The sequence below is a fragment of the Hypanus sabinus genome, chromosome 6, assembly GCF_030144855.1.
Source record: "Hypanus sabinus isolate sHypSab1 chromosome 6, sHypSab1.hap1, whole genome shotgun sequence".
Lineage (NCBI taxonomy): Eukaryota > Metazoa > Chordata > Chondrichthyes > Myliobatiformes > Dasyatidae > Hypanus > Hypanus sabinus.
In genome coordinates, this window is record NC_082711.1 from 35035420 (window position 1) to 35107508 (window position 72089).

At 40.7% G+C, this 72089-nt stretch overlaps 1 long non-coding RNA gene across 1 annotated transcript; it reads left to right on the plus strand.

The window, feature by feature from the left end:
- The first annotated feature begins 25500 nt into the window (after positions 1 to 25500).
- LOC132394981 (uncharacterized) lies at positions 25501 to 44774 on the plus strand. Its single transcript, XR_009512472.1, has 3 exons — positions 25501 to 25588; positions 31945 to 32083; positions 44254 to 44774. It is a non-coding gene; the product is annotated as an uncharacterized LOC132394981 (long non-coding RNA).
- The last annotated feature ends 27315 nt before the right edge of the window (positions 44775 to 72089 follow it).

A 72089-nucleotide genomic window follows, 5' to 3' on the forward strand; every position in this document is an offset into this window, starting at 1 on the left:
ACTATATATGACAATGAAGATATATATTTAAATATTAAATTAGCAATGTAAAAAGAGCAAAGATAGTGAGATAATGTTCATACGTTCAATGTCTGTTCAGAAACCTGATTGCAGAGGGGAAGAAGCTGTTTCTAAAACATTGAGTATGTGACTTCAGGCTCATGTACCTCTTCTCTGATGTTAGCAATGAGAAGAAGGCATGTCCTAGGTGGTGGGGGCCCGTAATAATGGATGCCAACATTCAGAAGCATCGCCTTTTGAAGATCTCCTTGATGATGGAAAGGCTTGTGCCCATAATGGAGATGCCTAAGTCTACAATCCCCTGCAGCTTTTCCTGATCCTGTTCATTAGCCCTTCCATACCAGACAGTGATGCTACCAGTTAGAATGCTCTCCATGTTAGATTTGTAGAAATTTGTTGGTGACATAGTAATAGGAATGGCGTGTGCTCTCCAAACTTTCCCTTTCTGAAGTCAATGATTTCCTCTTTGGTGTTGTTGACATTCAGGTTTCCATAGTGGTTCTACGTTACCTGATGTTCCATCTGTATGTAGACTCATCACCACCCATGAATTGACCAACAGCAGATTGGAAGATTTGTAGTTGGCTTTGGAGCTGCGCTTAATCCACAGTGTAAAGAAAGGAGAGGAGGGGGCTAAGCACACAGCCTTGTGGTGACCACCTTGCTGGTGGTCAGCAAATGTCGGATTGCAGTCATAGTTGTGATGTTGCAAATATAACAACCAGTGTGGTCACAGCAAGTTCTTAGAAAAAAATAACATGGTACCCAGGAAATCTTCAGGGAGAGGCATCTCAGAAATGCAGCGTCCATTATTAAGGAACTCCAGCACCCAGGGCATGTCCTTTTCTCACTGTTACCATCAGGTAGGAGGTACAGATTCAGGAACAGCTTCTTCTTCTCTGCCATCCAATTCCTAAATCGACATCAAACCCTTGGACACAACCTGACTTCTTTTAATATACAGTATTTCTGTTTTTTTGGAAGATTTTAAAATCTATTCAATATACATATACTGTAATTAATATACTTATTTATTTTTATTTTATTTATTAGTTTTCTTCTCTTCTATATTACGTATGACATTGAACTGCAGCTGCTAAGTTAATAAATTTCACATCACATGCCAGTGATAATAAATCCGATTCTAATTCGGATTCTCTTTGGAACTGTTGACTGAGGAATGAAGATTTGCCAGGGAACCAGAAGTAATTCTGCCCTTCAGAACCAGAATCAGATCAGAATAAGAATCAGGCTTATTATCACTGACATATATTATGAAATTTATTACTTTTGTGGCACAGTGGCCCCTTGATACCAGACGATAGGGTAACCAGTTAGAAAGCTCTCTGTAGTACATCTGTAGAGATTTACTGGAGTCTTTAGTGACATATTAAATCTCAAACTCTGAATGAAATATCGCTGCTGGAGTGCCCCTTTTGTAATTGCATCAATACGCTCTTTTTCAAAACAATATCAAGGTCTCTTTGCTATCTACCCTTTGAAAGTAACAAGTTCAAGTTCAAGTAAAATTTCAGTCTATTGTCATTCAACCATACACATGTATGCCGCCAAACAAAACAACATCGCTTTAGACTAAAGAGCACAACACAGTTCATATGACTCACACACAAAACAATTGAAGTAATATTACCGCAAATTAATTAACAGATAATTAGGGGCATTTATGACACATCACAATAACAGTGAACTCCCTTGGTAAATAGAAGTAAATGCTGTTCATTGTTAAGGAGTCTACCAGAGGTGGACAGGGAGTCGTCACTACTGAAGTGTTCACACACCAGTTTTTATTAACAAGACACTGCAGGTCTTGCAAGAGGTCACGGGAATTCTGTCGGCCCAAAGAGAGATGAAACCCTCTAGCTGGAAAGCCAGTTCAGAGGTGGTATCCTGGAGCCATGTTTCCGTCCGGATGAGCACATAGCAATCCTTCATCTCATGCTGATTCAGACTCGGACGTGGGTGATCTAGTTTATTTTCTGTTGATTGAACGTTTGAAATTAGAATCGATGGGAGAGCTGTCCTTCAGGTCTTCGCCTTTTGTCTTGCATGAACACCAGCACACACCAGCACACTGTTCACGCTTGGGTTGTACACTGCTTCCAACACCATCTGTCCAGGGTGGCTGTAGCAGGTGACTACACAATATACTCTAAGCCCACGCTGGTCAGCTCATTAGCTATCCAACAACTCACCAATGAGGTCGACTTGCAGGACTCGGTGTCCTTATTATCCAGCAAAGTCTTGCGATCATAAGAAAGACATAAAGGACAAACAATTACATCATTAGTTGAAACCAGAGAAGCCACTGCTATATGGTTCACCACCATTTTGAGAAAGTGCCATTCCAGATGTGTGTGCTCACACCCTTGAAACAATCCCTGAGCTGTGACCTATTGAATCAGAGACAGAGAGTTATGCACCATAATTAACCCATGATTTCAAGTGAAATAATGTTATGTTGCAATGCAAAATTTGATTCTTTCTTCTATTATGTCTTGAATGACACTGATAAATAAATCAGCTTTCATAATTCATGCACGGTATATTGAGTTCAGAAGTTGCATTGTTCTTCATCCCAAAGTACATAATTGGCCCTCATATTGTTGAAGTTCCCATGCAAGGAAATACTCTTTCAGTGAAATGAGGATGTGAGAGGAAAGAAATCGAGAGGGGTGAAGAATACACAGGTGGCTTTTAGTGAAGATGCAGGAGTTCATGCACTTTTTGCAAAGGTGTGTGTTAGCCTCAGTATTTGAAAGCCTGCACACTTCAAATAGTTATTTTTTTCTGCACAGAACACCCCTCCAACAGCTAGAACAGGTTTGATTTCTTTTATCAATCTCCCTACACAGTAAAACAAGTTTAAGCTACTTCAGAAAGCTTACCAGCAGTTGCTGCTACCTAAAGTACATGGGAAAATAAATATGCAAACTAACAAGAAACTACTTAAACCAAAGGGTTCATAAAAATAGATTGTTATTTATGATTAAAGGGCCATCCATTGTATTGATTGAAAGCATGCTTGCCAACTCAACTTGCATCTTTGCCAATGTTTGCCTTAATGAAACAGTTCTTATCAAGCCATCGCTCTGTCAGTAAAGAGTTGACTGATGTTCTTGAACATGAGCTTTTGCAGTCAGAATTGGCAAAAGAGAATGCTGGTGGATCAGTTGCTGTCTGTGAAGATACAGAATCCAGATTTCAAAATGATAATCTTTCTTTAAAATTTTTAGATTTAAACAAAAAGCAAATAGTCTGATCTTTTTTTAAAAGCAAAGCTTGAAGCTTATTGCCAAGCTCTAGTGGGACATATGGTAATGGTTATTTCGGAATTAAGCTTGGAATGTGTAGTAGATTTTTGATGGATTCTGATGCCGTGAAAATATACTCAGTGGCCAATTTATTAGGTACACCTGTATGTCTGTCCATTAATGCAAGTATCCAATCAGCCAATCATGTGGCAACAACTGAATGCATAAAGGCATGCAGACATGGTCAAGAGGTTCACTTGTTGTTCAGACTTTGATGGAGGAACAATTGCTGGTGCCAGACAGGGTGGTTCAAGTGTCTGATCCCTGGGGATTTTCACACACAGAAGTTTCTGGAGTTTATGGAGAATGGTGCATTAAAAAAGAAACATCCAGTGAGCAGCAGTTCTCTGATTGAAATTGCCTTGTTAATAAGAGAGATCAGAGGCGAATGGTCAGACTGGTTCAAACTGACAGCAAGGTGACAGTACTCAAGTAACCCCATGTTACAACAGTGATGTGCAAAAGAGCATCCCTGAAAACAGAACACGTCAAATCTTGATGTGGATGGGCTACAGCAGCAGAAGACACAGCGGGTTCCACTCTATCTAATAAAGTGGCCACTGAGTGCTTACCTTGTAAGACCCGGAAATCTGTTTGCAACTGGAGCCTCCTTTAAAGATAAAAATTAGCTTCATTTGTCACAAGAACATTGAAACAAGGAAACAGTGAAATGTATCGTTTGCATTAATGATCAACGCAGTCTGAAGATTTGCTGGAGGCAGTCAACAAGTGTCGCCATGCTTCTGGCATCTACATAACAGATGCACAGCTTACTAATCCTTACTAACCTGTATGACTTTGGAACATGGGAGGAAACTGGAACACCCAGAGGAAATGTATGTGGCCATGGTGAGATCATACAAAATCCTTACAGACTGTGGTGGGAATTGAACCCTGATCTTCTGATCACTTCCTTTGGAAAGCGTTACACTGATTGCTATGCTACTGTGCCAGTCTGGTAGTCCAGGCTTAGACTCAGTAGAAATGTGTAGGCCTGGCTGCACATAACCTGTCTTCTGGTTCCTCAATTATGTACTTGAGGTTTGCATACACAAGACCATAAGACATTCGAGCAGAATTAGGCCATTTGGCCCATCGAGTCTGCTCCACCATTCTATCATGGCTAATTTATTATCCCTCTCAAATCCATTCTCCTGCCTTCTCCTTTGACACCCTTACTAAACAAAAACCTTTCAAACTCCACTTGAAATATACCCAATCACTTGGTCTCCACTGCCGTTTGGCAATGAATTTCACAGATTCACCACTCTCTAGCTAAAGAAATTCCTCCTCGTCTTTGCTCTAAACAGATGCCTCTCATTTCTGAGGCTGTGCCTTCTGGTCCTGGACTCTCTCATTAGGAGGAGACTAGATCTTTCAATATACGATAGGTTTCAATGAGATGCCCCCCACCACTTCTTCTAAACTTCAGCAAATACAGCCTCAGAGCCATCAAATGCTCATCCTATGGACATCATGGGAATATTACTGCATTTGTACCTCATCTAAAAGGGGTCCACTGGACTGTCAAAGTGAAGGCTGTCAAGTATTGGGCATGGAACAATGACTTTCAGACTCACCAGCCTGCGCTGATTTGTCAGAAAGTGATAGCTTACATTTCTTGTAGCGTAGGAAAATGCCCTAAGCCAATTCACATGACCATAATCAGATAACGTGTTATGTATAGCTGCATGACATTATGACTGGTAATCAAATGGTTCAAAGAACAAATACGAGGAAAGTGACGGAGGAAAGTAGAAGGATCCAGGGTGAAAACTTAACACATGAAAGTCATGGGATGGTGCTTAGATGGAAAATGCCATATTGGAAAAGCACAGAAACCTTGAGTGGAGGAGGCTACAAACAGACACTTCATTTGGAACAGAACATTTCATGTTTAGTCTTCTTCCCTTCAACTCAAAGTTTCTTTTAGCCAGACGAGGGACTTGATTACTCTACTTTTGAATTATGTGGAAGATGGTGTCTGATCTCTCTCATCATCCTTTCTGGACAGAAGAGCCCAAGATCAGAAAATTACTTTTGAGCCTTGGTGTTCATTGCCATGTGCTTCCTCTATCATTATATTTTGGGTTCTAACACAGTACTGGCCCTTCGACCCACAGAGATGCACTGACCACTTTATCTACTTTAACATCAATCTAACCTTTTACTCCTCCATTTTTCTATCATCCATCTGCCTACCCAAGAGTTTCTGAAATTCCCTTAATGCAGGGGTTCCCAACCTCCCAACCTGGGGTCCACAGTCTCCTCAGTTATTCGCCAGTGTAAATGCATAAAAAAGGTCGGGAAGCGCTGCTCTAATGTTTTTTAATCTGCTACTACCCTTGGAAGGGAGTTCCACACACCCACACCATCTTTGTTAAGGAATTACCTCTGACATTCCCCTATAGATTCCTTCAATCATCTTAAAATCATGCCCCCTTGTATTGGCCTTTTCCTCCTGGCTATCCACTCCGTGTATGCATCTTATCATCTTAAACACCAGTATCAAGTCACCGCTCATCCTCCTTGGCTCAAAAGAGAAATCCCTCACTTGTTCAACCTAGACTCAGATTATGTAAATGAATGAAACAAGATGCCAGGCCTGCACATGTAGGCTCCTTGGAGTCTCCACCCAACTAACAGGAGTTATCTGCAACTCATTTCCGACTCATTGCCTACTTAAACCCAGCTCTCATCCACAATTCTTCTTCGCTTATATGAAGCAGCCAGCCTTAACCAGTTGCCCCTAGCCTTCAGTTAACTTGGTGCCTTGCCACGTTAAGCATCCCTTCTCTCTTGTTGTTTTGCAGTTTATTATTAAAATGATTGCTCTCCATTAAATCATCTCCACTGCTCTCCTTTTGGGTCAAATCTACTCTACATTTCCTGAGAGGATGAGTGAAATGGCAATTGACCCAACAGAGTTTTCTCGCCTAGAGGAAGACATCCATCTTAAAGAGTACCCAATCCCGAAGACCAGGACGCCATTGACCATCTACTTGCCACTCTCAACCAACTCTGTCTCACTACAGCAATCCTATGCCAGTCAACCTCCTCCCTCAGAAACCTGGATTCCAGTGCCCAAACACTTTGATGCACCCCCAACCTGACGCCATAACTTCCTGCCCCGGTGTGTCGTGCGCTTTGAGCTGCAGCCATCCTTGTATTCTCCAGTCTGAGCCAAGATTGCCTGTGTCACCTCTCTTTTGACTGGGTGAGCTCCGACCTGGGCCGCCGCTACTTCAGACAATAAAACCACCATCTGCAATAAATGAGGAATTCGCCGCTGAGATGCACAGGGTTTTCAGCTATTTTGCAAGTGGAATGGAGGCAGCAGATCAGATATTTTGCTTGTGTCAAGGCTTACTCTCGGTGCTGGATTACACCATGGAATTCAGGACCTTTGCGGTGGAGTATGGTTGGAAAGCAGAAGTGTTGCTGGTCTATTACCATCATGGGCTCTTGGATCACTTGAAAGATGAGCTGTCTACCCTGGAGATGTCCACCGACCTTGAAAGCATCATCACTCTAGCCCTCCATATTGTAAATCCTGTAATGGATTGTAAACCCTCCAAGTTGTCAGCCAGAACCCCTGTTCCATTCGCTGAACTATTTCGGACTGTGGAAACCTCATCATCACACCTCCAGAACCCATGGAGTTACAGAGAGGTCCCTTACCCCTCCCGAGAGTGTGTGCATTAGTGGGGATACAACCTGTAGAGTTACCGTGGAGCAGATGAGCACCCATGCATCAATGCCCACTCCACCTGGGAAAATGACACCACCAGGGCCTTCTACCTGGTAAGCTGCCACAGGCCCTTCATTCCAGCACCATAGCCTGACTCACTCACTCTGTCCTCTTCCACGTCCGATGCTTTACGCACACAGGAGTCTCTGATGGATTCCAGCATGGCAGGCAATTTTCTAGAGCAGACTCAGCGTGCAGCTTGGACTTTCTACCTGAGCCCATCTCTCACTCCTTCAACATCACAGCCCATGACAGAGGTCCCTTAGGGTCTGGGATGGTCAGAGCATGCACACAGCCTGTGTACATGAGAATCAGAGAGCACTACAAGTCCATCCAATTCCTGTTTATTGACTCGCCCAACTTTCCTCTCACCCTGTGTTACCCCTGGCTTTCTAATCATGACCCTTATTTTTGTCTGGTCATCGAGTAGCTGAGATGGGGACTCACCTGCCTGCAACCTCAGTTGACTTCATCCCGTAACTGTGAAGACAGGAAACCCTTAACTTCAACAAACTCCCACAGGAATACCATGACATAGACATCACTTTCAGAAAAAGAAAGTCTGGCACCCTGCCACCTCACAGACCACACAACTAGGAAATCGACCTCCTCCTGGGCACTAGTGGGTCATCTGTTCTCCCCCTCGCTTCATAAGACCGAAGATATCGATGACAACATCACTAAACCATCCAACCATCCCAGTCCCAAGCTGGTGCAGAATTCTTCTCTGTCAAGAAAATAGGGGTCTACATCCCTGCATTAACAATCGTGTACCCAACAAAATCAACATTAAGAACTGCTACCCTCTCCTCTTGATGGACAGCACGTTTGAAACACTCCGCAGGGACCAGAACTTCACCAAACGGGGGATGAGTGGAAGATGCCATCCACAACACACGCTGGCCACTACAAATACCTGGTGATTCCTTTCAGACTTTCACACAGTGCAGCTGTTTTCCAAGCCTTTGTCAACGAGATCCTCCAAGACATGCTACACAGGTATGTGTTCATCTACCGTACCTCAACGTCTTCTCCAAGGACTCCAAGACCATGTCTGTCATGTCCGTTCATTCCTTAAGTATCTCCTCACAAACCAGTTGTACTGCAAGTTAGAGAAATGGCAATTATTTCCTTCCTGAGTGAATTCTTTTCACTCCAAGGCATAACCATGGACCCAGAGAAAATGCATGCTGTCATTAAATGGCCCCGACCACATTCCCCCAAACAGTTACAGTGCTTCTTGGGCTGCTTTAGCTTCTATCAATGGTTCAAAAGAAACTACAGCCTAATCACTGCTTCTCTCACTTTGCTCGCCAAGTCACCTACCTCATGGATAACTTGGTCTGCTGCCATGGACTGCACTTCCGAGGAGGTCACCATCGCTACCATTCTCTACCATCCAAACCACTCCAGACCTTTAGAGGTAAAGGTGATGTGGGGCACCAGAGTCATCCTCTCCCAGTGAGGACCAGACCACACCTTTGCTTTGTCTTGCACAAGTTTAACTCTACACAGTGCCATTATGAAGTAGGAGACAGGGAGCTACTGACCTTCAAATGGGCCTTGGATGAATGGAGACGTTGGCTGAGAGAAAGCACCAGCCCTTCCTGATCTGAACTGACCATTAGAACTTCATATCCATACCACAGAACTCCCCAACTCAACCCACATCAGGCTCACTGGGCCCTCTTCTTCGAGCAATTTGACTTTATCATATCCTAGAGATACAGCAGCAAGAACACGAAGGCAGACACTTTGTCATGGCAGTTCAACCCAGCTGAAATAGAAATCACCCATCATTCCTTCCTACCAGATTCTTCTCCTTATTGTCTGGGACTTTGAGGACCAGAACCCTCAGGCCCTACAGCACGAGCCTACTCTGGCTGACACTCCTGATAACCACATGTCCATACCAGTGGCCATGTGCTCTGAGGCACTTCAGTGGGCTCATTCCTCACCCATCTCCAGCCATCTAAGCACACGACAGATTGTAACACCAGTTCTGATCGCCCATCGGGATTCCAGATGTACATCAGTTTGTTCTGCTTTACCTCAATGTGCCCAGTCTAATTCCTCCAATTATCAGCCCTCTGAGCTCCTGTGACCCCTGCCAGTTCCTGGATGCGCATGATCCCAAATGGCTATGGATTTCACCATGGACTGGCCACCTTCCAATGGGGTCAATGTGATCAAGACAGTGGTGGACCAGTTCTCCAAAGTGGCACACTTAATTGCTCTCCCAAACTTCCGTCAGTCACTGTAAGGGGAGATCTGTTTCTCCGACACGTAGTCCATCTCTACAGCTTCTCTCAGGACATTTTGCCAGACTGAAGGCCCCAATTCATCTCCAACTTCTGGAGAGCCTTCTGTTCCCTCCTCTGCCTCACAGTGAATTTGTCTTCTAGCCATCATCCACAGTTAGAAAGGACCAATCAGCATCTGGAGAAGTTTCTGCAATGCTTTGCCACCCCTTGCCCTTCCACATGGAAGAAATATCTGCTCTGGGCTGAGCTACACACCTTCTTTGCCACAGGTATATCACCCTTTGAAGTGATTCATGACCACAACCCTCATTGTTCTCCACAGAGGAGCCAACATTGGAGGTCCCATCCATCAGGGCCCTGGTTCACTGTTGCCAGAATGCTTGAATGAGGGCATGGAAGGACATCCTCACTGCGAATTGCACCCACAGATGCCAAGCTAACTGCCAGTGCTGTCAAGCTGGACTACTCCAACCTGGGGACTGCGTCTAGCTTCCCACCTGAGATCTGACCCTGCCCATGTACATTGATCCCTTATGATTATTCATTACCCCAATCCAGTCGCTCACCACCTTCAGTTGCCACCATCTCTCACGATCACACCTACCTTCCACATGTTCTGTCTCAAGCCCATTGTCTACGGACCACTAAACCCACCTGAGCCAAGGATAGTGGAAGGTGTCCTATGTACACAGTTCATCATTTCAGAAGGTCCACCCTACTCTGTCATCATGGACAGAGTGTGCAGTACCTGGACAATTGAAAGGGGTATGGTCCAGGGGAGAGTACTTGGGTGCTGTCCAGTTTTATCCTGGATCTATCGCACATTGATGAATTGCACTGGACCAATCAGGATCATCCTGGGCTGGCTGTAAGGGGTGGGGGGAGGGTCTTTTCAGACATGCACATACAGGCTTCTCCCAGTCTCTACCCAGCTAACAGTAGTTACCTGCCTCTCATTTTTAACTCATCACCTGCAGTCTATTTAAACCCAGCTCAGATCCACAATCCTTCTTCACTCATCAAATCAGCCAGCCTCAACCATTTGCTCCTATCCTTCAGTTACCTTGTTGTCTTGACGTCTTAAGTGTCCATTCTCTGGTTTTGTGGCCCTGCGTGGCTTGTCATTATGCGGTTCATTTTTAATGTGGTGCCTTGCCCCTTAATCATTCCTGATGCTCACCTACATATTGTGACACAAAACAGAAAATGCTCAGGTGGTCAGGTAGCATCAATGGAGAGGGAAGCAAAATCAATAACTTTGCTGTGCTCGATATGCCAGAATTTTCTGACTTGATTTTAGATCTTTGCTTTTCATCATTGACGAAACTAGCTGCTACGATGGAATTTGAATTCAGGTCTCTGTATCACTAGTTGAGGCCTTTCAACATTAGACAAGATTCTCAGCTTTTTTGCTACTATAATTCTGAAAGGGAAAAACATTTTGTCAGAGATAAGCAACAGCTTTATGTACTAGCTTTGGCGACCTTTTTTAATGGAACTCAAATACCCTCAAGAGCATATGGAGCACATTCTAACTTTATACTGGATTTTACAGAGGTAAAAATAACTTGGATTGGAATGAATTTAGAACTATTCTTAGTGTTATTTTCCTGGTGTCTGGGTTGTTCAATTTGACCTATTGGATACTCTTATCTATGTAATTCACAGGAAATTCATCACAACCTGTCTTGAATTGCATAGCACCACACAGATGAAAAGTTTGTGATAGCAGCTTTGCAATAAAATTCTATGAGTTTAATTTGACCTTCTAAGAATGTCATTCCCTCTCAGTCGACAGCTGATTCCTTTATGTTTATCCAGTTCGGTACGGATTTCACAGGTCTGCTGGCAGCCATTGACATTTCTTCACAGCTACCTCAGACAGATGTCTCGAATCTGTCAGATTGCATTGTGACTTTATCGTACGAGAGGAAATCGAATAAGATAGCAGAGCAGCTACTGTGGGAGAAACAAAAAGAAGATGGTGAAAGGTGTCAAACAGGCAGAAAATAAAGTTATAAAGAACATACAACGTACCCGGGTGTACGCTTCCTTTTGACTTCATTATTAACTACAAATATAACAAACAAAGTAAAGCTCGGAGTTACAGCACTTTTCTGCTCAACACAGTTTCGGCAGCAGCCTGTGTTATTTACACATACTTATGGATATCATGAAATCTCTTGCACAGCCCTGGGAAACATTGTCATAATGACGAAGGCTTACAGATAACTTATGTTCACCCCTGACGCCTACCCCTCCACGCCGTGAGGGCTCTTAGCATATACCAACATAATTCTGCAGCTTGCCAACTTCTGAACAACAACCTGGAATATATTATCACTGCAGATAATAAAGCTTTCCCATAAGCTGTAAACGAAATGCATTTTTTTTTCCAATCCAAAGAGTTAACTTTGCAGAAAAAGTACAGAACAGGAGCCGAGGAATTTTAGAGAACTTGGATCAAATTATAAAGTTTTCCAAACACCTCTGCCACCACTTCAGGTTGCTCTCCATCTCTGCTAGTACTGCCTCACAGTATTGTTGGAAGGGAAAGGTTAAAATTTTGAAGCTTTGTGCCCGGTCTCCAAATTTCTCCCGTACAACCCATCCACAATGTTACTACCTAATGAGACAATTGCTGAAACTGGTGGAATAGGTGGATGCAGCCAAAAAATTAAAATCATTGTGATATTGGAGGGCAGTGTCATTCCTGACAGAACCTCCAAGTATAGAGGTGAAAGTTAAGTAACTTGTGTTCTCTGTAGTCTAAGAGATGTAGGACTACATCCAAGCTCTTCCAACGATTTCTTAGGGCTCAGCTTCAGATTTTATTTCCCCAGTTTTTGAAAGACCCTTCTTCCTGCCTACTGCATATTCAGAATTAGAGTAAGAATCCGTTTTGGGATTTGGGAGTCCTCGTGCAGGATTGCTTAAAGGTTAGCTTGCAGGTTGAGCCAGTGGTGAGGAAGGCAAATGCAATGTTAGTATTCATTCCAAGAGGACTAGAATATAAAAGCAAGGATGTAATGCTGAGGCTTCATAAGTCATTGGTCAGACCACACTTGGAGTACTGTGAACAGTTTTGGGCCTCTTATCTGAGAAAAAATGTGCTGGCATTGGAGAGGATCCTAAGGATGCTCATGAGAATGATTTTAGGAATGAAATGGTTAACATGGCTCTGTGTCTGTACTTGCTGCAGTTTAGAAGAACTGGGGGGTGGGGGAGGTGGAGGAATCACATTGAATATTAAAAGGTGGAGATAGAGTGGCTGTAAAGAGGATGTTTCCTTTAGTAGCATGACTATGACCAGATGGCACAGCCTTAGAATAAACAGACATTCATTTAGGACAGAAATAAGGAGGAATTTCTTAAACCAGAGGGTGGTGAATCTGTGGCATTCACTTCCACAGATGGCTGTTAAGGCCACAAGTCCTTAGGCATATTTAAAGCAGAGGTTGATAAGTTCTTGATTAATCAGAGTGTCAAAAGTTGCAGGGAGAAGGCAGAAGAATGGGGTTGAGAGGGATAATAAATTAGCCAAAATTGGTTCAGCCATGCTGGAACAGCCTTGATAGGCCAAATGGCCCTAATTCTCCTGTGTCTTATGTTCTTATTATCACTGTCTTTATATGATGTAAAATCTGTTGCTTTGTAGCAACAGTAGAGTGCAAAGTGATGAGGTGACTCTAAAGTTTAAACACACCTTCCAGGTGATGCTTTCTTCTCACTGCTGCCATCAGGAAGCCTCAGGACCCGCACCACGAGATTCAGGAACAGTTATTAGTCCTCAGCCATCAGGGTCTTGAACCAAAGGAAATAATTTCACTGATTGTAGTTCACCCATCACTGAACAGTTTCCACAACCCATGGACTCACGTTCAAAGACTTTTCATCTGATGATCTTGATTTGTATTGCTTATTGTTTGTTTATGTATTTATTATTATTATTAGTTAATTTGTTGCTTTCTTTTGTGTTTGCACAGCTTGTTGTCTTTTGCACATGTGTTTGCTTGTCCATCCTGCTGGGTGCAGTCTTTCATTGACTGTATCATTTCTCTTGTATTTACTGTGAATGCCTGCAAGTAATGAATCGGGGTGTATATGCTGACATGTATGTACTTTGCATATAAATTTACTTTGAGCCTTGAACTTTGAACTTTAAAATAAACAGTGCAAACAAAAAGGAATATTGTGGCCGTGTTTATGGGTTCATGGACTGGGACTTTTTATCAGTGTTAATGTATCCTGACTGGTTTGGTCTGGCTAGTTTCAAGGTGATAATCAGTAGTAAACTGCATAACCAGATCCTATGGTTAAAATCAAAGGATCTTCCACTTCCTTAGTCTTCCCACATATATCTTACACGGCCAGGCACCCATCATACTGATATTGAGGAAACAGGATCCTTATTTACAATTCTATAATGTTTTGACCTTTCATAGGGGCTCAATATGCACCAAACCCAATCTGAAAGCTAATGAGTTGAGGAATCAAACTAGAATCCACTTCAGCGAACATAAGGTATCACCAATCCACACAGTTACTTGCACGAGAAGCAGTATTTACTTTTCACACCCTAAGCATGGCATATGTGGCTTGTAAGTAGAGAATGATTTATTGCTCGCTGACAACAACAATTAATTGTTTTTTTATTTTAGGAATTCCATATTTGGTACTATATATAAAGCTGAATTAGTTATGCTGCTATTTTGGAAGCAACCGAAAACAGAAGGCAAATTATTTTAATCCTAAACTGATCTTTGCTGTGGTCTGTGGTGACATTCACGAAAGTGAAGCAAAGCCAGTTTTGTAACTGTGGAGAACTCAGGCTTTTCCTAACCACTCACAGCCCTCCACAACCCTCTACCTGTACCCCTAAACCAGTAAACTGGAGGTTTCTTACATTAAAATTACCAAATATAATGTTAAATCAAATTAGGTACATATGTCAATGCACTAATTGATATTAGTAGCGTCATGACTGTGTCATGCTAGGACGGTCAAGTCTAGACTCTGAGCTCTCTTCTATCAGAAGAAAGCAGAAGTTTTTTAATCACCTTCAGCCATTCATTTGGAGGTTGTCTGTCAAGTCTGACGATGAGGAAATCTGTACAGGAGAGTCTTTAAAGAGGAATAACCATTGCTCTGGAGCAGTTCCACTCCCTCAACCTCAGAAGTCTGGGCCCAGTGCGACAAAAAAGCATCGCAAACTGGGGTCTTCCTTGGCTGCAGTGGATGAACATGACATTTTCTGTGTCTTGAAACGTCCTTCGCTCTCTATGGAGAGTTGCAGTACTGTCTTCCTGGCATTGGCTCTCACTGTCGTTCTCATCTGCTCAGTCCACTGGACCTGACTTCACATGTTAGGTCCCTACCTCTCCGGTGGATGAGGCCACCAGTTACTCCCACCGGCTTTAGCCCACCTGTCAAAGTGGTGTACTGGAGTTTGGCTACCGGCACATGCAAACAACTATGTGGAGCCACAAGTGAGAGCTGATTTTCTGGTGGGGCCAAAGGTGGGTGAGCTGGTCTGGAAGGGACATGACAACCCACTCAGGGACTGAAAAAAGAAATAAGAACATTTTTCAGATATGTTATTCATATATCATGCATTGACCCAACATCTTATTGCTTAACAACTTGGTCTGAATCATTAGTGGTTAACTGATTTTATATGGACATCCCAATTCAATAACTTGGTGGTTGCAATGGCAAAAGATGGTAAAATATGATAAAAATAGGAAAACATTGTGCTAAGTCAGATTTAGTTTTAGTATGATCATCCCAAGTTGTTTTTCATTAGTTTTTTTTTCTTATTCCACTCTTTTACGCTTTACACATGCAGCCTTTTTTTGGCATTTATATACGTATCACTGTAATGAACCCCATCCCGACTAGCCAAAAGAAATGTTACATCACAGTCACAAGAAAATCTACAGATGCTCAAACTCCAAAGCAACACACACAAAGTGCTGAAGGAACTCTGCGGGCCAGGCAGCATCTATGGAAAAGAGTAAAGAGTCGGCGTTTCAGGCCAAAACCCTTCATTGGGACTCAGGGTTCATCAGAATCTGAATGTATGATTGTTTTGTTAAAAAAAAAAGGTGGGAAGAAAGAATTCCATTGAACAACAATTTACTCTGGAACAAAAAGTACAACTTTCATTTATGTATTGTCTTCAACATTCCAAACGGTTCCAAATGCTCTTTACAATAAAAATAGCTATCAAAATTTGACACTATGGAGATGACCAGACCAGTGGACAAAGGATTGAACAAGGAAGTAGACTTCAAATATCATCCTCAAATTGGAAAGAGTTAGTAGGATAGGTAATTCCAGAGATTAGGATATTAGCAGCTGAAAACATGTATTTGAATGACTGGGCAATTATTATTCAAAATCTGTAACAGTCCTACATGTTTTAGAGCAGATTATGGGTATAAAATTGGAAGAGCCAAAACTGTAGGGAGGTCTGAAAACAGAAAATAATAGCAAAATGGCAAGAGCTTAGGAGGATAATAGTAAACTTACTGGACCCATTGACTTAAGGCAAGAGGTTGAATCTTGTCATGATGGATAGAAATATAAATTCAGTAATTAAATAAAACTGGGTAATAAACCTTGCACAATGAAACTAGTGGCTTATCTCAAGTGACTAGTTGTATCACTAGTGTCTTTCAGGGAAGAAGATGTGCTATTCTAGCCTGATATAGTGTACATCACTCAGTAGATTGTTACTTCCTTACATTGCGGGACAGATGTAAGATTCAAATAAATAAATTCAATGGACCTCATTTTCCCCTGAAATAGTCACGTGAGTCACTCAGTTTAGGAGAATTGGGGACGATGAATAAAAAGCTTCAAACTACATGTCCTGAAAGAATAAGGACAAACAAACTTGGAACAGAATTTAAAACTGAGATTTTGCTGAGCTGAGCCAACATGTTCTATTAATTCTATCTCAGATTTTAATCTGCCCAGTCTCTAGAAAAGCTGCCTTTATCTATCCTTGGCCTAAACTCTGCTGTTTCCTCTCCAAGCCTTTCCACCTCAATACACAGCATATCATCGTTTGTTTGAGATGATTCCAATTACCTTCCCCTTTATTCTGTGTACTATACCTTTGTACGAACTGGACTCAGATCAGAGTCTCAACATTGGGTCTTGTCCCAAAATGCTGACTGTTTATTCCTCAGTGTGGATGCTGCCTGACTTTCTGAGTTCCTACAACATTAGCAAGATAGTGGTGGTGAACAACTGTGATCTCCTAAATATACCTCTTTTAAATTCCTCTCACTGCAATCTTCAGCATGTAATTTCTCTTTAAGCAATGTACTTTTAAGTTGATTTAATGATCTGCAGATTTCATGATCTTCTGAATGACTCAGTACCTTTAAGCAGACAAAGATGCATTGCCATGGTTGGAAGCGAGGCAGGAGGGGGGAGCGCCAATCCAGGCTGAAACACAGAGGAATAAGATTCTGTCTATCCAGCATCTGGTTACCAAATGTGAAATTACTAAAGAACAAAATAGAGGACCTGAGGGCAAGATTGCCACATCGGAGGAAAATGAGAGATAGTTGTAATTTATGCTTGACCGAGAGATGGCTTACTTCCAGCACACCAGATACGGTGATCAGACTCGAAAGCTTCTCAATTCACAAGATGGAATAAATTGCTGATTTGGCAAAGGCAAAGGCAAAAGGTGGTGGTGTACATTTAATGATAAGCTCTACATGGTGCATTGATGTGGTGGCTTTGTAGAACTCACGTTCCTCTGACCATGAATATGTAATGATCAAATGCTGTCCATTCTATTTAGCTAGGGAGCTCTCATCCGTGACCCTCATTGGAGTTTACATACCACCAGTGGCCAACAATAATCAAGCACTGGAGACCGTCTCCAAAAAAGAGACAGCATGATGTTGTCTCAAATAAAGAATCAATCCATTCTGAGGCATTTAAAATTAGATTCAGGGACTTCAACCAGGCTTGTTTGAGGAAACTCCTGACGATTATCATCAATAGATAACCTATAACACCAGAGGTTCCAACACACTAGATCATTGTTGTACTAAGATAAGGGATGCCTACTGTTTCATGTTCAGACTGCATTTCAGGAAATCTAATCACTTGGATGTCTTTCTCCTCCGCATTCAGGCAGGGGCTCAAGAGCAAAGATACAGAGATTATGGCAACAAAATGGTGGTCGCAGGAGGCAGAGGACCTGCAATGAGATTACTTCAGGTTAGTGAACTGGGCCATGTTCATGGACTCATCTGTGGATCTAAATGAATACACCATGGTCATCATGGACTTTATAAAAACATTCGTAGACAAGTGCATCCCCATAAGATCATTCAGACTCTTCCCCAACCAGAAGCTCTGGATGAAGCAGGGGAAATGCAATCTCCTAAATTCTTGATCAGAGGTATTCTAGTCTAATGACCAGGAAATTTACAAGTGGTGTAGGGATAATCTCTGGAAAGCCATAGCAAAGGTGAATGGGCAATAATATGATTGAATTCACACTGAAATTTGAGAAGGAGAAGCTAAAGTCAGCTGTATCAGTATTAGAGTGGAGTAAAGAAAATTACAGAGGTGTGAGAGAGGAGTTGGCCAGAACTGATTGGAAGAGTATACTGGCAGTTGAAGTTTTAGGTGTCAGGGAAATGAAGTGTGCGACGCTAACATAAGTTCCTGTGAAACTGAAAGGTCTGAAGATAGGTAAATCACTTGGACCAGATGGTGTACACCCCAGAGTGCTGAAAGAGGTGGCTGAAGCGATTATGGACGCATCAGTAATGAACATTCAAGAATCACTAGATTCTGGAATGGTTCCGGAAGACTGGAAAGTTGCTGGTGTCATTCCACTGTTCAAGAAAGGAGAGAGGCAGAAGAAAGGAAACTGTAGGCCAGTTAGTCTGACCTGAGTGGTTGGGAAGATGTTGGAGTCAATTACTAAGGATGAGGTCTCAGTGTACATGGAGGCTCATGATAAAATAGGCTGTAGTCGACATGGTTGCCTCAAGGGAAAATCTTGCCTGACAAGTTTGTTGAAATTCTTTGAAGAAGAAATCAGAGAAAGTAAGGAGGCATGGGATCCAATGGTACATTGCTTTGCGGATCCAGAACTGGCTTGGCCACAGAAGGCAAAGAGTGGTTGTAGACATGTCATATTCTGCATGGAGGTTGGCGACCAGTGGAGTGCCTGAGGGAACTGTTCTGGGACCCTACTCTTCATGATTTTTATAAATGACCTGGATGAGGAAGTGGAGAGATGGGTTAGTAAGTTTGCTGATGACACAGAGGTTGGGAGTGTTGTGGATACTGTAGAGGGCTGTCAGTGGTTACAGCGGGATATTGATAGGATGCAAAACTGGGCTGAGAAGTAGCACATGGAGTTCAACCCAGATAAGTGTGAAGTGGTTCATTTTGGGCATTGATTGTGTGGATAGTCAGTGGCTTTTTCCCAGGGCTGAAATGGCTGCTGCAAGAGGGCAATGGTTTAAGATGCTCAGGAGAAAGTACAGAGAAGATGTCAGGGGTAAGTTTTTTATGCAGAGAATGGTGAGTGTGTGGAATGGGCTGCCGGCAACGGTGGTGGAGGCGGATACGATAGGGTTTTTTAAGAGACTTTTGGATAAGTACATGGAGCTTGGAAAGATAGAGGGCTGTGGGTAACCCTAGTAATTTCTAAGGTAGGGACACGTTCGGCACAACTTTGCGGGCTGAAGGGCCTGCATTGTGCTGTGGGTTTTCTATGTTTCTAAGTAACAAGCAGGATAGACAAAAGAGAATTGTCTGATGTTATGTACATGGATTTTCAGAAGGCCTTTGACAAGGTGCCACACATGAGGCTGCTTAACAAGCTACAAGCTCATGGTATTACAGGACAGATTCTAGCATGGATAAAGCAGTGGCTGATTAGTAAGAGACAAAGAGTGGGAATAAACAGAGCCTTTTCCGATTGGCTGCCGGTGACTGGTGGTCTGTGTTGGAATCGATTCTTTTTACATTATATATAGATGATGGAATTAATAGATTTGTGGCCAATTTTGTGAACAATACAAAACTAGGTGAGGGGCAGGTAGCTTTGAGGAAATAAAGAGGCAACAGAAGGATTTATACAGATTAGGAGAAAGAGCAAAGAAACAGCATATGGAATACAATGTCGGGAATTGTATGGTCATGCACTCTGGAAGAAAAAATGAAAGGGTTGACTGGTTTCTAAATGGAGAGAAAAAGCAAAAAGCTGATACGTGAAGGGAATTGGGAGTCCTCGTGCAGGATTTCCTAGAAGTTAATTTGCAGGATGAGTTTGTGGTGAGGAAGGCAAATGCAATGTTAGTATTTATTTCAAGAGGACTAGAATATAAAAGCAAGGATGTAAGGTTGAAACTTTATAAAGTACTGTTGAGGCCTCAGTAGGAGTATTGTGAGTAGGTCTGGGCCTCTTATCTTTGAAAGGATGTGCTGAAACTGGAGAAATTACTTTCTCTGTCCACCAGCTCCAGAAGAAGTATGCAGAACTTAAGAAGCTCCTCTACATTGTGCTTATTGATCTCCTCAAGGTACTTGACTTGGTCAGCGGAGATGTCCTCTTTCAGATTCTCTCGAAGGTAGGCTGCCCACCAAGGCTACAGAGCATCAACAAATCCTTCCTCAACAGGAAGAAGATTATGTCCTACAATAGCAGCTCTTTGAAATCCTTTGACATAAGGTGCAGTGTTAAACAAGACTGTATTCTTAAATGGGAACCCAAATGGATATGGGAAAAAAATGTATCTCCTATATTAAGACACTTGATTGATTTATGGAATAAGGTAAATATGGACAATGAGATAAAGAAATCTTTATTAGCAAAAAGAACTTGAATTCAAAATAGGCTTATTCCTTTTACAATGGATAATAAACTATTACATAATTGGTTCCAAAAAGGGATTAAATATATAGGTGATTGTTTTGAAAGAGGTATATTGATGTTGTTTGATCAATTAAAAAATAAATATCAAATAACACTCTTTTCTGTTATTTTCAATTTAAAGCCTATTTACGAGAAAAGGTGGGTCAAACAATGTTGATACCAAAACCTAGTGAAATAGAAATATTAATTCAGAAAGGAAAAATTAAAAAAATTACATCTTGTATGTATAATTTGATTCAAAATCAGACAATTAAATCAGGAATTCATAAATCTGATTTGAATGTTAAAATTGATGGAAAAAACTGGTCAAGATTATGTTCTGATAGTATGAGAAATACAATAAATGTTTGACTTAGACTAATACAATATAATTTTTTACATCAATTATATATAACACCACAGAAAATAAATAGATTAAATTCAAATATGTCTGACCAATGTTTTCGATGTAATCAAGAAATTGGTACTTTTTTACATTCTACTTGGTCTTGTTTTAAAATTCAACCATTTTGGATAAATTTAAGACTTTTATTGGAACAAATTACTGGAGTACAACTCCCACATAGTCCACTATTATTTTTATTAGGAGACATTGAAGGGATAATACTGGAACTTAAATTGAATAAGTATCAGAAAAAATTTATAAAAATTGCATTGCCAGTAGCCAAAAAAGTTATCGCAGTTACTTGGAAATCTGATTTATATTTACCTATGGATCGTTGGAATAATGAAATACATAGTTGTATTCCACTTGAAAAAATTATGTATAATCTAAGAAATGAATATGATATATTTTTGAAAGTTTGGCTCCCATACTTACAAAAGATAGGATTAAAAACATAGGTCCTCTGAAGATAAAATTATAAAGTAATTGGGGAAAGTAAAAATAAATATCAAAATTATTTTGAACTCCATGGAGCACGTAGGGATTCTCCGATATCCAGGCAATCTTTCTCTTCTTTCCTTTTTTTTTCTTTCTTTAGATAAGGGTTAAGGGGGGGAGGGTTAAGGGGAGGGGGAGGGGTACTATTATTTTTCTTACTATTTCATCATCACATTTATTCTTTGTAATTTCTAAAATCTAATAAATAAATAATCCCCCCCCCCAAAAAAAGCTGTGTTCTTGCCCCAACACTCTTCAAGATCTTCTTTGCCCTTCTCCTGAGGCATCCATTTGGCACTGTAACGGAGAGGATCTACCTCCACACTAGAACAGATGGCAGGTTTGTTACCTCGCCCACCGAAGAGGCAAAGCCAAAATGAGCGAGGGTAAGATCAGAGAATGCGGTTCTCTGATGAAACAGCTGTCACAACCCACACTCCACAGCACCCCCAAAGCTTGATTGATCACTTTTCCCATGCCTGCAAGGAATTTGGTCTATCAGCCTAAAAAAGACAAACTTCTTGGGACAAAATGTGGAGGCACCACCAGTTATTATCATTGATAACTACAAAATGATATTGTTCATCGGTTCCCAGACCTGGGTCTGTCATCAGTGACAACCTCTCCTTTGATGCAGAAGTCAACAAGCGCATCAGGAAGGCTGCAACAACTCTTGCCTGCCTCGCCACTTGAGGATGGGAGAAATTCAAATTCTCAGTCAAAGCAAAGATGGCAGTGTACAATCTTGTGTCACCGGCACACTGCTGTACAGAAGCAAGACTTGAATAACATATGTTAAGCAGGAGAAAGGGCTCAGCCCCTTCCATTTAAGGTGCCTTTGTTGCAGCTTGGACATCTTTTAGAGAGACACAGTGCCCAATGCTGAGATTCTCTCTTGTGCCAGCTTCCCTAGAGAGTACACCCTGCTCAGGCAAGATAGGGCTATGTCTGCCATGTGCCAGATGACCACATCCCAAAAGACATACTTTACAGTGAGGTGGCTTCAGGGAAGAGAACTGCTGGCCAAACACATCTGCACTACAAGGATGTCTGCAGACAGCAATGAAGGTGCTGGACATCAGCATTGACTTCTGGGAGGAACTTGCAGCCAACCGTATCAGATGGAGAATCATCCTGTAACACCTTAAGCCAGGCGAGGAAAAAATACTGAAAGTGGCAGAACACAGACGGGCCCACAGAAAGGAACTCTACTTCTTCAGCAGAGATGAGACCGCATACAGATGCAAACAAAGACTGCCAGTCTTGTCAGCTGCACCAACAACAAAGATAGCTGGGATACAAACACGAGGTAATCTGCAGATGCTGGAAATTCAAACAACACACACAAAATGCTGGTGAAACACAGCAGGCCAAGCAGCATCTATGAGAAGAAGCACTGTTGACGTCTCAGCCTGAAACCTCGACAGTGCTTCTCCTTATAGATGCTGCCTGGCCTGCTGTGTTTCACCAGCATTTTGTGTGTGTTGTTAGCTAGGATACAACATTAGTGGTTGACCTCGACCAACAAAGGGCCACTACAGATCTGTTACAGAATATTAGCAGTAGCATTTTGAATTAGGTCAGAATTATAAAATTAAAGGTAAGGCTCCAGACAGTGGATTATTTGAATATTTCGGATTGGAAGTAACAAGACTATCTTTAAGTAATGTTTCCAGTGATTAATCCGTTTGCTTGTGGTGAATTTTGAGTTTCATGATCTGGAGGTCTAGAAAGCTGTTCGTGTCTGGTTGAGTGAGCACATCGGTAGGATTGTAAAGGCTTGTGAAAATCCACCAATTATAATTCCATTATGCCAAATGATAAATAGCTCCATTTGTCAGGTAATTATAATTCACTTCAGACTCTGTCGCTTCTAAGATATTATGCTTATCACAGTATTATTTATCATGTGCAATTTTTACTCAATTTAACTTAACATTTTATCATTTTAACAATGGTAATTCACATTGAAATAAAACATAAAATGTAAGAAAAGACTTTGAAATATCTGTGGAGAAAGAATTAGAATGAATGTTCCAGGCCGATGATCTTTCATCACAACTGCATACGTGATGCTGTCTGAGACTCTGCCTTATGTGACGACCTTCTTTATGTCTGAGCCAGTAATGTAATTGTCAGCAGACTCTAATCCCAGCACCAGCCATCGATCAGGGTAAGTTAGGCACATGAATGATAGAAAAAAGTGTGGCTATGTAGGAGAGAAGGGTTAGATTGATTTCACAGTAGGTTAAAAGGTTGGCACAACATAGTGGGCTGAAGGGCCTGTACAGTGCTGTAATGTTCTATGTTCTATGTAATTCCAGAGAAGCAAAATACTATAGTTGTTAGATAACTAATTAAAGACAATACCACTTGAATACTGTTCCCTTTGTTTTTTCCTGCATGCAGGTAATCAACAAATAAAAATACAAAATGCTGGAAACACTCTGTGACCTGATACTTTCTAATGAAAAGAAAAAAGAGCTAAATATTCAGTCATGTCAAGTTCAATGCCTCCAACTTCAAGAACAGCTACTTCGGTTCAATCATTCGGTTCTTGAACCAATCTGCACAACCTTAGTCATTACCTCTGTAAAGCAACACTATGACCACGTTGATCTCTTTGCACTACGATGGACTGAAACAAAAACAGAAATGTTGGATCTGGGTGAATTGAGCTTTGGGTTGATAGACGATGCTGTCAGTGCGAGATCAGGATTTTCTCTCCACAGCGGCTGTGCAGTTGTCATTTCTACCAATAATATCATTGAAAGCTGCACGTGTTAAAGAGGGAAGGCTTTACCGCTTATGATGCTGTTTTCTCTGCCTGCCACAGACCCAGATTTGTGGCTGTATCCTATGGCTAGATCAATCGATAACCAAGGCTCTCTTGGTGAAGGACTTTGAAGTCACAGAACAGGCACTATGTTCTGTGCCCGAGCTAAGTTAGTGATACTTTGATGCATTATTCAATAAGGAGTAGCTGAAGGAGAATGGCAAGTGTTAATTGGGAGAAAAACTCCTTGTCCTTGTCTGCACACAAGGTTATGGAATCCTAGATGCCCAAGTTGTCCAATCCAGGAGTTCAAGGACTGCATCCCTTCCCTCTGCTATCCCGCCCTCACAACCTCAGGTAACTCTATCCTGTCAGTGGGTTATTGCCTACAACATTTGATTCTGTAAGGGCCATTAGATTAAGTTTAGTTGTCAGTTCCTGGATATTTGAGAACATTGTTAGATCAACTGGGAGAAATTTGGCAGCAGTGTAATTTTTATTCAGCATATTTGTTAGGCATTATCACAGTGACTATTTTGAAAACACAATAAAATAGCTGTTGGAGCCATGTTACTTCTGATATTGCAGGTCCCCTCTGACTCAATGAGCCAACTTTCGACTGTGCTGTTAGCACCCTGTGATTGCGCAGGACAACACAGCTCCAATCAATCGTTTACTCGGCTGTCTAAGTGAATCATAAAGGCATGAGGCATGTTGCCAGCTCTTAGCTTAAAGGTGAACTATTTATTTTAAATGGCACACCCACCTTGTTTTCTCGCAAGGCATAGTAGCGCTTTTGTGTGCAAAATGCTCCAACAAGAATATTCATGCATGGACTGCAGATGCACATGGGTTCTGCAGAGAAAGTTGGAGGTTATTATCCGTCCCTAAACATGTCACCGAGGAAGGAAATGATCACCCACACTGGTGGATTTGCAGTCCCAAATAAGCAGATAGCGCAAGGACCATGTACATAGTTTTTCAACAGGGGGTTTAAGGACAATCCAGCGATGTTATGGTTACCATTGCTGATCATAATTTTTATTTTCCAGATTTAATTCCTTTTACTTCAATTAGCCGGTAATGACTCTGGATCAACAGCCAGGCATCTGGAGCTAAGTTCAAAAACTCAACTTCCTTTGCTACAATGGCACTACCGAAGCCTTCCAATAACCTTACAGTTCCACTATTGGAGAGTGACACAGCAAACTGCTGGGTATCTCGACAGGCCAGGCAGCATCTATGGAAAGGAATAAAGAGTCAATGATTTGAGCTGAGATCCTTCATCATTGACCGTCCTACAGAAGCATAGCACACAAGCATGGATAACAAAGGCACAAGGTCAAATTAAATATTAGAAACTTGTTAAATTAGCTAGTTTCATCTTGAGTACTAGCCTCTGCAGTATCCAAGACACCTTCAAGGAGAGGTGCCTTAGGAAGGCGCCATCTATCATTAAGTAACCCCACCCCCTAAGACTTGCCCTTTTGTCATCATTACCATCAGGAAGAAGGAACAGATGCCTAAAGATACACATTCTGTGATTCAGGAACAGCTTCTTCCACTCTGCCATCTGATTTCTAAATGGACATTGGACCCATAAGCATTGTCTCACTACTTTGTTTATTTCTGTAAGTTTGCACTATTTATTTTATCTTAACTATTTAATACACATATTGTAATTCAGCTTTTGTAATTACTTATTGTAATTCAGTTTTTTTCTCTATACTTATTTATCAAGTATTTCATTGTGCTGCTCCCATAAAGTCAACAAATTTCACGACGTATGCCAAAGTTACTGAACCTGATTCTGAAATGGTTGTTCCAGAGAACTTTGCATCATCTTAGGCTGACGTTCAGAATCAGAATCAGAATCAGAATCAGGTTTATTATCACCGGCTTGTGACGTGAAATTTGTTAACTTAGCAGCAGCAGTTCAATGCAATACATAATCTAGCAAAAAAAGAAAAAATTAATAAAATAAAACAAAATAATAAATAAACAAGTAAGTCAATTACATTTATTGAATAGAGTTTAAAAATGTGCAAAAACAGAAATACCGTATACTAAAAAAAGTGAGGTAGTGTCCAAAGCTTCAATGTCCATTTAGGAATTGGTTGGCAGAGGGAAAGAAGCTGTTCCTGAATCGCTGAGTGTGTGCCTTCAGGCTTCTGTGTCATTCAATGATACTCGAAAAGGCACATCAGTTTATGTACGAGCTAAAGGGAGCTTTCTGTTGCATGGGACTGATGTTTTCACCATCTTCTCAGAAGGGGAGTTTGTAGAATTATAAATGCTTTGTATCTGTTACCCATGAGAAAGCACAATCAGTTCCATGCTGTTTTCCTCATTTGTCTGCTATGAGAGCATTCCTCCCTCTGAGATGATAACGCTGTGGATTTACTTGTTCTTTGATAACCCGATGGGTAGTCATTCTAGAAATATGTAACAGAACATTTCTTCACGATAGCTGATATCAAGACGGATGGGCTAAAACCTCAGCTGAAAAAGGAAGTGAGAATTTAAAATAATTTGCTGTGTTCTTTCCTTTCACCAAATTAAAAAACACACAAACAAATAAAACATTGGTTAGTTTTTCATTCCCTTCTTACGTCTGACTTGAAAATTAGGACTAGCTCTAGCAAATTTTAACTTAAATTTTCAATTTGTAAAGGCATATTAATTCTTATTGGCCTCAAAAATATAGAATGATATAATAGTAAATGGGCTTTAATGCAGTCATATAAAATTCTACCATCCACCACTTAATAGAGACATTACCTAAATTAGATTAGCCTTACATTAAAGTTACTATTTATGTGTCACAGCATGATTTCAAGGCTTCACGGACAGTATTATAAAAAGCATCACCTTTAGAAACTTTACTTGGTTCAGCATTTTGAGTTTTGCGGGCATGACTTCTCTTACAACTTTCATCTTTGTTTTATAATGTGAAGCCATTCTGCGGCCACAGTACAGAAAATTCCCAACAGAAGAATGATAATTCAATAACACAGGTTCCAGGTTTAGTCTGGAAGGGATTCTGAGCTTGGTTAAACCTCACAGTTGGATGCAGAATGACATTAATAACAAAAATAAAAGTCTTTGCTGTTTCCTCAATAAACATCACTGAATCAGAACAATTATCCAATCGTTATCATATTTGCTAAGCATTTTAAGCATTTCTTGATCTCCAGAAATATTGAAAGCAAATAAAAGCTTTTATCTTCATCCTACTGTTGCAATTGGTTTATCTTGCTTCGTGTCTGACTTGAATTCAATTTCGGTAATTTGGTTCTTCAGCGCTAACAAGTACAAGATAGTGCAATCTACAAGCTCCATTATACTCAAAGTCAAAGCTGTATGTCACTTGGGTGGGGGAGAGCCCAGTAGAAAAGATGCCCCTCATGAATTGTCCCTTTTACATTCATAATAGAATCATAATGCCATTAATTTCAAGGAAATTATGGAAAAGAATAGGTTGAAATGCTAAATTGGAAAAAGGCCAATGTTGATGGTTTCAGAAGGGATCTTGCAAGTGCGGATTGGGAAAGATTGTTTACAGCAAAAAGTGTACGTGATAAGTGGGAGGCCTTCAAAAGTGAAATTTTCAGAGTATAGAGTTTTTATGTTCCTGTCAGAATAAAATGAGGTAGTAAATGGGATTAGATATTGGCTTTATGGGAGAAGTCAGGGAGTTGCAGTAAATGGTTTGCCTTTTTAACTGGAAGCCTGTGACTAGGTGTACCACTGGAAATGGTGCTGGGTTCACTGATGTTTGTTATCTATATCAGCAATCTAGATGATAATGTGGTAAGTTAGATCAGCAAGTTTATGGATAATTTCAAGATTGGAGTTGTAAAGGACAACAAGGAAGACTATCAGAGCTTGCAGTGGATCTGGACCAGCTGGAAAAATGGGATAAAAATGGCAGATGAAACTTAATACAGACAAGTGAGAGGTATAGCACTTTGGGAGGACTAACCAGGGTAGGTCTTACACAGTGAATGGAAGGACATTGAGGAGTGCGGAAGATCAGAGGGATCTCAGAATACACACCCACAATTCCTTGAAAGTGTTGTCACAGGTAGATAGGGTCATAGAGAAAACTTTTGGCACATTGCATTCATAAAACAATATTGAAATTGTGCAAGATGTTGATGAGGCCTAGTTTGGCGTATCATGCGCAATTTTGGTCGCTTAACCAAAAGAAAAATGTTTAGTAAGACTAAAAGTGTGCAGAGAAAATGGACAGGGTTGTTGCTCAGACTTGAGGACCTGACCTATAGGGAAAGATTGAATAGGTTAGGACTTTATTCCCTAGAATGTAGATAATTGAGGGGAGATTCGATAGATGCATACAAAATTGTGATAGGTATAGATAGGGTAAATACAAGAAGGCTTTTGAAACTGAGTTTAAGTAATACTACAACTGGAGATTATGGATTAAGTCTGAAAGCTGAAATGTTTAAGGGAAACTTCTTCACACAGTGGGTGGTTTGGTGAGAGAGTGGAATGAGCTGCCAGCGCAAGTGATGGATTCACGTTCAATTTCAATATTTAAGAGAAATTTGGATATGTACATGAATGGGAGGGTTATTCAGGGCTGTGGTCCATGCGCAGGTTGATGGGACATTCATTTTAGTGGTTTGTCATGGGCTAGATGGGACTTTTTCTGTGCTGTAGTATTCTGTGACTCTATGACTCTAATTAATGGTTTTGTTCTTATTCCATCGAATGTCAAGTTCCATGAATATTACGCTTCCAATTTACCTTATTTATGGCTAATATGAGGGGGTATAATTTGCAGGTGAATAGAGGGAAGTATAGGGGCAATATCACGGGTAAGATTTTTTTACACAGAGTGTCGTAAGTGCATGGAACTCACCACCAGTGGAGGCTGTAGAGGCAGATACATGAGGGAAATTTTTTTCTGGGCATTCGCAGTATATACGAAGAGGATAGAATAAATGAAAAAAACCACACATAACAAAGACCGGCAAACAACTAATGCGCAAAAGACAATAATCTGCAAATACAAAAAGAGAAAAGAGAAAAAATAATAATTATAAATAAATTGGCATTAAATATCAAGAATATGAGTTGCAACATCCTTCAAAATGCATCCATGTGTTGTGGAATCAGTTAAGTTTCATAGGGAGTGAAGTTGAATGAATTTATCCCCTCCGGTTCAAGAGCCTGTTGGTTGAGGGGTAATAGTTGATACTGAACCTGGTGGTATGGGACCTGAGGCTCCTATACTTCCTTCCTGATGCAGCAGCGAGAAGAAAAGATAGCCTGGATGGTGGGAATCCATGACGAAAGCAGGATCTATCTGCTTTTCTGTAACACCACCCCTTATAGATGCTTTACCCATGATGGATTGGACTGTATCCATTATTGTTTTTAGGTTTTTGGAGATAGGTAATGGATGATAGAAGAATGGAAGGCCATGTAGCAGGGAAGATTCGTATTGACCTTAGAGTAGGTTAAAAGGTTGGCAGAACATCTTGGCCGAATGGGCTGTTCAGAGCGGTAGTGTACCATGTTCTATATTTTATCATGCACATCAGTGCCATGATGTTTGACAGGCCATTAAATTCTGCCAAAATAAAATGACTGGGAAGTCATGACAGGAATGCATTAGTCAGAGTTCTTTTGAACAGCTTAATTATAAGCAGAGTTGAAAAAGTCAATTAAAATAAAATTAATTATCACCTTTTGTTACTTTCCCCTCTCCCTTCATTGTTTTTCATGTTCCTTCAGTGATGACATTGCTGTGTTTCAAATTGTAGTTTGATTACATTGTAACACAACACAATGTGATCCTGTCTATCGCAGGTTTCAAGAGTTTAGATTTCTCAAATTCCATTCATCAGATTAAAGTTATGAGGAAACTGCAGAATTTCACTTTGTTTTGGCACAGTGAAAGAGAAATCAAGAAACCCAATAGAACCTCCTTCCACTGATAATAGAGTCTGATAGCGGGTGATGCTAGGACTATTTCCATAAGATATCTGATAGCTTGCTTTGGAATTTTCTCCCTGTTCTCTTCTGCCACACTAACTCACCCTGTCAAGCTGAATCCCAGTGAACAAAACACATTTTTTAAATTTATTCCAAAATTTCCTTGATGAAATAGCTATCTAAAAACGTAAGCAGGAATAGAATATTTGAGTCATCTTACTGAACTTTCTCTCCTAATATCACTCTTCTGTTCCTACTCCATGTCCATGATTTCCTTTAAAACTCAACCCAAATAACCAATGAGACGTCTTCAGTAGGAAGTTCCACAGATTCACTACCCTCCAGATGAGTTTTTTTTTTGTATATATATCCTGAATGGCTGGCCCACTATCCTGAGACTGCAACCCCCAAATATACAAATCTCATCTTGTGTCACAGTGCCATAGACTTGTATAGCAGAGGAAAATGCCATTTGGTCCATAACTGTTCATGCTATCCAAGATTAATTTTCAAGCTAATCCCATTTCCCCATCTTTTAGTCGATATCCATCTAACTCTTGTTATCCATATACCTCTAAATGCTTTCTAATGATCATCACCTTATCATGGTGGAGAGGCTTGTGAGTTCCTGAGATCTTGAGAGCAATACCATTTGGAGCTTAGCTCCTGGTAGGGTCACCATAGCAGTAAGATCAAGGGGGAATTTCCAGACAGAGTGATCCAACCAAATCCTCAATGTTGAAGCTGGCAGCAGATGATGGCACATCTCAACAGCAGTTAAGGTAAAGAAAGAGTTCAGCACTGAAGCATCCTCAGTCATCTTGCACTCCATACTACTGGAACCTGATCCTGATCTGTCAAGCTGGCTGTAAACAAAATCACGCACAGGCCTTCTCCACTAAGTGAATCCATTCTCCACTTCTTAAATGTATGTAATGTACCTGCCTCAACTACATCTTCTAGCTGCTGGTTCGATATATTTACCGCCCCACAGTGTAACAAAGTTGCTCCTTAGGTTCTTTTTATATCTTTCACCATCAACCTTAAAACAACGGTATGTCCTCTGGTTTTTGAAAACCCAACACTGCAAAAAGATCACTGACCCTATCTATGCCCCTTGTGATTACTTCATGATCTCCTATGTTCTGAAGAGTATCTTTGGGGAACATATCCTTTCCTCTAACCTAACCTATCAAATCCCATGATTATTTTACATCATAATGAGATCATTTTTCAATCTTCTAAATTCTGCTGTTCCTCTTCTTAAAATACTAGGGAAAGTGATTGGATGCCTTACTATTGCATAGGCATTATGTAAATGCATACTGTTGTTGATTTTCTGAAACATACTGCAACTTACAGAGTTATGAGCTACAGGATAGCTGAATTAATTATGACTTGTTTTTCTGAGGAAAACTACCTAAGACACTTGTGTAGATGTATTATGAAGAAAAAGAGTTTAAAAATTGATACTAATTTAGATCAAGAAGTAGAATTGGAAGAAGCTTTCAAAGAAGTAGTCAAGGAAGGGAACAACAGTAACTGAAGTTCTATATATGATATCCTGGTATCTGAAGGTAGCATACACTGTCCAAAGCTGAATGCTGTGCTATTGATGAGCAAGAACCAAAGCACTGAACAATGGAAGCATCACTGATTTGTTATGGCATATTTCCTGCAATAATGACGAGGAATCTAATTGCCCATTTGATGGGTTTTTGCCTCCAGGACATAACTTTACTGATGTACATTCATGATAGCAAAATCTTGCTTGTCTGTTGTAGTTCTCCTATTATTTGTAGAAAATATTCCACTTTTATCATCTTTAGCTCTATCTTTAAGAATCTTTATCTCAGAGGGTTGTCCATGTTCATTCATTGAATTCAATGGATTTCAGCAATGCATGGGAACTGACTGAAATAGAGATTAGGTGGGAAAATTGGAGTTGCAGAATCTTGCTGAATGGTGCTCAGGGCCTTGAATTGCAAAATATCTAACTGCTGCTCTTAATTCTCCACAGCCAAGTAGACTTTGTCTACTGTCTCAGTGCCTCTATAAACACAAAAAGATTCTGCAGATGTTGGAAATCCAGAGTAACAGACCCACAAAATGCAGGAGGAACTCAGCAGGTCTGGCGGCAGTTGATGTTCCGGACTGAGGTGCTTCATCATGTCCAGTGTATTGTATATGTTTTTCAGTGCCTCTGTATCCCTTGGTTATTTGTTGGAATCCGTGCCCTTCAAGTTATCAATCAGAGCTTGCCCCAAGTGCCCTCTGTTTGAGATGGAGTCAGTTTTGCTGACCATGAAATTCTAAACTCAAGTGAAGACCTTAAATCCTATCAGATATAAATAGCCATAGTACTCTCACAAAAGGAAGATTATACTGTAAACCATCCAGTCTTCAAAGTCTTGTTTACTGCAATCTCATTGCTTCCTCCGCACTACCTACCCCTTCATCTATCTTCATATCATCCACAAACTTTGCCACAAAGTCATCAGTTCCATTATCCAAATCATTGACAAACAATGTGAAAAGTAGTGGTCCCAATACTGACCCCTGAGGAACACAACTAGTCAGTGGCAGCCAACCAGAAAAGGCCTCTTTTATCCCCACTCACTGCCTCCTGCTTGTCAGCCATTCCTCCATCCATACCAGTATCTTTGCTGTAATGCCATAGGATTTCATCTTGTTAAGCAGTACTGTGGAGACATACTTTGTTTTAACTTCAAATTGATTATTGTTTTCCATTTCCATTTAATAACTGTAGACTGGCTCCCATTTACGACTGGAAGCTAAACAATTGTTTGATCAGTATATGTGGCAGCTTGTGTTTTGAAAGAGAGCTTGACAAAGTTTGTGACTCTCTGGCCCAGGAGGTGAATATCCATCACACATTTTGTCCATATCTCTCTAATTCATTCCTTTCCAAGGACTTATCCAAATGTATTTTAAACATTGTAATTGTACCCACCACTACCACTACCACCGTCAGCTCATTCCACATGTCAATCGCCCTCTATTGAAAAAGTTGCTATTCAAGTCCCCTTTAAACCTTTCCCCACTCACCTGAAATCTATGCCCTATCGTTCTAACTGCCCTACCCAGTGATCACCCACTTCATCCATTGACCTCATGATTTTATATAACTCTATAAGGTCACAGTTTGCTTACCACACCCCAGGTAAAGATATACCAGCCTATCCAATCTCTCTTTATTACTCGAACCAGCAAGTCCTGGTAACATCCTTGTGAATTATTTCCAGCACCCTTTCCGGCTTAATGGCCTCCTTCCTATAGTTAGGTGACCAGATCTACACACACCACTCCAAGTGCAGTTTCATAACTTGATGTCCCAACTGATGAAGCAAGCAAGCAAAGCTCCTTCTTCACTCCCCCTGTCCACCTATATCACCACCCTGGGGGAAATGTGTAGAAAGATATCAGACATACCCCACCTAATTTGGTGCTACCTATAAATCTGGACAAACTGTGACACTGCCATTAAGAATGACACTCTGTCCAATGGATACAAATACATTCTCTGAAGGGGTTAAATTAATACAAATAGTGAAACACTCTCCCAGCCTGCCAATAGTTATCACTATTTTAGGGTGTGTTTGGAATTCCATTCTTATTAATTAATCTGGGTAAACGCCAACAGAGCCGTAATGTTTGTTAAAAAAAAATCATATAAAGAAGTCATTGTCCTGTAAGCCAATGTCCCACATTATTTAGGTGAGTATATTTATACTGAAATTTAAGAGTGGTTAGGTTTTGTGCATGCCAGTTACCTTGATGAGCAGCCTCCAATCTCAAACTATGTCAGTCCTTAAAGGTGATTCTGTATTTTGTGAATTCTTCTCACAAGCCAACACAGATGTTTATATCACTCTACAATTGTTCATTGCATATAAACAGAAAAGGTCAAATCCCTGCACAATTCCCATAGAGGAAAGTTGGCTTCCAGTCAATGAGAATTGAAGGAAGAGTCACAGAGCAAAATCCTAGCGTTCTGCTGGTGTGCATTGGTGCAGGCATTTTATAGATCAATGTGCAATGCCGACGATAAATAAGGAAGAAACTGCCAGGGGTCTGGTGATTTGGATACTGCTGACCACTAGGTTGGTTTGTGAATATAAAACAAGAAAGAATCTGCAGATGCTGGAAATCCAAGTAACACACACAAAATGCTGGAGGAACTCAGCAGGTCAGGCAGCATTTATGGAAAAGAGCACAGCTGACATTTTGGGCCGAGACTGTTTGGCGGGACTCTTCCTGCTGAAGGGTCTCAGCCCAAAATGTCGACTGCACACTTTTTTATAGATGCTGCCTGACCTTAAATGTTAAACTTTGTTTTTCTTTCTGCAGCTGCTCGTCACCTGATGAGTGTTTTGAACTTTTTTTTATTTTTACGTTAAGCCATTAACCTAAGGTTTTCCAACTTTTTAAGATATATTTCTCTAATTCAGTTAATCTCTTAACTGAATTAATCAGGTGTAGTCTGATTCTTTCATAATGTCAGGCAACTGTATATGGCATCTACGAAGACCACATGAACATTTGAGTTTAATAGAATGCTTGTCAGATCTTGTATTAGAATATTCTGCATGTACTTTGTGTCTTTAAAACTAAAAGGGTATTTTTTTCAATCACTGAGCATGTACTTTCAAATTCCTATTTCATTGTGTAGGTGCATTTTTGATGTAATATTTAAGTCAAGTCAAGTCACTTTTATTGTCATTTCGACCATAACTGCTGGTACAGTACATAATAAAAATGAGACAATGTTTTTCAAAACCATGGTGTTACATGACACAGTACAGAAACTAGACTGAACTATGTAAAAAACAACACAGAGAAAAAAAAACACACACAATGACTACACTAGACTACAGACCTACCCAGGACTGCATAAAGTGCACAAAACAGTGCAGGCATTACAATAAATAATAAACAGGACAATAAGGCAAGGTGTCAGTCCAGGCTCTGGGTATTGAGGAGTCTGATAGCTTGGGGGAAGAAACTGTTACATAGACTGGTCATGAGATCCCGAATGCTTCGGTGCCTTTTCCCAAATGGCAGGAGGGAGAAGAGATTGTATGAGGGGTGCATGCGGTCCTTCTTAATGCTGTTTGCTTTGTGGATGCAGCGTGTAGTGTAAATGTCCGTTATGGTGGGAAGAGAGACCCCAATGATCTTCTCAGCTGACCTCAATACAAACCCAAAGAATACTAGGAAATAAGCTGAGTGCATGATGGTCAACCTGGTTGTGTGGGACTATTACTGTTCTGTATGAATCCTTGAATCTGTCAAATGGTTGAAGGAAGACAAAGATTTTCTGCCCAACAGTTTTCCGATTGTTCTGAATATAATTCTCTTTCTTTAATCACTTCATTTCAGTCTAGTATCAATGAGCATGAATAGGTGAGCTGGAAGGTTCTTCCCATAAAGTTCTCAGGTAAATAAATAACCCTCTCCTAAGCACTGGCATTAACTTTAGGAGTTCTCTTCAGGGAAAAATTCACAATCTGTAAGGGACTTCTACTGTATGCCCAAACATGCACAATTACAATTTGGGACAGCATAGTTCCCAATTTCAAGTAAAGTCAAGTCAAGTCAAGTCACTTTTTATTGTCATTTCAACTATAACCGCTGGTACAGTACACAGTAAAAATGAGACAATGTTTTTCAGGACCATGGTGCCACATGAAACAGTACAAAAACTACACTGAACTACGTAAAAACAACACAGAAAAAAACTACACTAGACTACAGACCGACCCAGGACTGCATAAAGTGCACAAAACAGTGCAGGCATTACAATAAATAATAAACAAGGCAATAGGCATAGTTGAGGGCAGTAAGTTGGCAATTATCACTTGCTTCACATGACTCTCAATCACTTAACTTTGGACTATGAGTGGCTCATCAGATGTTTAAAGAAGTAAAGCGTCTACAGGATTATAGTGGTATCCTTTGTTATTTTGATTCATACAGATGGAGGTGAGGGAGGAGATTGCTGATCCTCTGGCAATGATCTTTGTGTCATCTGTGTGGACGGGAGAGGTTCCACAGGATTGGAGGGTTGCAGATGTTGTTCCCTTGTTCAAGAAAGGGGGTAGAGATAGCCCAGGAAATTATAGATCAGTGAGTCTTACTTCAGTGGTTGGTATTTTGATAGAGAAGATCCTGAGAGGCAGGATGTATGAACATTTGGAGAGGCATAATATGATTAGGAATAGTCAGCATGGCTTTGTCAAAGGCAGGTCATGCCTTACAAGCATGATTGAATTTTTTGAGGATGTGACTACACACATTGATGAATGTAGAGCCATAGATGTAGTGTATACGGATTTCAGCAAGGCATTTGAAAAGTTACCCCATGCAAGGCTTATTGAGAAAGTAAGAAGGAATGGGATCCAAGGGGACCTTGTTTTGTGGATCCAGAATTGGGTTGCCCACAGAAGGAAAAGAGTGGTTGTAAATGGGTCATATTCTGCATGAAGGTCGATGATCAGTGGTGTGCCTTAGGGATCTGTTCTGAGACCCCTTCTCTTTATGATTTTTATAAATGACCTGGATGAGGAAGTGGAGGGATGGGTTAGTAAATTTGCTGAGGACACAAAGGTTGGTGCTATTGTGGATAGTGTGGAGGGCTGTCAGAGGTTTCAGTGGGACATTGATAGGATGCAAAACTAGGCTGAGAAGTGGCAGATGGAGTTCAACCCAGATAAGTGTGAGGTGGTTCATTTTGGTAGGTGAAATATGATGGCAGAATATAGTATTAATGGTCAGACTCTTGGCAGTGTGGAGGATCAGAGGGATCTTGGGGTCCAAGACCATAGGATGTTCAAAGCTGTTGCGCAGGTTGACTCTATGGTTAAGAAGGCATATGGTGCATTGACCTTCATCAACCATGGGACTGAGTTTAAGAGCCATAAGGTAATGTTACAGCCTTTTAGATCCCTGGTTACACCCCACTAGGAGTACTGTGTTCTGTTCTGGTCACCTGACTACAGGAAGGATGCGGAAACTATAGAAGGGGTTCAGAGGAGGATGTTGCCTGGATTGGGGAGCATGCCTTTGAGAATAGGTTGAGTGAATTTGGCCTTTTCTTCTTGAAGCGATGAGAGGTGACCTGATAGAGGTGTATAAGATGATGAGAAGCATTGATCATGTGGCTTTTTCTCAAGGCTGAAATGGCTAACATGAGAGGTCACAGTTTTAACGTGCTTGGAAATAGGTTCAGAGTAGATGTCAGGGGCAAGCTTTTACACAAAGGGTCGTAAGTGAGTGGAATGGGCTGCCAGTGACAGTGGTGGAAGTGGATCCAATAGAGTATTTATGAGACTCCTGGATAGGTACATGGAGCTTAGAAAATAGAGGGCTATAGGTAACCCTAGCAAATTTCTAAAGTCAGTACATGTTCGGCACTGCATCGTGGCTGAAGGGCCTGTATTGTGCTGTAGGTTTTCAATGTTCTTTCTATGTTCTATGGTCCTATCCATATGTTTCTAAGTGATTTGAATGGCATGCTGAGAGATTAAATCTATAACCTCGCTAAGCATCTTCCGCCACAATCATATTGGTGCAATCCTTAGTAAAGTACAATAAAAAATTGGTACTTAATTTTCATTGAGACACTGAAATAGGACAAGGTTTTCAACACAGAAATTTTGCTGGTGCTGGAGCCAATCTTGTTCAATTCATAGGCCTCATTTGCTTTCCAAAACTTAATCTGATATCATTATTATTGTTTTGATTTGTTTTATACTCTATTGAATGGAAATGAATCAAATTTAGAGGTTGCTCTTTTTTGATTTTGCAACCACATAAACTTGACAATTGTCTGGATTGGGTCCAATATGTATCAGTTGTTGAGAATGAGTATGAACTATTATCTTACTATTCTTTAGTATGGCCCATTAATATGCCTTCTGTTGGTATCCACAGATCTCTTGTAAAAGTAATAATATTATGCATAAAATCCTTAAGTATCTTAAAATATCCCTATATTTGCATTAGAACATAGAAAATAGAACAACACAGTATTTAGCCCTGAGGAGTGCCTGTGTTTAAGATAAGGGTGGTGGAAGTGTGCTTACCAAATCTGACTTGCTGTGGTCGGTCTGTGAGAAACTCCATGACCCATGAGCACAGGGAGGAACCAAGGCCAAGAGAGTTCTGTTTGCTGACCAGTTAGCCCTTCAGTCTATAATGTCTCTTGCTGAACATGATGCCAGATTCATCTGCCTGAACGTGGTCTACATCTCCCCATTCTTTGCTTGGTCATGTGGCTATCTAAATGCCTCTTATAATGTTGCCATTGTATCTGCTTCTACTAACTCCCCGTGTCCCAGACAATGATTCTCAGAATAAAGTTGGTAAATTGAGTTTGGCAAATTGGTTTATCATTGTCACACGATCTGAGGTACAAAGAATTTGTGTGCCATCCATACAGATCATTTCATCACATCAGTACATAGAAATATTATGAGGGAAAACAATAAATGAATGCAAAATGAAGCGTTACAGCAACAGAGAAAATGCAATATAGACGGACAATAAGGTGCAAGTCATAACAAGGTAGATTGTCAGGTCAAATCTCTATCTTATTGGACTAGAGAACTATTTAATAGTACTATAATAACAGGATAGAAGCTAATCTTGAGCCTGGTGGTACATGCTTTTATGCTTGTTTTTATTTCCTGCCTGATAGGAGGGGGGAGTAGAGAAGAAGTCCAGGGTAGGTGGAGTCTTTGATTATGCTGATTGTTTTGCTAAGACAGCAAGAAGAGTGGACAGAGTCCATGGAATGGAGGTTGGTTTCCACGATGTGTTCAACTGTCCACAACTCTCTGCAGTTTCTTGTGGTCTTGAGTAGAGCCGATGTCATACCAATGTAGATAGGAAGCTGTCTATGGTGCTGGTGTATTTTATTAGCCACGGAGTGTACATGATTAAACTTGCCATGTAGACTTTTTTTTTAATTCCCATCTCAGCTTAAACCTGTATGACATTTTTCCCCTGGAAAAAAAAGACTCTGAATCTCTAACCCATCCATACCTCTCATACACTTCTGTCAGATTACCCCTGAGCCTCCAATGCTCCAAAGATCAGAATCCAAGCTGGCACAGAAGCATTCTGCCCTCTCCCGAAATTCCCCCTCTAATGAAGTGAGCAGAACTGCACAGAATGCTGCAAATGTGACCTAACCAAAGTTTTAGACAGTTGCACATAGATTTCCCCCATTTATATTCAATATGCCCAGGGATTAATACAAGCATACCATATGCCTTCGTTAACACCCTATCTAATTGTGCAGGTAATTTCAATCTTGTTTACCTTTCCGCCATATGTTAATTCCTCTTGCTGAAGGCATAATCTCCTCCAGGTTCAAACTCCTCAGAGATCTCTACTTCACTCTGGTTCTGATCCTTTGTGTCTGATTTTCTTTGTTCATTTTTTGGCATAGGTGCATTCAGTGGCTTTAAGCGCTTGAATTCACTTTCTGTTGCTCCTGACCTGAACCTCTTCTTTAAGAAATGTCCTCTAATGTGTATTATTTTGGCTTTTAATTCCACGATTGGACTCTTCCACTAATAATTGACTAAGCTTTACCTTCATCGGTTTCTCGTGTTCTCCAGTCCTTTCCATTAGCTTCCGATTGGTTCACATGGGGTGGCAATTTACACAACTATAAGTTAGGACCACGTTGAACTCCTTCTTATCATTACAGGACCATGTCATAGAGTTATACAGAACAGAAAGAAGCATTTAACTTATCATGTCCTCGATGACCAGTTTGAGCACAACAGAAATATGGAGGCTGATTAGGGAGTATTAGCATAGGGTTCTGGATAGGCTTGTACCACTGAGGCAGGGAAAGGATGGTAGGGTGAAGGAACAATGGCTGGGAAGTCTCAGGAGGAAAAAAAAGTATAATTAAGGTTAAGAAGCAACGATCAGACAGCGCTCTTGGAAGTTATAAGGTGGCCAGGAAGGACTTTTTAATGGATTTTGTAGAAAGGGACATGAGAAGACCTTGGTGAGTAGGATTAAGGAAAACTCCAAGGTGTTCTACAAGTATGTAAAGACCAGGAGGATGGCTGGAGTGAGGGTAAGACCAATCAGGGATAAAAGAGCAAAAGTGTGTCTGGAATCAGGGAAGGTAGGGGATGTCTTTAATGAATACTTTGGTTCAGTATCTACCATTGAGAGGGTTCTTAATGAATATGAGAGCAGTATAGAACAGGCTAATATGCTGGAACATGTCAACATTAAGAAAGAGGATGTGCTGGAACTTTAGAAAAACTTCAGGATAGATAAGTCCCTGAGGTTAGGCAAAATATACCCCAGGCTACTGTAGGAAGCACGGGAAGTGATTTTTACACATTGGGTGATGATCTTCGTGTATTCATTGGCCACAGGAGCAGTACCAAATGGAGGATAGGAAATGCTATTAATTTGCACAAGAAAGGCAATATAGATAATCCTATGAATTATAGACTTTGAAGTCTTACGTCAGTGTATATGGATTTTAATAAGACATTTCATAAGTTTTCCCATGGTAGGCTAATTCTGTAAGTTAAGAGGCATGGGATCCAGGGACACAAGAAATTTTACAGATGCTAAAAATCCAGAGCAACACACACAAAAATGTTGGAGGAACTCAACAGGTTAGGCAGCATCTATGGAAACTAATAAACAGTCGACATTTCAAACTGAAACCTTTCATTAGTCCTGATGAAGGGTCTCAGCCTGAAACATCACCTGTTCATTCCTTTCCATAATGCTGCCTAACCTGCTGAGTTCCTCCAGCATTTTCTATGTGCTGCATGGATTGTGTGGATTATAAATTGGCTTGCCCACAGAGGGCAGAATGGAGTAGTAGCTGGAAGCTGATGACCAGTGGTGTTCTGCAGTGATCTCCTCTGGGATCCCTGCTCCTTCTGTTTTTCATAAGTTTACTTAGATGAGGAAGTGGAAGAGTGGCTTAGTAAGTCTGCAGATAACCCAAAGGTTGGTGGTGTTGTGGATAGTTTAACAGGTTGCTATAGGATACAACGGCACATTGATAGGATGCAAGACAGAGCTGAGAAGTGGCAGGTGGAGTTCAAGCTGGAAAAATGTGAAGTGAAGTGAAGTTTGAACTTGAAGGCAGAGTACAGGGTTAATGGCAGGATTCTTAACAATATGGGGGCACAGAGGGATCTCTACAGATCCCTCTCAGTTGTTGCATAAATCAATAGGGTGGTTAAGAGGGCATATGGTCTATTTGCCTTCAGCAACTGGGGGGATCAAGTTTGAGAGCCACAGGCTAATGTTGCAGTTCTATAAAGCTCTGATTAAACCTTATTTGGACTTTTGTATTCATTTCTGGTTGCTTCAATAGAGGAAGCTTTATAGAAGGGGTGGAGGAGATTACCAGGATGCTGATGAATTAGACAGCATATCTTCAGGAGAAAGACTGAGTGAACTAGGGCTTTCTCTTTGGAGCAAAGGAGGATGTAAGGTGACTTGCTAGAGATGTATAAGATGGTGAGAGGCATAAATAGAATGGACAGCCAGTGCCTTTATTCCCAGAGCAGAAATGGCTAATATGTGAGACATAATTTTGAAGGGACTGGAGGAAAGTATAGCGGGTGGGGGGGGGGGGGGGAGGCGATGTTAGACGTAGTTTTTTTTATAGAGGGAGCTGGGTGCATGGAATGTACTAACAAGGGTGGTTGCAGAGGCAAATATATTATGGATATTTAAGAAACTTTTAGACAGGCACATGAATGAAAGAAAAATGGAGGGCTATGTGGGAGGGAAGGTTTAGATTGATTGTGGAGTAGGTTAAAAATTTGGCACACTATCATGGGCCGAGTGACCTGCGATGTGCTATACTGTCCAATGTTCTATGTTACATGTTCTTAAATATCTACCCCTTATCCTAAATTCATGCCCCTAGTTTCAGCTACCTCTGATATGAAAGAAATATTTCCCTCATTGATGTGATCTGTAACGGTCAATATTTTGTATGCCTGAATCATGTCCCCTGCTCAAGGGAAGGCAGACCCAAGCTCTCCAGTCTCACCTCATTACTGAAATGTTCTATCCTTGGCAAAATTCTGAGCTTATCCTCTACACCCTCCGGTGCTATCACATCCTTCCTATAGTGTAGTGAACAGATGGGCATTGCAGTACTCCAGCTGAGGTCTGACAAAGTTTTATAAAGATGGAACTTAACCTAAATTCTGCTGTTTGGTGCCCCAAGTAATGAAGGCCAGTGTCCCATATGCCTATTACTTACTTACATAGCCACCTCCATGGATTTTTGAACTTCTACACCAAGGTCCATCTGTTCATGATGTATATCCTAGCAAAGTTGGTATTCCCAAAGTACATCATTTTACATTTAACTGGGTTAAATACCATTCTTCTGCATATCTAGCTGGTGTCGCTTAATTCAGTTTTGCTGGAATTATCGTGTAGTAGCAGAAGTGATGGTAAGCTGTTCTAGGATGGTGCAGGCTGGTATTGTGGCTATATTGATACATAAATGACCGGCACTATATTTGTGCTCTGACTGCACATTGAGAAATTTACATTAGTTTGACTTCTGGCAATCAATACGTCTCAGAGCTTGCTAAATTGAAGTTGAATATGTTTGAATATGTTAGGTAGTCTGCCACTAATAACTGCCATTTCATTTGCCAATTTTGCAAAAAAGTTAAAATCAAATTTTTCCTGTCTTGGTAGACTGAAAGAGCAAAGAAGCTAATTAGATGTGTGCTGTTGAATCTCCAGATGAAGTCAACTACTTCATGATGGGAAGGATACTGAGAGTCACCTGGAGAGAGAAAACAAAATGACGACAATTCAGCCGTCTAAACTGTTCATCTTCTCCACCTCAGTTTGACAAATGCAATGTTATTCCGAGAGATTGAAAGCAGCACTGGCATTGGAAATAAAACTGTCATCTCATGTATAAAAAGTAAAATATATTTACAGGATCTTGAACCTTGTGACAAGGCCCAGATAAGTAAATGGGAATGTTATCTCAAACTGATTCACAGTAGTTTCAAAGTCCTGACTAGCGCAGATAAACCAACGAAAGGGACGCTGTCACCTCAATCATTTAATGCATGTGTTTTTTTTTTCTCTCCCCCATTTCATATACCTGTCTGTCTTCAGAAGTATGCCAGAGTGAAACTTGAGAGAAGAATTCTTATGACAGATGATAGTCCCAGCTGAATAAATTTTTATATTTTTCTGCTGCGTTTAGCTAGAGGTGTGTTGCATGCTGATGTATTTGCACTGCATATTAATCAGGGTATGTTTTGGAATCATCTCCCTTCACCTGTCCTCTTTTATTTATCTTGGAACTTTTCCCAGCCCTCCAGTCAAGGAAGCCATCTCACGCTGGCAGGCCTGTTTGCAACGCTATCAGTACAACTCTTGCATATTCATTACAGAATTAGTTCTACCAAAAGAAAATCATAATCCATGCAGTGTGTTCGGTGTTGATGGAAACACTTTCAGTAATGGAGCACAGCTGTTTTACCAAGCCTATAATTTTGAGACTTTTATAAATAATTATACGTAACATGGATCTGAATTTTACAACGGCATTACAGACCTTCAAAGAAGGGCTGAATATCTGGATGCCGGGCCAACCTGTCATTCCAATGCACCCAGTGCAATTTGCATGTGAATTGGCTATGGAGCCGTGCTGGAAACGATGCTATTCCAAGAGTTTCCGGGCAATGTATGTGATTCAGAAGAGCTACTGATCCCTATACTGGAATGTGCTACTCAATCCCAAGAAGGAGGGCTGAGGAAATAGTTCTAAATGTAGGAGTTACATTGCCATCTGTGCAAAGCAGAGTCAATGAACTAAGATAAGTTATACGACATGCATTTATGGCATGACAGCTTCTCAGTGGAAGCCAGAAGCATGTCAAATAGCAACAACTGTCCTAAGTGATATGTTTATTCTTAAAACCTCCCCCCAAAAATCTGGACTGACTAAAAAAAATTCCTCTGATACCTCACAGTAAAATCTGTCAAAACTGCAGTATCTATCCGGTTGCACCAGTCACATGTTCTGCGCCCAAGCAGCCGGAAATGTCGTATTAAGAATGTAAAACTTGCCTCACTTCGCACATTGATGCAAGGGTGTACATAACAAGTCACTGAAGGTCAAATGTCCACCAAAAATGTCTGATGTTGCATTACTGTTATACAACACCTTACTATTAAAAGGTCTATGTTTGCTCATGAGCAAAATGTTTAACCTTTTAATCATAACTTACTTGTGTTTTTGTTCCGTATGCAGTGCCGTGGAAGTCCATAGCGGGGGGTATTCCCTTCTGCCGCCAGCGTGGGATGACGAGTCTATCGTGACCCTGAGGACTTATGGAAACTGTGTGGTGGTTTCTTTTGAACTTACAGTCTTTTAACATCTTTGGACTATTTTTACCGTGCCCATGGTCTTTTTAAAAAAAATCAAATTATGGTATTGTTTGCCCTGTTGTAACTATGTGGTTTTGTGCAGGTCTTGTAGCTTTAGTTTTTGGTCTTGTTTGTCTGGTGGATTTGGAGCTCCTTTCCGGGTAACGCGCTAAGACGGTAGCGCGATAATAATACGCAGCACCCTCTCCGGACTCTGGATTGGGCATTGCCAAACGTTATGTGGATTTTCTGGTGTAGTCTGTTTTGTCATATGCTTTTGTGATATCATTCTGGAGGGATGTTGTCTCATTTTTTAACTGCATTGCATTTGTGATTTTTAAATGACAATAAACTGAATCAGAATCTGAAATATTAAGTTCAAAAATACCAGGAATGGTTGCTGAAAAAGAAATCTTCACTGGCCAATTTAAAAGGTGATATCTTATAATAAGGGAAAGATTGTCTTGTCCAATGAAAATATGGCATGAAATCACTTGTATACTGCAAAATGGTGCTAGAGGACCTCACCAAGAGCTGGGAAGCAGTGCAGTTTGCACTCAATGTCAGTAAGATGATTGGAATCTGGTAGGGAAGTAGGGGGCCAAGACCCATAATGATGTTTGGAAGCTGGCTGAAATGGGAAGGTCCAAACGTAAAAGACATGAGCAAGAGGTCACAGAAGTGTTGACAGTCACAGGTCAAAGTGGTGATCAGGACTGTGTGGGGCAACGGAGATTCAGAGGTGAAAGTGTATGTTAATCCTTTCCTATCCATGTAATTATCCAAATGTTGTTTAAGTGTGTCTCTGACTCATTTCTAAATGCTGTTATTGTACCTGTCCCGCGTTAGCAACTTTTACGTAAAATGACTTCCTGAAATAGTCTTCACTTGGCTGTGACAAGTTTTGGTAAAGCACTTATTTGAGGCAGTTAGCCATTTTGTAAAAGTGAAATGGATGAGGCCTGATACTGGAAGTTTACAGATGGAAATTTAAATAAAGTTATTTTAGAGAAAGATTAGACAGAATTTTATGCTACTTGAAGAAGTCTTTTATGAATGGAAAATCACTTTCAAAGCATTAACCAATAGTCAGGAATATTATTTCATGTGAATTTGCTTCATTGTGATGAACATTACATTGAATTACTGATACTGTTATTAAGGGGTTTGATTTCACAGAATGAAAACTGAAAAAGCTGAAAGCACTCAGCAGGTCAGAAAGCAATTAGGGAAAGAGAAATAAAGTTAATATTCCAGGGTCAAAGATCTTTTATCAGATTTCCATTGATTTCTTGGCCTATATAATTGCATCACATGAAGCCCTGCAATCATTGATTGTGATACGCTTTTTGAGAGATAAGCACACGAAAAAGCCAGCACAGCTTTAACCGCATTCTTTGCACTTTCATTCCTTTCAAAGAGAAAGTCGTAAAGGCTGTCAACAAATTGATTTAAAGAAAGCTGGCTGTCATCTACCACATTCTCCATTGCTCACCGGTTTTGCAGCTTCATATATACAGAAAGCTTAAAAATATGGAAGTTCAGGAACAGCAGGACATAGAATCATTGCAACGCAAGTGTCCAATTGTGTCCACTGAGGATTGTTGCTGCTCATGTTACTGGAGTACGCCATTATAATGGTGTATAAAGTAATGTCATGGTTTTACCACTAGTCACCGCTAGTCACTGGCAGCCAACCAGAAAAAGCCCCATTTATTCCCAGTCGCTGTCAGCCATTCCACTGTCCATGCCAGTATCTTTCCTGTAACCTCAGAGGATTTTACCTTGTTAAGCAGCCTCATATGTGGCACCTTATCAAATGCCTTCTGAAAATCCAAGTAAATGACAACCACTGCCTCTCCTTTGTCCACCCTGCTTGTTACTTCCTTGCAGAACTATAACAAATTTGTCAGGCAAGACTTCCCTTAACAGTAACCATGCTGACTTTGACTTATTTTTATCATTAGTCTCCAGTTACGCCGAAACCCCATCCTTAATAATGGACTCCAGTGTTATCTCAATGACTGAGGTTAGGCTAACAGGCCTACAATTTCCTTTCTTTTGCCTTCCTCCCTTCTTAAAGAGTGGAGTGACATTTGCATTCTTCCAGTCCTTTGGGACCATGCCAGAATCAAGTGATTCTTGAAAGATCATGACTAATGCATCCGTTATCTCTTCAGCAACCTCTCTCAGAACTCTGGGATGTAGTCTATCTGGTCCAGGTGACTTATCCACCTTAAGACCTTTGAGTTTGCCTAGCACATTTTACTTTGTAATAGCAATGACACTCACTCCTGCTCCCTGACATTCACGGATCTCTGGCACGCAGCTGGAGTCTTCCACAGTGAAGACAGATGCAAAGTTCCCATTAAATTCATCTGCCATTTCTTTGTCCCCCGTTACTACCTTACCAGCATCATTTTCCAGTGGTCCAACTTTCACCTCTTTATATAACTGAAAGAAACGTTTGGTAACCTGCTTAATACAATTGGCTAGGCTGCCCTCATATTTCATCTTTTCCCTTCTTATAACTTTTTTAGTTGTCTTTTGTTGGATTTTAAAAGCTTCCAAATCATCAACTTTCCACTCACTTTTGCTACCTGAGATGCCCTTTCCTTGGCATTTATGTAGTCCTTAACTTCCTTTGTCAGCCACAATTGCCATTTGAGAACTTAATACTCTGTGGGACATCTATCCTGCTGTAGGGACTCCTTAATTTCATTAGGCAGAATTCACCCAGACAGATAAGGGTTAAGTTCGTCATGTATGTTATGCGTTATGTTGTATGTTATTACGTTTTGGAGGTGGGTTTTTTTCTTATATGTACGTACGTATATATACAATGTTGCCATTTGTTGGGGCATTTTCAATAATGAGTACGTTAGAAGTAATTACACTCATGTTGGTTTTTGTTGACTCTCTGACATTGGTGACCCCAACGTTCCTCCAGACAATTCTGGAGTGATTTCACTCGCTTTACTATCATGACTGCAAACACTCTAGCTCTCAAGCTCCCTGAACTCTGGCAGGAGCATACGGTCATTTGTTTCAGTCAGGCAGAGGCCCAGGTTGCAGTATGGTGAATCTCACCGGACAACACAAAATATTACCGTGTTGTCACAGCATTAGGCAGCTCTATTGCAACCAGGGAGATCAGCACCTCCTGGAGGCTGGCAGGTACAAGACTCTTAATTGAATTGAATAGAATTGAATTTATTTCTTACATCCTTCACATACATGAGGAGTAAAAATCTTTACATTACATCTCTGTCGAAATGTGCAATGTGCAATCATAGTAATTTATAATAATTTATAAAGAATAGAACAGTCAGTGTAATACAGAAATATGCTCAAATCAGCATGAGTTAATCAATTTGATGGCCTGGTGGAAGAAGCTGTCCCGGAGCCTGTTGGTCCTGCCTTTTATACTGTGGTACTGCTTTACGGATGGTAGCAGCTGGAATAGATTGTGGTGAGGCTGACTTGCGTCCCCAATGATCCTTCGGGCCCTTTTTTCACACCTGTCTTTGTAAATGTCCTGAATCATGGGAAGTTCACAACTACAGATGCGCTGGGCTGTCCGCACCTCTTTCTGCAGAGTCCCGCAATTAACAGTTCCCATACCAGGCAGTGATGCAGCCAGTCAGGATGCTCTCAGTTGTGCCCTTTTAGAAAGTTCTTAAGACTTGAGGCCCCATACCAAACTTCCTCAATCGTTTGAGGTGAAAGAGACGCTGCTGTGCCTTTTTCACCACACAGCTTGTGTGTACAGACCCCGTGAGACCCTCCGTTATGTGGGTGCCGAGGAACTTGCTGTTTACCCTCTCAACCGCAGATCCATTGATGTCAATAGGGGTTAGCCTGTCTCCATTCCTACTGTAATCCACAACCAGCTCCTTTGTTTTTGCGACTTTGAGGGAGAGGTTGTTTTCTCGACACCACTGTGTCACAGAGTTGAGAGGTGACTTCTTCCCTGTAGGTACCTCATTATTGTTTGAGATTAGGTCAATAAATGTAGCGTCGTTGTCAAACTTAATTGGTAGATTAGAGCTGTGGGTGGTGACACACTCATGGGTATACAGGGAGTAAAGGAGGGGAGTTAGTACACAGCCCTGAGGGGCTCCTGTGTTGATAGTCAGAGGGGTGAAGGTGAGAGAGCCCACTCTGACCACCTGCCAGCAATCTGACAGGAAGTCCAGGATCCCGCTGCACAAAGAACTCCTTCTGGAGACTTCTGACCTTTCCGAGACTGAGCGCGTCCATCGCCTCCTCTCACTGCCCAGCTTAGGCAACTCCAGCCCATTGGAGTTGAGGGACCATATGTTGTCCCTCCTTGGTAGACATCAGCTGTGTTTCATCTTCGGAGAGATTTTCCTGCAACAACCGCCAGGTGAGGTGCGGTTGACTTCTCCCCTCAAAGGTGTCCATGCTCTAGCAAGAGAGGCTGACGTGGTGTTTCCCATCACCAAGAGGGCTCGTGAGACAATGCAGCCGGAGACAATCGCCATGGCTCAACGACAGCTTCCTACCCTGTGCTTCTACCATGCGAGGTTTGGGCCAAGAGCTAATAAGCTCCGTCCACCCTATGGGTTCAAGGAGTCGGGAAGCGGAACTGCCAGCACGTATTAGCTGCTCTGGATGTCAGCAGGTCAGGCAGTTTGTTGTTCATTACAGACTCTGTTTCTGGGTGCCATTTCCTCAGTGACATGGACACTCAGGTGAGCATATTGCCCGCGTCTAAATTGAACATATGAACTGGGGAATGTGGACTGTCTCTTGAGGCTGCAGATGGCAGTGCCAGCCAAATGTTTGGTAAGCGTGAGATGGCGTTGTACCAGCTGGTAGAAGTTCAGCTGGTATTTTGTGTTGGCGATGGTGTCTACACCCCAGTGGGGGGCTGACTTCCTCTGCGCTATCAGCCTTCTCATTGACACCCCAACGCCTCATCAAAGCAGAGACTTTCTACTACCTCTCCGGCACACTTCAAAATTGTCCAGCGCCCTTTCCGCCTCCAACAACTTCCTCTGTTTCCTTGCTGAGCTCCTGGACCTGACCAAGGCCACCTTCTCCTCCTCAACTCCTAAACATAGAGTGGAGCGCCACATCCTCACCACCAGGCCGCCTTTTTGCACCCACGCCAGAAGCATCGACACCCCACCCCCACCCCCCATAGAACCTAGCCGTCATGGAACACCTGGGCATTGTCAGGCAGCCTAGGAGACCGTGGGCTTCTCCTTCCACATCGTGCAAAAACTAGTGGGGGGTGGGGGTGTGCGGGTGGTGTCCATGTGCAATTCCTGCCATCTCATGGATGCCACGACCTCTTATCGATACCCGATCCCATACATCCAGGATTCCTCTGCCTTTTTGGCAGGAAAAATTTTTTCAAAGGTGGACCTCGTCTATCACCAGGGCCCTGTATCCCCAAATGACATTCCTAAAACCGCTGTTATTTCACCGCTTGGCTCGTTTGAGTTCCTTCGAATGCCATTTGGGCTGCAGAATATGGCCCAGTCCTTTTCAGCACCTCATGGACAGTGTTCTCAGGCATTTGCCATTCCTGTTCATTTAACCAGATGATATTTTGGTAGCCAGCTCTTCTAGGGACAAACATCTCTTACACCTGGGCACCCTTTTCGAACGCCTTAGTCAACACGGTCTTATTGTCAACCCAGCGAAGTGCCGGTTTGGACTGTCCGTGGTCGCATCAATACGGTGGGGGCAGTTCCCCTGCTGGCTAAAGTTGAGGCTGTGAAGTAATTCCCTCGGCTAGTCACAGTAAGGGCCTGGCAGGAGTTTTTGGGCATGGTGAGCTTTTATCACTGTTTTGTCCTCAAAGCGGCTCTGCTCATTCGCCTATTCTATGAGGCCCTTAAGAGCAAAGTGGCCAAGCACGTTGTGGACTAGACGGAGGAAAGGTCCAAGGCATTATCGGGCACCAAGCAGGCATTGTCTAAAGCACCGGTGCTGGTGTACCCTCTCCTAGACACGCAGATCGTTCTCACCACGGACGTTTCGGATTGCGCGGTCAGCGCGGTGCATGAGCAGTTGGTCAATGCCGCTTGGCAACCTTCCATCTTTTTTTTAACCAAAGCTCCTTTGGCTCCTTCTGCAGTCCCCAAGCAGCGTCCTGGCCACATGAAAGTTGATTTGGTAGGCCTGTTGCCCCTGTCCTGCGGGTTTACACACCTCCTCACCATCGTTGATAGGACCAGACATTGGCTGGAGGCAGTGCCGCTGTTAACCATTTCAGTCGCAGATGTGGCGCGACCATTCGTTGGCTTGTGGGTCGCTTTGTTCGGTGTCCCATCGGGTGTCTCTTCAGACTGAAGGACGCAATTTACTTCCGAGCTTTTCTGTGTGGTTGCCCGTGATCTGGGGGTCAAACTGCACCAGACCACAGCTTATCACCTTCAGGCCAATGGTCTATGCGAGTGGTTCCACCGTTCAATGAAAGCTCCCCTGTGTGTGTGCCACAGTGAGGGTTGTTGGGTGGACAGACTGCTGTGTGTCATGTTGGGCCTCTAAGGTGGACCTTCAATCAACTTCTGCACAGCTTGTTTTTGGGCAACTGCTGCAGGTGCCAGGAAAGTTTGTTCCAACATCCACAGTCCCATGGTTGGCTTCACAGCAGTGGTCCCCTCTTATGGACAGCCCCAAAACTTTCGCTCCGGTGCCCATGACACAGCATGGCCTACCGTGGATGCACCTGGTGCCGGATCTGCGGGACGTGAAATATGTGCTTGCGCGTCATGATGCATATTGTGGTCTCCAGTGGCTGCCTTATGATGGCCAGTTTGGCGTGTTGGAAGTGAGGGATAATTTTTTTATGCTGGACTTTGGAGGTATCCAGGACAGTGTTTCTGTGGATCATCTCAAGCCTGCCCATTTGGACCAGGGCTCTCCACTGGAAGCGGCACAGCCTCTGTGGAAGGGCCAGCCTCCCATTTCCAGACCTTCTGACATTCTTCCTCGCTGTGAAGGCAGGAGTAGCTTCAACTGAGTTTTAAGGGCCCCTGCTTATTTGACTTTGTCTGCTAAGATGAACTCTGGGGGCGTGTGTAGGAACTCCTTAATTTCATTAGGCCGAATTCATCCAAAAGTGTATGTTACATGTTATGTTGTACATTATTACGTTTTGGTGGTGGGGTTTTTCCTTTTATATACACACACACACACGCCATTTGTTGGGGGTGTTCAATAAAGTGTACATTAAAAGTATTCACACTCGTGTTGGGTTTTCTGTTGACACTCCTACACTGCCACTTTTGAACTTTTGCTGGAAACTTCAGCCATCTCTGCTCTGCCGTCATCATCGTGACTAATATACTCAATCCCCCTGAGCAAGCTCCTCTCTCATGCCTCTGGAATGCCCTTTATTCCATTGCGATACCAATACATGTGGCTTAAGCTTCTCACCCTCAAATTGCAGTATGAATTCAATCATATTATGATCACTGCCTCTTAAGGGTTCCTTTGCATTAAGCTCCCTCATAAGATCTGGATTATTACTCAACACCCAATCTGAGATAACCTTTCAAGCACAGGCTGCTCTAAAAAGCCATCTCACTGGCATTCAACAAATTCCCTCTCTTGTGATCCATCACCAACCTGATTTTCCCAATCCTCTTGCATATTGAAGTCTCCCATTACAATTGTATAATTACCCTTACTTTTCCAGCTCCCTTTGAAATCTCAAACCCCCAATCTTGATCGTTTGGTTCCAAACAATTGGTTTATTGAACATTATTGAATATCACTCCACTGCTTCCCACTCCCACCCCTCTCTCTTCCACTTTTCTTAACCATAATTCCCTTCTCCATGCCTCCTTCCCACTCTCAATCCTCAATAGAGACTCATATCAGAATCTGGTTTACTATCATTTATTTATTGAGGTACAGGTGGAGTAGGCCTTCCATCCCTTCAAGCCATGCATCCCAGTAATCCCCTGACCTAATCACAGGACAATTTACAATGACCAATTAACCTATCAACTGGTACTTCACTGGTCTGTGGGAGGAAACCACAGCACTCGGATCATACCCACAAGGTCACAGGAAGAATGTACAAACTCCTTACAGGCAGCAATGGGAATTGAACCTGTGTCACTGGTAATGTAAAACATTGAGGTAAACACTATGATATCCTATCACTCGCACACGTCACAAAATGTGTTTTTCTTTGGGGCATCTGTACTGTGCAATGCTTAAAATTACTACAGTACAATGCAAAAGTCTAAGGCATCCTTTCTGAATATACAGTGGCACATGAAGGTTTGTAAACCCTGTAGAATTTTCTCTATTTCTGCATAAATACGACCTAAAATGTATTCATATCTTTGTGTAATTCCTAAAACTAGATAAAGAGAACCCAATTAAATAAGTAACAAAAAACAACATTATACTTGTTCGTTTAGTTATTGAGAAAATTGTGATGATTGTGCTGGGCAGTCCGCAAATGTAGATTTCTGGCATTACAGTAGTGTGCCCACAACTCACTAACCCTAGCCATATGCCTTTGAAATGTGAGAGGAAACCGGAGCGCGGGGAGAATGCACAAACTCCTATCAGATAGCAGCGGGAACTGAACCTCGATCTTACAGCAGGTGCCATAACCACAATCTGCTAACTGTTATGCTACTGTGTCACCCTGACTTTCAGGGACGGAGCTACTGAGAGAGGTTTGACAGGCTAGGTCGTTATTCCGCAGAGTGTGGGAGATTGAAAGATGGTCTTATAGGGGTCATAGAGGTCTTATAGAGATCCTGAGGAGCATAGAGAGGGTCTTTTTCCCTAGGCTGGTGAACTGAAATCTAGAGGACATAGGCTTAATGGTGAGATGGGAAATACTTTATAGGAACTCGAGGGGTAACGTTTTTACATTGTGGTACATGGACGAGAAAGGTTTACAACATTATGTGCCTTGGCAAATGATACTGATTTGAATGGGCATTTTGGTCGGCATGGACCAGCTGAGCTGAAGGGCTTGTTTCACTCTGCATTTTTATGACCGTATGATGGAATATTGCTTCAGTGGTTATAAAATACAAATTAGTGTTGAACGGCAAAATCTGCATCAACTAATGAATAAAAATAACCTTAAGTTTCCTGTTAATTCTCCACCTACTTCCCCACTGTGGTTTTAACAGTGGATTCAACCCTGTAGTAATTTTCAGCACTGCGTGAAGTAATATGGAGGGAAAAGAGACAACATGTCAGCTGTGATTTTATTTGTTTGCAACCAGTGGGTGCTAGGAATTACACAAGTAGCTGTGTTTCAGTCTGTGTTGAATATACTTCCACAGTGTTACCTGCCAGACATTGCTCCCTCTCAGCATGCTGCAGAGGAAAATGAATCTCAATGATCCTAAAGTTGCTGCTGATCGATTTTTAATCCTTAATCTCAGAACAATAATTCAATTCCGGCAACGACTCTCAAGCAAAGTGGTTCCCTCAGCTTGCCTTTATTTGCTTAGACCTGACGTTCCATAGAACCCATCCCCTCAGTACTACTATCTTCCATTTGACCCCAACGAGTTTTTTTGTCAAAGCCAGGCTCCCAATTCCAGTCCATCTCCCAAATCCCAATCTGATTTCTAACATCGCTCCCTCCCTAATGACCCAATCATTAAGTTCCAGCTGCCCCACAACCATGCAATCAATTCCATACCCCAGCCTTCAAATCACCATCCTGACACTGTAACATAAGACCATAAGACATAGGAGCAAAATTAGGCCACTAAGCCGATTGAGTCCACTCTGCCATTCCATCATGGCTGATTCTGGATCCCACTCAACCCCACAGACCAACCTTCTCACCATATCTTTCGATGCCCTGACTGATCAGGAAATGATCAACATCCCCTTTAAATATACCGACCTTAAAATTCACCAAAGTCTGTGGCAGAGCATTCCACATATTTACTACTCTCTGAATGAAACAATTCCTCCTTACCTCTATTCTAAAGGATTGCCCCTCAGTCCTGAGGCTGGGCCCTCCAGTTCTAGATTCATAGGAAACATCCTCTCCACATCTACCCTATCTAGTCCTTTCAATATTCAGTAGGTTTTAATGAGATCCCCACACATTCTTCTAAGTTCCAGTGAGTACAGGCCCACAGCTGCCAAATGCTCCTCATATGTTAATCTCTTCATTTCCAGAATCATCCTTGCGAACCTCCTCTGGACTCTCTCCAGTGAGAGCACATCCTTTCTGAGATATGGTACCCAAAACTGTTGACAATACTTGAAGTACAGCCTGAATAGTGTCTTATAAAGACTCAGCATTATCTTGTTGCTTTTATATTTTATTCCCCTTGAAATAAATGCCAACATTGCATTTTCCTTCTTTACCACAGACTCAACCTGTAAATAAACCTTCTGGGGGTCTTCAGTCCCTCTGCACCTCTGATGTTTGAACATTCTCCCTATCTGGATAATAGCCCACACAATTGTTTCTTTTACCAAAATGCATTATCATACATTTTCCAACACTGCATTCCATGTGCCACTTTTATGCTTATTCTTGCTATTTTTCTAAGTCCTGCTGCAATTATATTGCTTCCTCAGCACTACCTACCCCTCCACCTATCTTTATAACATCCACAAACTTTGTACACCTTCAGCAATTCCTGATCACCACCTTAGAAAGAGATGACATAGGACTGGAAGGTGCAGAATTGTTGTGGGTGGAGTTAAGGAACCGCAAGGGTAAAAATATCTTCGTGGGTGTTTTATGGAGGCCTTCAAACAGTAGCCAAGATGTGGGCTGCAAATTACAATGAGAGATAGAAAGGGCATTTCAAAAGGGTAATATTGCGATAGTGATGGGGAATTTCAATATTGAGTTAAATTGGGAAAAATCAGATTGGCACTGATTTTGGATACCAAGAGAGAGAATTTCTGGAATGTCTATGAGATGATGTTTTAGAGCAACTTGTGGTTGAGCCCACTAGGGGATCAGCAATTCTGGACTGGGTGTTGTGCAATGAACTGGGTATAGTTAGGAAGCTTAACGTAAAGGAGCAGTTAGGATAGAGTGATAGAATTAACCCTACATTTGAGAGGAAGAAATGAAAACCAAATATATCAGTATTACAGTGGAGTAAAGCGAATTACAGAGGAATGAGAGAGGAGCCTGCTAAAGTTGATTCAAAGGGGACACTAGCAAGGATGACAACAGAACAGCGATGGCGGTAGTTTCTTGGAGAAATTTGGAAGGAGTAGAGTAGATACATCCCAAAGACGAAAAATTATTCTAAAGGCAGGATGACACACCTGTGGATGAAAAGGGAGGTCAAAGCCAACATACGAGCTAAAGAGAGGGCATACACTAGAGCAAAGATCCGTTGGAAATTTGAGGATATGAAATGGTTTAAAAACCAACAGAATGCGACTAAAGAACAGATGAAACAGATGAAGGAAAGCTAGCCAATAATATCAAAAAGGATGTTAAAGCTTTTTTCAGATATATACAGAGTAAAAGAGAGGAGAGAGTATATATCAGACCACTGGAAAATAACGTTACAGAGTTAGAAACGGGGGACAATGAAATGGCAGATGAACTGAATATGCATTTTACATCAGTCTTCATTGTGGAAGACACTAGCAGTATGCCAGCATTTTGAGAGTGTCAAGAGGTAGAAGTGAATGCAGTTGTTATTACTAAGGAGAAGTTGTTTGGAAGCTGAAAGGTCTAATGATAGATAAGTTGCCTGGAACAGATGGACTATTCTGCAGGGTTCTGAAAGAGACAGCTGAAGAAATCGAGGAAGCGTTAGGAATGTCTTTCAAGAATCAATAGATTCTGGCATGGTTATGAAGGACTTGAAAATTGGAAATGTCACTCCGCTCTTCAAGACGGAAGGGAGCTGAAGAAAGGAAATTATAGACCAGTTAGTATGACCTTAGTGGTTGGGAAGATGTTGGAGTCAATTTTTAAGGAAGAGGTTTTGAATATTTGGAGGCAAATGATAAAATAGGCAAAATCAGGATGGCTTCCTCAGGGAAAACTTGCATATTAAAATTGTTGGAATTCTTTGAGGAAACAACAAGCAGGAAAGACACAGAAGAATTGACGAATGGTCTTTGACAAGGTGCCAATTTTGAAGATAATGAAGATAGATAGAAGAGCAGCTAGCATTGAGGAAGTAGAGAGACTACAGAAGGACTTAGACAGATTAGAAGAATGAGCAAAGAAGGGGCAGATGGAATACAGAGTCGGGAAGTGTATGGCCATGTACTTTGGCAGAAGGAATAATGTGTAGACTCTTTTCTAAATGGGGAGAAAATTCAAATATCCCAGGTGCTAAGGAATTGAGGGTTCTTGTGCTGAAATCCCTTAAGGATAACTTGCAGGTTGAGTTAGTGGTGAGGAAGGCAAATGTGATTTTTGCATTCATTTCGAGACAAGTGGAGTATAAAAACAAGGATGTAAAGCAGAGGCTTCATAAAGCACTGGTGAAGTCTCACTTGGAGTTTTATGAGCAATTTTGGGCCCCTTATCTAAGAAAGTATGTGCTAACATTGGAGATGGTTCAAAAGAGGTTCATGAAAATGATTCTGGAATGTAAATCTTATCTTATGAGCATTCAATGGCTCTAGTCCTATACTTGCTGGAATTCAGAAAAATGAGGGGGAATGTCATTGAAAGGTGTAGATACAATGGGTGTATAAGAGTGTTTCCTATAGTGGGGGAGTCTAGGACCAGAGAGTACAACCCCAGAATAGAAGGACACCCATTTAGAATGGAGATGAGGAGGAATATCTTTAGCCAGAGGGTCATGAATCTGTGGAATTTTTGCCATAGTCAGCTATGGAGGCCAGGTCATTGGGTGTATTTAAGGCAATGGTTGATATGTTCTTGATTAGTCAGGGCACGAAAGGTTACAAGGAGAAGGCAGGAGAATGAGGTTGAGAGGGTAATTGATCAGCAAAGATCAAATGGTGGAGCAGACACGATAGGCTGAATGGCCTGATTCCACTGCTATGTCTTATTATGGTTTTTATCCCCAAATCTCTAAAACCCCATCAACTTCTGATCACTTTCAACCTTCATCTTTCACATCCTCACCACCTCCAAATCTTCACTTTCACTCTTGGATCTCTATTGCACCACAAACTCCTGATCACCTATTAGACTCTTGCCTCTCAGCATTTCTGCTCACTCTTGATCATCACTTTGAACCCTGGGCATGTTGGGTCAACCCTCTACATCCCAACCAACTTTTAATCATTATACCGGCATCGAGTGCACATCATACTGCCTCTCAGCTCTTGGTCATAAACAGCCTGAGGTCCTCAAACACCTTTCCCCTGAAACTTTGGTTTTGCTTCCAAGTCCAATCAGTCATCTCATTAGAGATCTAACACATAACCCTAGCCCACTATCTCTGAAATGATCCTATGTATAGTACTGTGCAAAAATCTCAGGCACCTTTAAGACTTTTAAGAGAAGTTTGGATAGGTGCATGGATAATACAGATATTGAAGGCTACGTTTCAGGTGCAGGTCATTGGGAGTAGGCAGTTTAAATGGTTTTGGCATGTACTAGATTGGTTGAAAGATCTTTTTCTGTGCTGCATTTCTCTATGACTTTATGACACCCAGTGGCGCTAGAAAATTTGTGAACCCTATCAATTTTTCTCTAATTTGCATAAGTTTGTCCTAAAATGGGATCAGATCTTCACTTAAGTCCTAAAATCTGATTTCACCGTATGTTTCAATGTGTATGTGAGAAATAAAGCTGATCTTTATTCAAGTCCTTGAAACGTTCTTGTAATTTTATCTGCAATCTTTCCCATTTAATATCTTTCCTGTAGCAGGGGGTAGGAGTGATGGAGAAGTGAATGTTCTCAGTGATGGAGGGGGTACGGGCTTTTATAGCTGCATCACTATAAGTGTTAGAAAGGCTTTGATACATATTGAGGTAACCACTAGGCACAGAGTACCCAGCCTTTGACTTGCTCTTAAGGATGCAACTTTTAGGTAACTACTTCAGTCTGGTCAATGGTGACTCGAGGATGTTGATGTGATAGTAAATGTCAACGTTATTTCATCAGACTCCATCTTATTGAAAATAGTTAACACTTTGCACTTTTGGTACTGAGATGTTACTTGATATTATTATCTCCTGTCTGAATATTGCCTGGGTCTTGCTGAATGCAGAGTGGAATTGCACAAAACGCAATCATCCAGAAACATACACACTTCTGGTCATTTGAGTCACCCTGAGGCTCCTTTTAAAAATCTTTCTTCACTTAAATATATGTTTTTAAATTGGAATTAGTGAATGCCCTGGGATGATGTAATAATAGCAAAGCAGAGAGAAAGTAACATTTAAAAAACTCCTTGCCAAATCATACAAAATAGTACGAAGGATACATATTGTTCCAATTTGTGATGCTTCACATTTCCCGTCAAAGCTCCTTTCTTCATTAATGCTCTCACTTTCTGTGGGTTGTGCTGTGCAGGTCTTTGTGTGATGTGCTCCAACAGAAGTCAGCAATATAGGAAAGCCCTTATTAAAAGGCAAACTGTGCCAAGCTCATTTTAATCATGGAAAGCTGACTAATCACTGCTGAAGATTGGCTAGATCATGTATTATTTAATCAAACACTTAAAGAACGTGCAAATCAAAGTTAACCATCAGAAAGAAACCTACATACTAGCACGAAATGAAAAATCATTGAACTGTAGTGATCAAACCCCAGGCTTTTATCTTCCAGTGTATTCAACTGGGGCCGAGTCTGTCAATTAAAAGGGACTGAAGCAGAATTTTTCTGCAGGCATATTTTATTGATCCAGTATTATTAAGTCTTTCTGGTATATAGCAGTTATTTAATGAGGCAATTTTTCCAGTATCCCAACCTAATTCCCTTGTGTAGAAATGGGATTGAAAAACCTTGCTGAAATTACTGATCACAGCTTCAAGGCTTTGTTTCCCAGACCGTCCTGGTGAACTAGACACTAATAAAATGGATGGAAGCATTCGCCAATAATTGCAGAAAGCTCAGTTCCATTTTCAGTTCACCAGAAGATGAAGCAAGACCTGAATGCTTACGGGGCAATAAATGCCCACATGTTACAAAGGATTAATAACAAGACAAAAGCAGATGTTGAATTTGTCCGGCTGTAATGTGCATTTGATGAAAGGATTGTCTGTGGCACTGCCAATAGGTTTGAAACATTTGAAGGGTATTTTTCCCCCTCATTTGCTTGCATGGTGCAGGCAGTCTTGTGCCAGAATGCACAGATTAGCAATTGAGCTGCAGAAATAAAAAGAGAAATGTTGGAAAAACTAAACAAGGAAGGCAGTATTCACGGAGAGAGGAACAAAATTAATGTTTGGAACTGGAGATTCAAAAAACAAGTTATTTTTACACTGCTTTAGGGTAAGCCAGAACAAATAGGATAAAAGGAATAACTGTGTTTGGTTAGAGTTGCTGTGGAGCTATGCTGTTGGAGAAGCAATCTGATTAATCAGTTGATAAGGCTATAAGTATTAAAAATAATATGAATAAATAAATGAAAAAGTATGAGATGAGAGCAGTTAAAGAGGAAAAAGAACACAATCAAGCAAATAAAAAAGTTGTGAAATTCAGAACTGTAGGGAATACCAAGCAGATGAGACCGTGCTAGTGGAAGAGAGAAAAGCAGAGCCAATATTACAGATGGATGAACTATGGTAATGTTGCTCAGTTCTGATACAGAGAGTGTGAATTTGGATAGCAGCTTTACATGATCCTCTTGAGAACAGCAAAATATCACGCTCTGACCTACCTGGTAACAAAGATAATTTTTAAAAGTTAATTCCTTCTTAATTTTTTCTGATACTTCTGGCTGTATTTTCATGATCATATTATAAATGGTGGCTACTAAACCCTTCTGGCAAGGATTCAGAGCTAAAATTTTTTCCATAATGTCCATTGGACATAATTTCGGAATAGACTGTAACATATTAATCAAGAAATTTCTAGCTTGCAAATATCTAAAAAAATGAGTTTAAGGTAAATTATATTTATTAGGTAGCTGTTCAAAGGACATAAAACTATTATCTAAAAATAGATCATGAAAACATGTTATACCTTTTGTTTTCCATAATACAAAGGTTTGATCCATAAAAGAGGGTCGAAAAAAAAGTTAGATATAATAGGGCTTGATAAGATAAAATTATCCAAGCCAAAACATTTATGAAATTGAAACCATATTTGCAATGTATGTTTAACTATGGGATTAGTTATTTGTTTATTCAATTTAGATAAAGAAAAAAGAAGTGAAGATCCTAAAATTGAAAACAATGAAAAGTCTTGTACAGATTTACATTCTAAATTTACCCATTGTAGGCAAGATGCTTTAATCAATTCTTGTGTTCAAAATATTAAATATCAAATATTGACTGTCCAATAGTAAAATCTCAGGCCAAACCACCCTCCTTCTTAGGCTTCTGTAAATATTTTTTGCTTAGTCTAGGATTTTTATTCTGCCACAGATACGAAGATATTTTAGAGTCAATAATATCAAAAAAAAAGATTTAGGAATAAAAATTGGTAGTGCTTGGAATAAATATAAAATTTTGGGTAACACTATCATCTTAATAGCATTAATTCAACCAACCAATGACAAAGATAATGGGGACCACCTGGTAACAAGTTGCTTAATTTGGTCAATTAAAGGTAAAAAAATTAACTTTAAATAAATCCTTATGTTTCTTGGTAATTTTAATACCCAAGTAAGTAAAATGATCTGTGACAACTTTAAATGGTAAGTGTTTATAAATTGGAACTTGCATATTTAATGGAAATAATTCACTCTTATTAAAATTCAGTTTGTAACCAGAAAAGCTACTAAACTGAGCAAGCAAGGATGAAATAACAGGAATAGATCTCTCAGGGTCAGAAATGTATAGTAACAAATCATCAGTTTATAATGATAACTTATAAGTCCCTTCCCCATGGGTAATACCCAAAATATTAGGTGATTCACGAATGGTGATAGCTAAAGGTTTCAAAATAATGTCAAATAGTAAAGGACTTAAAGGACAGCCTTGCCTCGTGCCACGGAATAACTGAAAAAAAGGAGATCTTTGATTATTGGTGAAAACCAAAGCCAAAGGTTTATAATATATTAACTTAATCCATGATATAAACTTCAAACTAAAATTAAAATGCTGCAACGTATTAAATAAATATGGCCATTCAACTCTGTCAAATGCTTTTTCAGCATGTAAAGAAATGACATATTCTGGTATTTTGAATGAAGGAGTATAAATAATATTAATCAACTTTCTGATGTTAAAAGATGAATAATGATTTTTAATAAATCTTCAGAGGTAATTTGAGGTAATATATTTTCTAATCTAGTGGCCAAAATTTTACTAAAAATCTTTAAGTCCATATTCAGCAAAGTTATAGGCCGATAGGATGCACATTCAGTGGGGTCTTTATCTTTTTTAAGAATTAGAGAAATAGAGGCATCATAAAAAGATTGTGGCAATTTACCTACAGTTAACACATCTTTAAAAATTTTACAAAGCCAAGGAGAGAGTATAGAGGAAAAGGATTTTAAAAATTCTGTAGTATAACCATCTGGACCAGGGGCTTTACCTGAATTCATTGAAAAAATAGCCTCTTTTATTTCAGTTTCCGTAATAGGTGCATCTAGAAGTACACTATCTTCTGTAGTTAATTTTGGGATATTCAATTTTCTTAAAAATTCATCTATTATAGAAGAATCCTCAACAAATTCTGTTTGATATAAAGAATTATAAAAATCTTGAAAGGCTTCATTTATCTCTTTATGATCAATCGCCAAAGCACCATCTCATTTACGAATCTTAGTAATTTGTCATTTAACCGAAGCAGTTTTCATTTGATTAGCTAGTAATTTGCCAGATTTATCTCCATGTACATAAAACTGAGTTCTAGATTTAATTAACTGAATTTCAATCGAAGAGGATGATAACAGACTATGCTCCATTTGAAGTTCAACTCTTTCTTTATAAAGTTCTTTGCTAGGGGTCACTGAATAAATCTTATCAATTGCTTTAATTTTATCAACCAATATTAATATTTCCAAATTAGTTCATTTCCTAACTCCAGCAGAGTATGAAATAATCTGTCCATGAATAAATGCTTTAAAGGTGTCCCATAATGTTCCACTAGAGATCTCTTCTGTAAAATTTGTTGAGAAAAACAAATCAATTCGTTGTTTAATAAAATTAAGAAAGTCTGGGTCCTGCAATAAAATAGAGTTGAACCTCCAAGATTTAGCATTAGAAGATGAATCCATTGTCTTAATAGATAGCTTCAAAGGTGCATGATCAGAAATGGTAATAGAATCATATTTACAATCAATAACATCTGTAAGTAAACGATGATCAATAAAGAAGTAGTCAATTCTTGAATAATTATGATAAACATGGGAAAAGTATGAAAATTCTTTGTCATTGGAGTGTAAAAAACACCAAATTTCGCAGATTCCAGAATTAACCACAAAAGAATTAATAAGAGAGGCCGATTTATTCGGAAGAGCTTGGATGGGCTTAGATCTATCCATCGAAGGGTTTTACTTTAGATATCAAGAATTGGAAGTATTGACTTTGAAGAAATCTGACATAGTGGGGTATCAACACATGTAAACTTCAGCTACCTTTTGTGGAAAATCTTAGGCACCTAGAGTTATGATAATATTGAGCTGAATGAACAACCAATCAGGTTCAAATATTCTGACCTGCAGCAATATTCTGACATCCTTTTAAGCTTTTAATAGGGAGCTAATTAAGGAAAGGACATTCACATAAATTCAGATCAAGCTTGAAATTTCATAAACAATTTAAATGTTACAATAAATGTATTGGGCAAATTTAGTCCATTCATATCATATAATAATACACAAGATGTGGTATCATCTTACAACTGCACAGGATTTTGTGAGACCACACTTGGAGTATTCTGGCCACTTTGATTACCAGATGATGGGAAGAATATCATTACACTGGAAATGGTGCAGGAAAAGTCCACAAGGATATTATCAGGATTTGAGTGCTTAAAAGGAAAGATTAGATCACTTGGGACTTCCTTTGCTGAGTATAGGGGCTGAGAGGAAAACTTTTAGTGATACATGAAATCATGAGGGGCATAGATAAGGTGCCCCTATGTTTTTAACAGGGTAGGGGTAAAAAGGCTGCATTCATTCGCCCTATCCAGGTCTGTTGAAGGGTCTGTTTCCAAGCAGCACATCTCCTTGACTCCAATATTATCAGGGACAGAAGGGTTTAGTATACCATTAAAAAATCAGTTGCCTGTCATTTCCAAAGTGCAAACAATATTTACTTGCATTGAGAACTGTTTCTATAAAATTTAATGTCATGCCATTTAATTGAATATACACGATAACCTGAGCAAAGTATAAAACTGACAGCTACTTTTGGGTTTTTACATGTAAATACAAGATTGAATATTGCTATTAAATATCATCAAAACACAGTGAAATTTAATAGTCTCACCATTTTCATTGCAAATTCAAGAACATTATATACGAAAGACTTTTGAAGGGAATCACCCCATTCCCCTCTTCTGTTAAACACAAAATGCCACAAACCTTTGAGTGTTTGAGCGGATGTCAGTGAGTTACTGGGACATTGGACGTGAAAGCCAATTGCTGTATGTTGAAAAGTTAATGGTAAAGAAAAATGTACAAGAAATCCAAATGAAGAAATAAATTATGCTGCTTCCTTAGAAGGATAAGGAAATTCTGCATGTCTCTGATGATCCTTTCCAGTTCTGACAGATGTGCCATTAAAAGCATCCTATCATTACAGCTCGACATGACAAATGTTCTGCCTGAGACCATAATAAATGATTTTTAAACACAGCGCATTTTATCATAAAAAATCATCCTGTCTCCTTGAAATCTTTATGCAATTATCACTGCCATGGAACAATAGCCAACGCAATCAAGGAAGGACCTCTCTTATCTTTCTCCCCGCCTCCCACTGGCTTACAAAGCTTTGGAGGACATACGACCAGACAAGAACAGCTTCCATCCTGCTGATCGAAGACTCTTGAACTGAATGATACAGATGAACTCTCAATCTCTCAATCTACTTCATGGCCCTTTGCATTTTTGCTGCAAATGTAACACTAGATCCTGCATTCTTTTAATTCCCCCTTTTCTACTCCCTCAATGTACACAGGCATGCAATGATCTGTCCAGATGGAATACAAACAAAAGCTTTTCACTGTAGCTTGGAATATGTGACAATAATAAACCATTTTCCAAATTAAGAATAAAGGAGAAACCAAAAGACTGGAAACAAAACCAAAGAAAAAATAAAAAGAATGAAGTGAAAGATACTGTGGAGGAGTTTTTTTAGCCAGAGCGTGGTTAATCTGCGGAATTCGTTGCCACAGGCGGTCAGGTCACTGGGTATATTTGAGGCAGAGGTGATAGATTATTGATTAGTCAGGGCATGAAGGATACAAGGGTAAAATTTCTTTGTAAACATGTTACTAAATAAATGATTTCAATTTGTTATTTTTCTAGGCTGGGTATTTATGTTTCAGATTTGGAGTTTACATCGTGTCAGGAACAGGTACTATTCCATAAAAAAGATGACCTTATATATTCTAGCCAAATCCATGCAGTCATTTACAATACAAATTCACTGATCTCCCGGCATCCTTGAGTATTTGAAGTTTAGTTCTATTTTCCAAATGGCTAATAATGAGGAGTGCTTCTCTTCCTTACCACAGATAGCTGGACATTTTAAAAGGGAACCCATGTTTATTTTCCCAGTAGTGTATCCCCAACTTGTTTTGGAGAGTAAAATTTCATCTCTAGGAGACACAAGAATAGGAGCTTGCATTGATCTAATTCTCCCTTTGGCGATGGCCTTTGCTCACAGCTATTGTAGACTGTTCTCTCAATCAGAAAGAATGAATCAAGAGCTGGTGTTCTTGACACTATCAACATGTTTTGAATTGCCCCAGAAGTCAGTGAATTACCATTGAAATGTGGTCTCTGGCATCTTGCAAGCAAATGAAGCAGAGAATATATACACTATCCATCTTAAATCCAGTAGTGTGCTGAGCATTTTGATTGTTTTCTTTATGGGTTAGATTTCAGGAGAACTTCTTTAACAAAAGCTTTCATTTTCATCAGAAGTGGAAGATAGGGCTTGGTTAAATATTTTATCTGAAAGATGGCATATTTAATTTCTGCAGGACTCTACCTGAAAACTAATCCGGGATTCTGTGCTGAAGTGGGGCTTGAAAGTTCAACTATCCAACTCCGAGTTAGAATGACAACCAAAAAGGTGCATTTTAATTAGTCGGTTATATCTCTAGTGTCTTTCTTTTATTGTAAGTTATCTCATACTCTCTCTGTATGTGAAAAAAAATCTCTTTTGTGTTACATCATCAAAATTCTAGCAGTCAGTGGAAACATTACACAGATGGATAAGCTGTAGCTAATTGCCCTGAGATGCATCCAGTGAGGTGGATATCTTATTTCTTTCCCACAAATTTTTGGCAGAAGGAGGAGATGAGATGGGAGCAACTCCAAAGAAAGTCCTACCATTAACATTTTCTCAACAGCAAATAAAAAGAGTTACTAAATTATTTGTGACAAAGGATTAACTCTGTCCCTATCCACATGCTCCCTTACTTGCTCAGTTTTCCCAGTATTTTCTGTGTTTATTATACTATATTATATAGTATTGTTTGGCATCACATCAAGAAATGTTGCAAACCATAGAAGAGATTTTGCAGATACTGAAAATCCAGAGTAGCACACACAAGATGCTGGAAGAACTCAGCAAATCAGGCAGCATCTATGGAGAGGAATAAACATTAGGACTGGTAAGGAAGGAGGACAAAATGTAGCCAGTAAGCGACTCTTCTCTGTAACATTGTCGTCTGTCTCCATAGAGAAAGATGCTGTAAGGAATGTTGCTGTGCACAATGTAAGATTTTGTTGTATAAATAAAGTGCCTTGATTTGTTACTTCAAATTCTTGGCTATCCTCTGGTATCTGCAGAATGAGTGGAAGAATGAGATAGTGCCTTTCCCAATCATTCCCTGCCCTTTTACCAATTGGATTCTTATTAAACCATAAGGCGATAAGCCCATAAGATAAAGGAGCAGAATTAGGCCAATTGGGCCATTGTGTCTGCTCTGCCATTTCATCATGGCTGATCTAATTGTCCTCTCAACCCCAATCACCTGCCTTTGTCCAGTGTCCCATCGTCCTCTGACCAACAAGAATCTCTAGTTAAAGAAATTCCTTCTCATCTCCATTCTAAAAGGATAGCCCTCTATTCTGAGGCTGTGTCTTCTGGTCTTAGGCTCTCCCACCATAGGAAATGTCATCTCCACTTCCACACTATCATGACCTTTCCTTATTTGACAGGTTTCAATTAGGTCACCCCTCATTCTTCTGACTTCCAGAGAGTACAGGCCCAGAGCCATCATACATTTTTCATATGACAAGCCAGGAATCATTGTTGTGAAACTTCTTTGAACCCTCTCCAGTTTCAGCACATCCTTTCCAAGATAAGGGGCCAAATCTGCTCACAATACTCCAAGAGAGGCCTCAACAGTGTTTCATAAAGTTTCAACATTATATCCTTGCTTTTATATTCTAGTCCTCTTGAAATTAATGTTAACATTGCATTTGCCTTCCTCACCACAAACTTGCCTGCAAATTAACCTTTAAGAAATCTTGCACAAGGACTCCCAAGTCTCTTTGCACCTCAGTTTTTTGTATTTTCTCTCCATTTAGAAAATAGTTAATCCTTTCACTTCTTTCACTAATCTGTATAACTATCTGCCATTTATTTGCCTATTCTTCTAATCTGTCTGTCCTTCTGTAGCCTCTCTACTTCCTCGAAACTATCTGCCTTTACACCTATCTTTATATTGTTTGCAAACTTTGCAACAACGTCATCAATTCTATCTAAATCATTGACCTATAACATAAAAACAATCTGCCCCAACACAGACCCCTGTGGAACACCACTAGTCACTGGCAACCCACCAAAAAAGACTCCCTTTATTCCCACTCTTTGCTTCCTGCCAGTCAGCCACTATCTTATCCATGCCAGAATCTTCCCTGTGGGCTCATAGCTTGTTAAGCAGCTTCATGTGGGGCACTTTGTCAATGACCTCCTGAAAATCCAAGTGCACAATATCAACTTCTTCTCCTTTGTCTATCCTCCTTGTTATTTCTTCAAAGAATTCCAACAGATTTTTCAGGTGAGATTTTCCCTTGATGAAACCATGCTGACTATGGCCTATTTTATCATGTGCCTCCAAGTATCACAAGCGGCACAGATAGGATGAATAGGCAGTTTTTGTTTTACCAGGGTTGGTGGATCAAGAACTTGTAAGAAAGACCAGATATGGCCCAATTGCAGAGAGAGAGAGAGACTCTGAAAACTGAAAGTTTAATGCAAACTCTTTGGCTGAAAGCAATACCTAAATTCTAAATGAACATTGCTGCTTTCCAGCGTCATTCTAAATGGTAATCCTCTTTCCCGGACAAGGACAAGGGTAACCAGGGAGCATAACACTGCTGTGCTTTTGGTCAAGTCTCAACAAGACTACAATGAAAAGATGAGAGTTAAAACCCGCCATAATGAAATAGTAATTGGCTGGAGCATGGATACTAATGAACAAAACTGCCATGTTGCATACCCTGCTTGTTGGGGTACATAGACCCCACAGCAGAGTCTGTAATTGTGACAGTACTAGTTAGAATAGGCTTAAGTTGAGAAGGGAGAGATTTAATAGGAATTTGTGTGACATCTTTTCCCCCTGAGGGTGGTCAATATACGATATGAGCTGCTTGAGGAAGTGGCTGTGGTAGATATGTTAACACCATCTAAAGGTATGTGGACAGGTTTTAAGGATATGAAAGGTTTAAAGATACGAGCCAAATGCAAACAAATGGGACTGGCTTGGATCAAAATCTTGGCCAGAATCAACCAGTTGGACTGAAAGGCCTGATTCTATATTATATTGTATATTGTATGACTCTCTGACTTTATGACTGTAAAAGATTTACTGGAGTTATTGAAGATATACGGATCTTTAGTTATGAAGAAAGGCTGGAGAAATCAGAGTTGTTATCCTAGCAAACAAAAGTTAAAAGAACATTTTATTAATTTGTATACAGTAAATGCTTTTTCATGTATAATTTTTCTTAACCTTCCTGTTTCTATTTGTTTCTCTTAACCACTTTTTTCCTTCTTGTTATTTTGTCTTTGGTTCTTATCTGACATTAGATTGAAAGTCACAAACATGAGAAAATCTGCAGATGCTGGAACTCAAAGCAACACACACAAAATGCTGAAGAAACTCAGCAAGCCAGACAGCATCTATTGAAAAAATTACAGTCGATGTTTTGGGCCGCAACCCTTCTGCAGGACTGGAGAGAAAAAGCTGAGGAGCAGATGTAAAAGGTGTGGGGAGGGGAGAGAGAAACACAAGGTGAAAGGTGAAATCTGAAGGGGGAGGAATGAAGTAAAGAACTGGTAAGTTGATTGGTGAAAGAGATACAGGGCTGGAGAAGGGGGAGTCTGATAGAAGAGGACAGAAGGCCATGGAAGAAAGAAAAGGCGGAGGAGCACTAGAGGGAGGCAATGAGCAGGCAAGGAGATAAGGTGAGAGAGGGAATAGGGAATAGGGAATGGTGAAGGGTGGAGCATTAGTTTGAGAAATTGATGTTCATGCCATTGGGTTGGGGTTAAGGTGTTGTTCTTCCAACCTAAGTGTGGCCTCATCACGACGGTGGAGGAGGCCATGGATAGACATGTAGGAATAGGATTGGGAAGTGGAATTAAAATGGGTGGCCACCTTGAGGTCCACTTCTTTTGGCAGACAGAGTGTAGGTGCTCGGCAAAGCGGGCTCCCAATCTTCTTCGGTTATCACCAATATACCGGGAACAGCAGACACAGTATACAACTCCAACAGACTCACTGATGAAGTGCCGCCTCACCTGGAAGGACTGTTTGGGGCCTGAATGGCGATGAGGGAGGAGGTAAAGGTGCAGGGGTAGCACTTGTTCCGCTGGCAAGGATAAGTGCCAGGTGGGAGATCAGTGGGGAGGGAGTCAAGTGTGGAAAGCAGAAGTGACGGAAAGGTAAGATATCTTTGGTGGTAGGATCTCGTTGGAGATGGCACAAGTTGCGGAGAATTATCTGCTTGACATGGAGGCTTGTGGGGTGGTATGTGAGGACAAGAGGAACCATATCCCTGGATCTGGTAAGTGTAGATTAGGACAGATTGTTTACTGGCAATCACACATGGCAAGTGGGGGGCCTTTAAAAGTTAAACTTTGAGAGTATAGAGTTTGAATGCTCCTACCAGAATAGAAGACAACGGGTTTACAGATTCTTGGTTTTCGAGAGATAGAGGCCCTGGTTAAGGCAAATGAGATGCATAATAGATTTGGCAGGAAGAAGCAAATGAGGTACGAGGAGTATATGAAATGCAAGAAAACATTTAAGAAGGAAATCAAGAAGGCTACAAGAAGATCTGAGGTTGTTTTAGCAGACAAGGTAAAGGAGAACCCTAAGGACTTCTACAGATAGATTACGAACAAAAGGATAGCAAGGTCTCAAAAGTGGTCCTCTGGGAGATCAGAATGGTAATCTACGGATGGAACCAAAAGAAATAGGGAAGATCTTGAATGTATTTTTTACATCTGTATTTACTTGGGAGACAGATTCAGAGTCAAGAGAAGTGAGGTCACAGATTACAGGGGAGAAGGTGTTTGCTGCCTTGAGAAAAGTTAGTATGAATAAATCTCGAGGGCCTACATGATGTTCCATTCGACACTGTGTGATGCTAGTGCAGAAATTGTAGGGGCCCTAGCAGAGATACTTAAAGTGTCCTTATCCATGATTAAGGTGCTGAAGGATTAGAAGATAGCTAATGTTGTTCTATTGTTTAAGAAAGGCTCTAATAATAAACAGTGTGGTGTGTGGCCAAGAGGTTAAGGCGTTGGACTAGCAATATGAAGGTCGTGAGTTTGAGCCCCAGCCGAGGCGGCATGTTGTGTCCTGGAGCAAGACACTTAACCACACACTGCTCCAGTCCACCCAGCTGAAAATGGGTACTGGCAAAATGCTGGGGGTTAACCTCATGATAGACTGGCATCCTATCTGGGGGGGAGTCTCATACTCTCAGTTGCTTCACGCCACAGAAGCCAGCATAAGCATCGGCCTGATGAGCCTATAAGGCTCGGGTCAGACTTAAGGGTCTGGATATATAACTTGTTGGATAAACAGGGAATGATTCGGGATAGTCAACGTGGCTTTGTTCACCAGATGACCAGATGACCAGATGAAAAAATGGGCTGAAAAATGACCGATGGAATTCAATGCAGACAACTGTGAGGCATTGCACTTTGAGAGGACCAACCAGGGTAGGTCTACACAGTGAGCAGTAGGGCATTAAGGAGTGCAGTAGAGTAGCAGGATCTGGGAATATAGATCCAACATTCCTTGAAAATAATATCATGGGTGCTGTAGATAGGGTCATAAAGAAAGCTTTTGGCTCGTTGGCTTTCATAAATCAAGCTATTCAGCTGGGAGTTAGGTCGTTATGTAGAGTTGTACAAGATATTGGTGAGGCCCAATTTAGCTTATTGAATGCAGATTGGTCACCTACCTACGGAATGATGTCAATAAAATTGACAAGGATACTCTGCCAAGATTTGAGGACCCGAGTTATAGGGAATGTTTGAATTGGTTAGAACTTTATTCCCTACAGCATAGATGAATGTGGAGAGATCTGATAGAGGTATACAAAATTATGAGAGGTGTAGATAGGATAAATGCAAGCAGGTTCTATTGTGGTTGGGTGCAACTAGAACTGGAGATCATGGTATATGGGTGAAAGTGAAATGTTTAAGGAGACATGAGAGGGAATTTCCTCATTCAGGAAGTGGTGGAAGGTGTAGAATGACCGGCCAGCAGAAGTGGTAAATGCAGATTTGATTTCAACGTTTAATACAAATTTGGATGGGAGCGGTATGGAGCGAGTGGTCTGTGTGCAGGTAAATGGGACAAGACAGATTTATGATTGGCACAGTCTAGCTCAGCTGAAAACCCTGTTTCTGAGCTGCAGTGTTCGATGACTCTATCATATTTTTTCTTATTTTTGATATACGTCTTTCTAAAAGTTTTCATCTCAGTTTATCCACATTCTTATGCTTATTGTCACAATTTAAGGTTCCGGATCTGAAGAACAATGTTAGAGGTCCTCTATGGGCCACGTTCTGAGGCTAAATCTTTCCTTATATGACAGCAACTGACTGGTATATGAACTGGCTGGAGCTCCATATATTTTCAATATGATAGTCTTTGCTTAAAAATAATTGATTTGGCAGCATAGTTTGGTATTTCCATTTGCTTTGTTAATTGCTACTCCCTGGTGAATCTTGTTGAGTGCAGTGTTTACTAATACTGGTGGTGTTGCCACATTACTTGAAGCCAATTCAAAATCACTGAAGTGTATGTGAGATCACTTCTGCATTCAGAATATGAGAAATTTCACAGCACTCACCTTTGGGAACTAGCATGTTCTCATATATGTTACTTAACCTTTTCCTTTTGAATTTGTGGTTTGTGCAATTGAGAATCAGCTGCCTCTTTTCTAACTTTAATGGCCCTTCCAATTTAATGGCATTTCTGTAGAGCTCACAATTGAGAA